We start from the raw sequence: 65,043 nt of genomic DNA, 5'->3' as shown, positions 1-65,043 counted from the left end.
GTATGCGTGTGTGTGGTTTGGGAAATTCAGGGTCCTGGCTGAGACTGGGGATCTCCGCACAAACAGTTTAGGCCTATACAAAGAAGAGTGTAAATTTTGTATTTTCCTAAGTGACTGGGATTAAAAGTATATACAGTTGACCCTTCAACAACATGGATCTGAACTGTGTGGCTCCACTTCATAAATGGATGTTTTCCAATCCTAATATATAAAACCCAGGGTCCATAACAACCAAGCGAAGGCTCCACCGCACACCAGAAGTCAGTCCTGCAGTCAGTGCTGGGTTACTGTGGTGACCCAGCACTGACTGCGGCTGGTGTGGGTGCAGCAACCCAGCACTGACTGCCTAAGGGGCTATGCATCTGGCCCAGAGAGAGAGGCAGGGTCTGATCCACAGCCTCCATGGCAGCTGTTGATCAGCTGTTGCCTCTCTCTTTCTCTCTGGGCTTCACCAGCAGCTGTGCCTCTGTTTCTCTCTGGGCCTCTGCTGGGGCTGCTGATCAGCCCCGCCTCTTTGATCAGGCCTGGAGATAGGCCCAGAGACACTGACTGGCATAGAAACTGACCAATCAGAACCAAATCTGGATGAACCGTGAGGAGCCAATGGCTGCCTAGGAGGTGGAGCTTTTGACACTGACTGGCATAGAAACCAACCAATCAGAACCAAATTGGCTGGCAGGGGCGGGTCATCGGGGGAGAGATCAGGCCAGCAAGAAAGGGCAGTTAGGAGTGATCAGGCAGGCAGGCAGAGGGGTTAGGGACAATCAGGCAGGCAGGGAGGTGAGCAGTTAAGAGCCAGCAGTCCCAGATTGTGAGAGGGATGTCCTACTGCCAGTTTAGGCCCAATCCGTGTGGGCCTAAACCAGCATTCGGACATCCCCCAAGGGGTCCCTGATTGGAGAGGGTGCAGTTTGGGCTGAGAGAACCACCCCCCTCTGTGCACGAATTTCATGTACCGGGCCACTAGTAAATACTATAAATGTATTTTCTCTTCCTTATGATTTTCTTAATAACATTTTCTTTTCTCTAGCTTACTTTATTATAAGACAATATACACTACATGTAACATACAAAATATGTTAATCAACAGTAGGCTATTAGTAGTTAAGTTTTGGAGGAGTAAAAAATTATATGTGGGTTTTCAACTGCATGGAAGAGGGGGTCCCTGAACCCAATGCTGTTCCAGGGTCAGCTGTATATCTATGTGTGTGTGTGTGTGTGTGTGTGTGTGTGTGTGTGTGTACTTATTAGACGTGATTATTTAGCAAGGAGCCTTTATAACCACTAGCTTTATCAATGCTTATACTTATTAGTACACCAACCTTAGCCCTTATGCTGGCCTTAACAATAGCAATTCTATTGCCTATACCATATCCACTAATCAACATAAATTTAGATGTATTATTTATACTAGCCACAGAAAACCTAGCTGTTTATTCTATTTTCTGATCAGGATGAGCTTCAAATTTAAAATATACCTTAGCCTGGCCAGCATGGCTCTGTGACTGACTGTCAACCTATGAACCAGGAGATCAGAATTTTATTCCTGCTCAGGGCACATACCTGGGTTGCTCCTTAGTCCCCAGTGGGGGCTCTGCAGGAGGCAGCCAATCACAGTGTGTCACTGTGTCCTGTGTGTGGGCGCTGTCCCCTGTGTGTGTCACTGTGTCCAATGATTCTCTCTCATCATTGATATTTCTATCTCTCTCCCTCTTCTCTCTGAAATAAAAATATATTTAAAAAATAAAATATTGGTGCATTCTGAGCAGTAGCACAAGTAATTTCATATGAAGGAGCTTTGGTAACTTTAGCAATTATTCTAGTGTCCACACTATCAACCGTATCTATTAAATGAAATCTTTGCAACCTTCTCTTCCAAAGTGAGGATGAAATTTTGTCTGGCCTTTGTTGTTCTGTGTGGGCCACAGACTGGAGAAGAGAAGAGGAAAATAGCTAAGAGAAGCTAATTTGATCTACATAAGAAAAAGCATGACTTTACCAAAACTGGAGGGTGGGGGTGAGACACAAAATGGGGAAGGAAGTTGAAAGAGCATGAAGAGAGCCCAGCCAGCGTGGCTCAGTGGTTGAGCATCGACCTCTGAACCAGGAGGTCATGGTTTGATTCTAGGTCAGGCACATGCCCAGATTTTGGGCTCAATACCCAGTAGGAGGTGTGCCGGAGGTAGCTGATCAATTATTTTCTCTCATCATTGATGTTTTTATCTCTCTCTCCCCCTCCCTTCCTCCCTGAAATCAATAATATATATATTTTAAGTGCATGAACAGAGAAGGGAAGGAGATGCAGGGAAGAAGCAGTGAAGCTGGGATTGTTTAGAAGAAAAATGAGAGGAGAGAGAAAGAGTTGAGCAGCTGCTCTGTCATGCGGGACTTTGGGAGAGAGGGAAGTGGAGAGAAGGGCAGGTGACATTAATTGCAAGAAGCTGAATCGGACACATTTTGCTTCCTCTCACAGTCATCTTCAGGAGGGCTGGTAAAGTGGGCTGTATCGGTTGTCAGATCAGGAACCTGTTGGTCCCACAAGCTGAGCAAATAAAGGGAGGCCCTGAGAAGCAGGGGACCCAGGCCCCATTGTTCCACCGCCCCCTCCATGGCTGGCATCATGGACTGCTGGGACCAAGTGCCATGTACCGGGGAGGAGGAGGGCTTTAAAAGAGAAATTCACCATCTCTGTTCTGGAGGCTGGAAGTCCAGGATAAAGGCATCAGCAGGGTTGGTCCCTCCTGAGGGCTGTGAGGACAGCAACTGCTCTGGGGCCAACCCTACAGTGAAGACAGGCTCTGTCCCCTGTGTGGGCACTGTGTCCTGTGCCCTGTGTGTGGGTGCTGTGCCCTGTGTGTGGGCGCTGTGCCCTGTGTGTGGGCGCTGTGACCTGTGTGTTAATGTGCCCTGTGTGTGGGTGCTGTGCCCTATGTGTGGGCTCTGTCCCCTGTGTGGGCACTGTGCCCTGTGCCCTGTGTGTGGGTGCTGCGCCCTGTGTGTGGGTGCTGTGCCCTGTGTGTGGGTGCTGTGCCCTGTGTGTGAGCACTGTGCCCTGTGTGTGGGTGCTGTGCCCTATGTGTGGGCACTGTGCCCTGTGCCCTGTGTGTGGGTGCTGTGCCCTGTGTGTGGGTGCTGCGCCCTGTGTGTGGGTGCTGTGCCCTGTGTGTGGGCGCTGTGACCTGTGTGTTAATGTGCCCTGTGTGTGGGTGCTGTGCCCTGTGTGTGGGTGCTGCGCCCTGTGTGTGAGCACTGTGCCCTGTGTGTGGGTGCTGTGCCCTATGTGTGGGCACTGTGCCCTGTGCCCTGTGTGTGGGTGCTGTGCCCTGTGTGTGGGCGCTGTGACCTGTGTGTTAATGTGCCCTGTGTGTGGGTGCTGTGCCCTGTGTGTGGGTGCTGTGCCCTATGTGTGGGCTCTGTCCCCTGTGTGGGCACTGTGCCCTGTGCCCTGTGTGTGGGTGCTGCGCCCTGTGTGTGAGCACTGTGCCCTGTTTGTGGGTGCTGCGCCCTGTGTGTGGGTGCTGCGCCCTGTGTGTGGGTGCTGTGCCCTGTGTGTGGGCTCTGTCCCCTGTGTGGGCACTGTGCCCTGTGCCCTGTGTGTGGGCGCTGTCCCCTGTGTGTCACTGTGCCCTGTGTATGGGTGCTGTCCCCTGTGTGTCACTGTGCCCTGTGTGTGGGTGCTGTGCCCTGTGTGTGGGTGCTGTCCCCTGTGTGTGAGCGCTGTGCCCTCTGTGTGGGCCCTGTCCCCTGTGTGTGAGCGCTGTGCTCTGTGTGGGGGTGCTGTCCCCTGTGTGTGAGCGCTGTGCCCTGTGTGTGAGCGCTGTCCCGTGTGTGAGCGCTGTGCCCTGTGTGTGAGCGCTGTGTCCTATGTGTGGGCGCTGTCCCCTGTGTGTGAGCGCTGTGTCCTATGTGTGAGCGCTGTCCCCTGTGTGTGAGCGCTGTGTCCTATGTGTGGGCGCTGTCCCCTGTGTGTGAGCGCTGTGTCCTATGTGTGAGCGCTGTCCCCTGTGTGTGAGCGCTGTGTCCTATGTGTGAGCGCTGTCCCCTGTGTGTGAGCGCTGTGTCCTATGTGTGGGCGCTGACCCCTGTGTGTGGGTGCTGTGCCCTGTGTCTGTGTGTGGGCGCTGTCCCCTGTGTGTGGGTGCTGTCTCCTGTGTGTGGGTGCTGTGCCCTGTGTGTGGGCGCTGTCCCCTGTGTCTGTGTGTGGGTGCTGTCCCCTGTGTGTGAGCGCTGTGTCCTATGTGTGGGCGCTGTCCCCTGTGTGTGAGCGCTGTGTCCTATGTGTGGGCACTGTTCCCTGTGTGTGGGTGCTGTGCCCTGTGTCTGTGTGTGGGCGCTGTCCCCTGTGTGTGGGTGCTGTGCCCTGTGTCCTGTGTGTGGGCACTGTTCCCTGTGTGTGGGTGCTGTGCCCTGTGTCTGTGTGTGGGCGCTGTCTCCTGTGTGTGGGTCCTGTGTCCTGTGTGTGGGCGCTGTGCCCTATGTGTGGGCGCTGTCCCCTGTGTCTGTGTGTGGGCTCTGTCCGCTGTGTGTGGGTGCTGTGCCCTGTGTGTGAGCGCTGTGCCCTGTGTGTGAGCGCTGTGCCCTATGTGTGAGCGCTGTCCCCTGTGTCTGTGTGTGGGCGCTGTCCTCTGTGTGTGGGTGCTGTCCCCTGTGTGTGGGTGCTGTGTCCTGTGTGTGGGCGCTGTGCCCTGTGTGTGGGCGCTGTGCCCTATGTGTGGGCGCTGTCCCCTGTGTCTGTGTGTGGGTGCTGTGTCCTATGTGTGGGTGCTGTCCCCTGTGTCTGTGTGTGGGCGCTGTGCCCTATGTGTGGGCGCTGTCCCCTGTGTCTGTGTGTGGGTGCTGTCCTCTGTGTGTGTCACTGTGCCCTGTGTGTGGGCGCTGTGCTCTATGTGTGGGCGCTGTCCCCTGTGTCTGTGTGTGGGTGCTGTCCTCTGTGTGTGTCACTGTGCCCTGTGTGTGGGCGCTGTGCTCTATGTGTGGGCGCTGTCCCCTGTGTCTGTGTGTGGGTGCTGTCCTCTGTGTGTGTCACTGTGCCCTGTGTGTGGGCGCTGTGCTCTATGTGTGGGCGTTGTGCCCTGTGTGTGGGCGCTGTCCCCTGTGTGTGGGCGCTGTGCTCTATGTGTGGGCGCTGTCCCCTGTATGTGGGCACTGTGCCCTGTGTGTGGGTGCTGTGCCCTTTGTGTGGGCGCTGTCCCCTGTGTGTGTGTCCCTGTGCCCAAATCTTCCCTTTTCGTAATGGGTCAGTCATATTGGATTAAGGACCACCCTAACAGCCTTATTTTAACTTGGTTGCCTTTATAAAGATTCTATATACAAATAAGGTTCCATTCTGAGGTGCCAGGGCTTAGTGCTTCAATGTTGAACTCTGTGACACAGTGTTGAAGTGGGGACACAATTCTACCGCTGACGCCCATGGCTCTGGCCGCAGCTCAGGTCAGCAGGTGCACTGAGCTTTGATTAGCTTTGCTGTTCACCTTGCTTTGGAGAGTTCTGAGCTCACTCGTCTTTATATGAGCGCTTCTGGCTCACATTTCCAAAAGCATCGAAAGTTCTTGTGAGCATAGGAGCGTGTCTCCATTGAGCTTCTCCAGGTGAAGTCCCATTATCCACACACTGTCACCTACAGTCCAAGTCACTCAGAGTTTGCTTTCCAGCCCCCGGCCCCCTACTGACCCCACCTTTTCTCAGCCGCAATGGCACGTTCAGCCTGCACCTCACCAGGGAGCACCCTCCACCTCCACTGCCTCCTATGAGTTCCCACACTTGCCTCTCGGCCATCCTCCTCCCAGGAAGCACCCATCTGAAGAATTTTGTCTCATCTGCCTCTGATCTTCTTTGAAGCACATAGAAGTCAGTGAAGAAATGAATACAATTTGAGTCCTGCCTTCAAAAAATCTCACAGTTTATGGGGGGGTGGGGGGAATGATTAGAAATCATCACCAATAAGCAGGCATGTGTGCAAGAGACAGAGGCTGCCCCGCGTCCGTACCCGGGTGCTCAGCAAGCATGCGATCGCTTGATGAACAAGACACGCACACAGCCGGCTTCTTCTTTCCCTGAGTGTTAGCCATTACATCTAAACACCAAGCCAGCTCTCTTTCCTTTCAACACTGCATTTGGTTTTACATGAACGTAAGGAGAAATGTGATCATGAAACCATGATTGCATCGGTGTGATGATTTGCATCCTGTGAACAAACCTTCTGCATATGCCTGTGATGGGCTGGTGGCTGCTGCAGCTCCTTCTAGATTCAATCCCATATTTTATGGAAATGATCAGAGGTTGCAAGTGATGTTCCTGAGTTCCCGCAGGGAGGTGAGCGGACCTGGAGCTGCACGTGACCCATGCCAAGGCCACTGCCCATCGCGTCTCCTTCCCTCGCCTCTCCTGGAGTGACCCTCTCTTTACAGCCCCTTCAAATGACCTATTGGGCAGCATCTTTGCTTTCAGAAAAATGCTGTGGTGGAGCACAATGAGACCCAACTTGCCCAGTGCTGACAAATTACTCATCACCAAGCCCTACGGCCACTAACACTCTTTCCAGCCTGTACCTGGAGGTTCTCTCAACCATTTTCTATGAGGTGGGCGCCTTCTCTCAACCATTTGCCTTGATCACAAACCCTTGTGAGTTTTCTCCTGCTCCCACAGTGAAGCCCACAGGAGTTAAACTCTTCCCGAATTAGATTTTATTATCATTCTGGTAAAGATGTTTCCTCCATTTAAGAAATCTGGGAAGGCCCATTTTTGGGGGTGTTTTGCTTTTTTGTAGGAGCCAATTCTAAGATTATTTCTATGTTAATAGGAGTATGTTAGTATTCATGTTGGTGATATGGGCTCTTCAGAAAAAACACAACAAAACAAAACCCCAATCCGTAGTGTTTGCTGATTCCTGTGGTGTAAATACTCCCACCATGGTCAGTTTCAAGCTGCCAACATAATGTCATGGGACTGGCCAGCGGCCAGTTGCACATGGTGTTGCAAAGAAATGTGGTGATAGAGACCACTTGACTCCTAACAAGCTATTACAAGTGGTGGCTACAGCTACCACATTTACTGAAAATTTTCTAAGAGGTAGGCGCCTTCTTAGGCTCACGAAATCCTAGCACTTCACTGTGATTTATCTAAAAAAAAAATACTAGTAGAAATAATGGAAATATTTACCTCACAGGTTTTGTGAGGTTTGAATGAATACACGTAAAATGATTTTGAGTAAGCAGTGCGTGGCACATAGTAAACACTCAATAAATACACAAAATCATATTAATCTTTCAATAGCCAAATGGTGCAGATGTCCATTGGACGGCTGATGGGAGCCCCTACTTGGGGAGTACGTGTGTGGTTAGAGCTAAGAACATTATGTGCAACCTACTGGTCTACTGGGAAGGCAGTGTAGCATATTCTTCTTTTGACTCCAACTCCTCACTTACCAGACCTCCTGAGGATGACTGCGATGGCTAATTTTGTGTGTCAACTTGAGTGGGCGAGGGGATGCCAATAGCTGGTGAAACATTTTTCTGGGTGTGTCTGTGAGGGTGTTTCTGGATGAAATTAGCATCTGAAGCCATAGACTAAGTAGAGGAAGCAGCCCTCACTAGTGTGGGAGGGCCTCATTTAACACAGTGAGGGCCTGAACAGAACAAAAAGGCCAGGCAGGGCTAATTTTCTCTCCCTGCTTGAACTGAGGTATGTACCTTCTCCTGCTCTCGAACATTAGTGCTCCTGGTTCTCGGGTTTGGGGACTCAGACCAGGATGTGTACCATCCCTGATTCTCATCTGAATTGCACCTCCAGCTTTCCTGATTCCTCAGCTGGCAGAGGGCAGATTGCGGGTCTTCTTGGTCTCTATAACCATATGAGCCAGTTCCCATAATAAATAGCCACTGGTTCTGTTTCTCTGGAAACCCTACTACAATGACGAAGTGGGAAGCTCTGGGAAGAGAGAAGAGGCACATATGGGGAACTTTTGCAACAGGGAAGAGCATTTTAACTGAAAAGAACAGCACAAACTGAGTGAGAGAATAGGAAGACGTCTCCTCAGATGGCTAACTAGAGCCAGCCAGGGGCGGCCTTAGCACCAGCAACCATTCTGATCACCTAAGAGAAAAGGGTGCAAGTTTACTACCTAAAGTCATTTTCATTCTTGCCAAGAGGTTCCACAAGTCAAGCCACTGACAGGTGTGTTAGCCCACTTACCCCACCACTGGGGCAGGTCCTGCAAAACACCTAGCAGGTGAGCTGGACACTGAACTGCCTGGGAGGGCTCTGAGGTTGTGCTGAAAGCAGGTGGCTTCCTTCTCACCTGGCGTGTACTCGTACATAGCTTATTCATCCCAATCAAAACATCCTGTTCTCTTCCCCTCCCCTTGGCCATTCACACACATATCAACATGGTCTTCAAGAAAAGGATGAGAGGGTGCCCAAGTCGAAATTGTGTTCCTTGGCATATGTGTAAAGATGAGCTAGGCTCATCTTGGCTTATAAGTGCCAAGTTCTGGGCACCTTCTTTTCCTGTCCATGAGGTTTGAGTGATTCTGCAGCAATAAGCGCTTGAGGGAGGGAGGGGACCTGAAGGCATCCAGCTGAGTACTCCCCACTGCTTCCCCCTCCCCTCCCTCAGGGTGAGGCTGGGTTGGGGTAAGCCTGGGGCTTTCTTCTAGCTGCTTCTCTGAGGAACTGAGCTCTGCAACCTGGGCTCCCCACACACTCGAAGATGGATGAGGCTGTAGACAGCACTCTTCCCAAGCTGCCCAGGGCAGGGCTGCACAATGGGGCCTTTTCCTGTAGAAGCCAGGAATAGTCCATGCGAGAGAAACCAAGAAGAAAAAAAGTCTAAATATCTGCTTTTGCTTCCTACGCCTCACCCACTCAAAACATTAACTTCATACCAAGCTCCCACTAAGGAAGTGTCCAGGGACTTGAGGCGCCCTGGGGCGGAGCGGGAGGGGGGTGGAGGGGAGGGAAGGCTGGAGTGGAGGGAGGTTCCACACTAGCTCTGGCTGCAGGCTTTTGGTTTTTCTTAAACATTTGATGGAATCATTTACACAGTCATTTTCAGGGTTCCAAGGATGGAAATATGTTTCTGACTTGTATTTCTTTTCCATTGTGGTATATTTTTAAGTAGAAAACGTACACCTTCAGACTGTTACATTAATTGGTAAATTCAAGTGTCTACCCTTCCTATCACACCTGCTGGAGGTAACCAGGTCACAGCACAATCTCAGCAGTCGGGGTTGCAGGCAGGCTTATAATTTTGGGGAAGTGAAGGACTATGACCCCTCATTTCTGACATCCTTATTATAATGTTTGACCTTTCAGCAGGCAACAAGGTTTGTTCCTTAAGAGGATCAAGGAGCCTCCATTCCACTAACCTTTCTGATCACCTATGAGAAAAGGGTGCAGTTTTACTACCTAAAAGTCAATTTCATTCTTACCAAAAGGTTCAGAGACAATCAGGAAAAGTTTCCAAAAGGCACTCTGGGCTTACACTTATCAGACAGCAAAACAGATTTTAAAGCTGCACTAATGAAAATAATTTCATTCTGGTGCACAAATAAACAGATAGATCAAAGAGCCAAAATAAAGGGTCCCAAAAGAGACTGGAAAACAGAATAATTCAATGTATAAGAAAGGGAAATTTCCAGTCAACGAGGGAAAGGTGGATAGATGTTGTTGGGAAGACTGGCTCACCATGGGGAGAAAAGTTAAACAGAGTCCTCCTTCATGTTCATATAAGTTCATTATAAGTAAAAATTTATATATTAAAAAAGAAAAAAGCACCCAGCCACAGTGGCTCAGTGGCTGAGCATCAACCTATGAACCAGGAGGTCATGGTTCAATTCCTGATCAGTGCACATGCTAGGGTTTCAGGCTCAAACTCCAGTAGGGGGCATGCAGGGGGCAGCCAATCAATGATTCTCTCTCATCATTGATGTTTCAATTTCTCTCTCCCTCTTTCTTCCTCTCTGAAATAAGTAAAAATCCTATATAATAAAAGACTAATATGCAAATTGACCAAACTGTGGAACGACCAGTTGCTATAACCACACTGACCACCAGGGCTGTGGGCAGATGCCCCCAGCCCACAGGCCCCAGGCCAGCCAAGGCAGGTGCCAACAGGGGCCTACCCTGATTGCCCCACATCCCCCCACAGAGGGAGGGGACTAGTGGCAGTGGCAGGGTGATTGGGGGGGTGGGGCCAGTGAGCAAGGTGCCAGGCTGGTCAAGGCACGTGACAGTGGGGGGCCCTGATTGCCCTGCTGGTTGCCCCACAGATTGGCCCTGATCACCAGCCAGGCCTAGGGACCCTAATCGTGCATGAATTTCCTGCAACAGGCCTCTAGTATGTTTATAAAAAAGAAAGAAGCTAAAATATGGTTCCCACCTGATACTAAGGAAAACCTGGTCCAACCTGAACGCCCCCCAGGGAGGAGCGCACCTCACAACAATCCAAAAAGAAGGAGACAATTTATACACATCCACAGGGAGGGATGTTAAATGACAAAAGCAAGTTGCAGAATATGTATCCCATTAAAAATAGCTGTCGGGGGATGAGGACACATTTGTAATACCTTAACTAATAATAATAAAAAAAATAGCTGTGAATATTCTGATATGTATGTAGGGTGTGTGTACATCAATTAAATACATCTACATTTGCATTGAAAAAAGCAGGTTTGGGAGGATATACTGTAAACTGTAAAACTGTAAAAAACGGTTGCATCCTGGGGTGGACCTCCAGGGAAAGTGGCTTCCATGGTTTGCTCCACTCTAGTCTCTGTTTCTCTGAGTTTGTCTTTTTTAGATTCCACATATCATATAAGTGAGATCACACAGTTATTTGTCTTTCTCTGGCTTATAACATTGGTCTCTTATTGAGACTGTTTTTTTTGATGGTTTAGAGAATAATTTATCAATCAAGACTGGACTTTCCTAAATTTACTCAGTGGTGATGCAGTGGTGCTGGTGGTAATGATGGAGTTGCAGATGGAGCAGGTAAAGGAGGTGGTGTGGTCATGGTGATGGTGTTGGTGGTAATGATGGAGTTTGCTTAAGTAGAAGCAAGATGTGAAAGGTGTTGAAGTCATGACAACTGACCTTAGGCCCAGTTCTCACCATTTTCAAATTAAAGTGCATAGGACTAAAAAAGAAAACTAATTATTTTAAAACTAAGTAATCAAAGTATTTTTACAAGAGAAGTTGGCTAATTGTGCTGTGGATTTTTTAAATGCACTAAATAACAAGATGTAACAGTCGGTCTCTGGGTGACACCCTCCTTTTCTCCTGAGAGGGAGTGCTCTGGAGAGTTTACCAGTGCAGAGATGTAGGGCTTCCTAGGGTGTCCAGACTTTGAAATAACCCAAATGCAAATGCCTCTGATGGAAATGTTACATGATCTGTTAGCTGATGTAAAATATAAAATAGGTGTTATATTTCCAGCTTTATTGAGACTTGAATGACATATAACATTGAGTAAATTCGTATACATTTATGAATTGCAAATTGATTGTCACTCTACCATTAGTGGTCATCTCCATGTCACATAATTACCATTTCTTGTTTGTGGTCAGAATATTTAAGATCTGATATCTTAACAACTTTCAAGTAAATGATTAGCTATAATCATCATGCTGTGCATTAGATTTCCAAACTTGTTAATCATAGCAGGACATTTGCAGCTTAGATCAACAGCTCCCATTTCATATTCCCCGGCAATCTCCACTCTAGTCTCTGTTTCTCTGAGTTTGTCCTTTTTAGATTCCACATATCATATAAGTGAGATCACACAGTTATTTGTCTTTCTCTGGCTTATAACATTGGTCTCTTATTGAGACTGTTTTTTTGATGGTTTAGAGAATAATTTTTCAATGAAGACTGGACTTTCCTAAATTTATTCAGTGGTGATGTAGTGGTGCTGGTGGTAATGATGGAGTTGCAGATGGAGCAGGTAAAGGAGGTGGTGTGGTCATGGTGATGGTGTTGGTGGTAATGATGGAGTTGCAGATGGAGGAGGTGAAAGAGGTGGTGTGGTCATGGAGATGGTGCTGGTGGAAATGATGGAGTTTCAGTTGGAGATGGTGATGGTGTTGCTGCTGCTGTGTGTATTCCATTCAAGAGCTAGCCACTCTTGGACATCAGAAGGCATTATTTCCCTCACATACTGGCAAGGGGACCCTAAAGAGGATGAGACAAAAGCTCTGTCTGCTAAACTTTCCTGAAGCCCCAAGCACATGATGTTGAGTACTGTGACTATCATTTCCAGGGCAGGAGAACTAAACCACATTATATGGGTGAGGCAGTGGCAATTTTGGCTGTGACCAAGAAAAGAGGGAGGCTATTTACAGAAGAGAGTAGGGCAGAGGTATGACTCTAATATCTCCAGGATTAAGGGGGAATTGGACCTGGATTCTGAGATCGTGGAGATGCACTGAGACTCATGTTGAAGGCAGAACTGGCCACCACCATGGAACAGAATTCAGGTTTAGGTGTGTGGGCTTCCCAAAGCAGACACTTCTGGTAGCAATTGTAGTTTACTCTGTTATTATTCTGCTGCCCCCAAGCCTTTGGGGAGGACTTGACTGCCACAACCCTGGCAGAGCTATGCTTTGGGAAGCTTCAGGGGGACCCAATGGTTAGGTTGAGAAGTGAGACAGCAGTGACCTAGTTCCCTGAAGCAACTGTTTTTGGAGTGAGACAATGGTGGGATTGCCAGGTGACCATGAGGAAGATTTTGTGGAATATGCAAGCATTCCTTAGAGCTTTCCAGAAAGTTCTTGGGAACTTCCATTGTCCTCAGAATAGAGGCTCAGACTCCTGGTATCTGAGCATTAGAGGGACATGCCTATCCTCCAGTTTGTGCGGTCAGGGTCATTCTAGTCTCTTACATTTTAAGGAGCCTGAGTCTCTTTAAAAAAGCAGTTAAGTTTGTGATGACAAAAAATAAATACCAATAAAGATAAAAAGGAAAGGAAGGAAAAAAGAGGGAGGGAAGTGGGAGGGAGGGAGGGAGAAGCTATGGATATAATCAGATGGAGGAGGGAGATGGAGCAAGGGCAATGCCTAGCCGGGAGATCATGCAGTGCTTTCTCCCTGTGTTGACATCCACCCCCACCATAGTCTACAGGGGGGGCTACAAACACCTGGAGCAGCTGACAGGAAGCAGAGACTCTGTCATGGAGAGGAAATGGAAAGCCAGAACTAGTCTTTTGCTCTGGAGACCTGGGCAAGTTAAGGTGAGGCTCAGTGAGACTCAGATTTGCCCAAAGTCTTTTGGGAACAGTAGAGGGCTGGCATCTCCTCTGAAGCAGCCCAGCCCGCTCCTCCAGAACAGAAAGGTGGGCAGAAGAGGAGTGTCCTGCCTCTGTGTTGTTGCCAGGGGTCAAGACGGGGAGGCCCTTCTCTAAGCACAGCCGAGCTAGGTGACAGCTCCATGGTGCTGCAGAAACAAACATGAAAGTCAGGGCCAAGTATAAACTGAAGGCAGCTTTGCAAAGTTTGACAAATTTACCAGGCCACTAAAATTCAGCTTGGCCAAGAAGTTACGGTGACCTCATTCCTTTTTATGAGCAGCTGTCCTGATACTAATCCTGCCTCCCTCATAATCCCTCTTTCATGAGACTGGAGAGAACGTGCCATGAGCCCAAAGCAAATACCCTCTCACAGAACCCTGTGCCTCTTTGTAACTTGCATCACATTTGCAATCGGATAGTGTGACTGTCCAACGTCTCCATTGCCAGCTCTAAACCTGAGCATGTCCGCCAGATTCGCGGCTGGGCCCCAGGTGCAGTGCCAGGCACCAGCAAGCACCCAGTGTCTGTCCGTGCCCATCGGCATGGCTGTGAACATGGGAATTGAGGGAACATGATGAGTCTGTGAAGTTATATCCCTTCTGACAAAGGCCAGAGGAGAAAAGATAACTGACATTGAAGTTCATCAGGTAGGCATGGATTGGTGGTTCAAAGGAACAGAAGAATTAGATGTTAAGTTTTAAAAGACAAACTCCTCTTCCTTCTATCCCTCCAGCACCCCCTAAGGAAGGGCACATCAGAAGCACCTAATGATCCTTTATTTGAATCATACTGTCAGGACTAGAAGGAACTTTATAGCAAAGTTGCCTACTAAGCGCCTCCCACTTTGTATAAAACCTGGCCGTGAGGTTTTTGCAGCCTCTGGTTATTATGAAAGAAACCACCTCTTCCCAATCCATTTTGGTTTAGAGGTTAAGACTTACTGTTGTAAATAATCTCAATAAATAGTTAAGCACCAACTACATGCCAGACCATGATGGACAGGGCTCTGGGACCATGACAGTGAACATGACTGACCTCGTCGAGGTTTCGTGGCACTTTCTAACTCACCTTCCTTGCTCTGCTGATCCGGCAGCACATGATAAATCGTCTCTGGGTCACTGTGCCTCTCAAAGCCATTTCACAGCCAAAGGCACCACAACTGAGCCTGTGGGTCAGTGGCCACAGGCTGAACACACCTGGCAGACTCAAGGGCACACAGGGGGTGGGTGCAACTGCTGAATCAGGAAGGTGGGAGGAGGGGACCTGGGTGTAGGGGGCAGCTTGCGTTTGAGTGGAGAGCCTGGTTCCAGTCCCAAGAGGCTTGCTTGTGTCAGTGTTGGCGTGTCCACCAGGGAAGCCAGGATGTAAGCCTGCGGGACACAGACGAGCTCCGAAGTGCCAAAGGGTGGCAGGCAGCCTGGTGTCCCCAGGTGAGCTTCCTCCCAGCGGCGACTCTGGCACTGACTTTGATCTCCATAAAAGCACCCTCACTGGCTGACACACGGAAACGGTTCCACAGAGGGAGGTTTCAAGTTTGCCTGAAATTTGTGGCGTCTCACATCATTTGCCCACCAAAAATAATGGAATGTTCTGGGAAACTGAACAACTGAGTCTGGAGCACAGGTGACTGGTGCCCTGAGCCAGGCTGGGCTCCAGCGCTGTCACCTAGGAAGGCCTCAGGTGGGGTGACAGTTTCTACTGCCCTGGGAGAAGAGACGGAAGTCCAATGTCCTTTTATGACACGGTTTATCCTGCCCTGTCCCATATGGAATCCAGATCATGGTCAAGGTCAAGGGGTGGCAATGGGCCCCACTTACCCTTGAGGTATTCCTGCATTCCCTGTGGCTCCTCGTCCCTGGTGCCCTGAGGAAGCCTATGTATGTACCCAGTGCCATGAGCAGCCGGGCCCAACCATGTACTTGGGATTTCTATGTACCTAAGGAGCTGGCTGAGGCTTTGGAAGAGTGAGAGTTTTCTGACTACTCAACAAACAAACCCAGGTCTAAACTCCAGCTTGGACTCAGGATGTCAGATAAATCTCAGGTTCCATTGATTTCTCCTGTCTCTCCTTCAGCCTCATCTACACTATAAAGCACAGCTGTGACAGCCTGCAGGCCACGGGAGAAGGGTGGGGACTCCTAAGGCTTCTAGGACTGAGTTTGCTCGCTGAAGAGCACCACCCTGTGGAGATGCAGCAGGCAGTCTGCCTGCACCCATCTCCCAAAGCACCCCCACTGTCTTGTTATGGCATCCCTGCTCCTGGTCTTGTCTCCACGGACACACCTCAGGTCCCTGGTTGGGAGTCCTGTGCAGTACCCCTGCTCCTTGACATTTCTGAGCTACCTCTGAGGATTCCCATCAGGCCCCAGGGTCAAAATCCCCCTACATCCTGGCCCCCTTCTCCACCTTCCCAATTCAGGGAGGTATCCATGTTGTCTGTCTGTCCTGAAGGAAGAGACTAAGGGTCTGTAAATCAGTCTGTTCCTAGACGATGACCTAGGCCCGTGGCCGGCAAACTGTGGCTCGTGAGCCACATGCGGATCTTTGGCCCCTAGAGTGTGGCTCTTCCTAAGCCTTAGGAGTACCCTAATTAAGTTAATAACAATGTACCTACCTATATAGTTTAAGTTTAAAAAATTTGGCTCTCAAAAGAAATTTCAATCATTGTACTGTTGATATTTGGCTCTGTTGACTAATGAGTTCGCCGACCACTGACCTAGGCCAACAGTGGCAAGAACAGGTCTTCTGGCCGCACCACACGGGCCACCGGTGCTGCTGATCAAGTCCGGTGCTCTGGCCAGCCGGTTAGGTCCCACCCCAGCCTCCTATTCCTGGTAGGGCTCCCAGGCCACCCTGGCAGGAATCTGGGCCAGTGCCTTTGTTTATGTGGTGTGTCCTTGAAGACTCTCCTGCAGCCCCTCATCTGTCAGGCAGCCTTATCTCCTTCAAGATGTGCCCCAGGCCTGGCTGGGCTGCCTGTGGAGCTGTCTGATGTCCTGACAGCCCGGCCAGAGCAAAAATGGCCAGCAGGCTGTCACGTCTGAGGATTTCAACACCAACTGTGGAATTTGCAAATGGGTGAGTGCCATACTGTGCACGGGAGCCAGAGAATGTGTTCAAAAACAGCTCCGTGGTATATGTCACATGGAGCCTTAGTGACACAGCTCCTGGGCATGTGTCAGACAGGGCCTTAGTTACGGCCACACAGCAGCCAACAGAGAACCCTGCTGCTGCGTGAACGACACCAGCAGGGAGGCTAACTGCCGACAGCTCTCATGCCAGACAGAAAATTCCAGGTGCTGAGGAGATGAGAGGAGGCAGTTGTGGGCTGTGGGACATCCAAGAAAGCCAGTTCCCTCTTAGAGATGGAAGCTCAGTATGTCCAGCGTAACCTGAGCTGCCCCGGCCTGGGCTTGGAGGGCAGATGCGGCCACACTAGGAATAGTCTGCATTCCTGCCTGCGCCGGCCTGCAGAAGTCGGCTGGGCTCAGGCCCTGGAAGGGCCTCAGGCCTGCTCTGGGAGCACCCGGGATGCCTGTTGTGGGCCGGGCCCAGGATGCCTGGAAGGTTCTTTGAACAAAGCTGGCGTTGCCAGGTGTCCGCTGGGCTCCAGCAGACCCGGATGCTGCTTGCACAGGCCCAGCCCTGTGTGCTGGTACTTGTGAAAGCAAGAAGCTCTCTTCCTAACACTCCACTTGTACCACAGGGCCTTCCAAGATTTTAGCCAAAGAGCCCTTTAAACATTAACTCACGGGACACCCCCTCCATGGAGCTCACAGAAGTCTGCACCAGGAGACAAACTTCAGCAGCAGCCACCAGTTACACAGGATGCCCCTCTGCCCTGGCCAAGGCGTGGCTGCTGGCTCAGCTGGCCTCACCCAGCTGCTTCTTCCCTGGAGGAGGGTTTCCCAGCAGCCTCCTCCGCCTTGTGCACGTGTGGCCAGACCCGTGAGCCCAGCGTGGGCTTGAGCAGAGTCCACATTTCAAATAGAATTGGACGTTTTTGGTGTTAAAATTGCCTCAGGAGACAGTCTGAACTGCCACAGATGCAACCCATTCTCATCACACATGGAGCTCATGGTGTTGTGGGTATAATAGACCTAGAATTAAATTCATCTAAACGCTATTTATAGACATTCATTTAAATTGAGAGAGTATATCTTTTCATAAGAACTATTAAACACCTAGAAATTTAATTTAAAAAAGAACTGTAAGTTCTCTGCTCTCAAAGGGATCGGAAGAAATAATTCCAAATTCCTGCAAACTCTAACCATAGCTTTCTAAATCGATTCTGGCAATAAACTTCCATGAAAGAACAGATAAAAATTTTTGTTGGAGGAATTTATCCTCCATGTCTGTAAGTGCTCAGTGCTCACAAAGCATAGCCGCTTGGATGAACTGGGACCCACTTATGTTCTTTCCTGAACTCGTTCTGGCCAGAGCTGAGATGCAGGATGGGCGGCCACTCCAGCCCAGAGCACAGCAGCCAGAGCTGAGCACCCTCTCCCCAGACTCTGGGGTGGAGAGGACACATTTGTAGGGCAAATTCAACTTTTTCAAATGGCATTTATAGCAACAGGGAAGCATGATAAGTATTAGCTGCTGTTGAAATAGAGACACAGAAACTCAGGGGAGGTTGAAGGGAAGAAAAGCCCCCAGAGGAGCTGTGCTCAGAGATGAACCCACACCTGAGACCAGCTGGGGCCGCCAGGAGGCGGTCCCTTGTGTGTGAAGACAGAGCCTGTTTGCTGGGACGGTGGTTTAGCAACCCATGCTTTGGCCCCACACAGGAGCCACGCAGAACCTGAGTGGCCCCAGTGTAGCTGTGCTTTGACAGACAGCAGCTGAGGTCCAGCCACGGGCTTCCCACCAGCTCTGCTCGGCAAGTCAAGCCTTAAAGAGCTACAGGGAGAAAGCCCTCCATTTCTTAGCAGGGGGCAGCCGAGCCTCCATGCACTCTGTAAACCATCCAAGGCAAAACATCTCAATGCCAGGTTCAGGTGCCAAGTGGGGCGGTGAGGCGGGACCACAGGAACTCCACCATGCTGGGCCAAGCTAATTTCCTCATGGCTTGAAGTCCATCCTTTTATACTATTCTTTGAGATGCTGGGTTTGGGATTCTGCAACCCACATTCCTGCTTTCCGCCCTGATAGGCTCTGTCCACAGTGGGTGCTAGAGGGAACCTAGAGGCTGGAGGCAGAGGAAGTAGCTCATGTTTGGTTTACTTCCTGTTTATCTCTGTGGGGCTTCCTGTCCCTGTCTGTTTCCCCTAGCAATGCTTCTTGTTCACTCAGGTAGTGTCAATTCCTTCAGAAGCATTTGAGGACAGCTTTTTGGTTTTCCCAACACTCACAGAATCAACCTCAGCCAAAACAGCCCCCTCCTCACTGCAGGAGTGCCATCCCCACAGCGGCTCTCTGCTGAGCTCAGGCACCAGCACCAGCTAAGGAGCACCCCACTCCCTCACCTCGGGAACCTGGGATTCAGCCCACACTCCCTCCAACTGTCTCACTTTTAGGTAGTCCAATAGCTTCCCTTTGTCCCCTCCAGCCTTGGAGGTGATACATACTTCCTGTCTCTTCAGTTACCAAGTTAATAATTCTATTCAATTATCTCTAATAAAATAACTGGTGTGATTTCTGTCTCTTGTCTGGACCCAGCCTAATTTACCCACAGTTAGGTCCCAAGCATTGACAGTGGAAACTAGAGCTTGGCTTCCCAGCCTGAGCAGGGACAAGTTCAGCCTTGAATGACATAGTGAAACTTGTGGCAAATGAAGCTTAATTGCTGTACAGTCTTGGAGGGTTGCAGGGACTGCTTGCTAAACATTTAAATGTTTCTCTTTGCTGGCCAGAAGTGAGCTGATGGAAGCATCCTCATCAGAGGTTTTCGAGAGAAGATGATCTTGTTAACGTTTGCAGTGGGACTTTCTCTGGAATCCATTTGAAAGGGCTCTGGGATGATGGTGGGACCTGCAGCCGATGCCGAAAAATCACTCCACACCGACAACATGGTCTCGGACTTCCTGTCCTTGAACACCATTTTGCCAGAGGTCTTGGATGACATTTTTCTTTTCAGATGGACGATACTGGGTGTCCTGCTCTGCCTGTGAGTCCGTCGGCTTTCCTCCAGAACCTGCGTGAATTCCAGTTCTCTAGCTTTGTTTTTCTCAATGAGTCTTTGCACCATCGGGGAGGTATATGTGACATAGGCCGGCCAGGGGTCTTGTTTTTCCAGCAGTTCCAGGGGAAGCCCAATGTTTTCTGTGAGTTCTACCAACAACAACAACAACAAAAATTAGGTAATTTAGAGGCTCTCACAGAAAATAATTCAATTCTTCAAAGAAGGGGAGGGTATAGAAATTACATTTTGAATGTCTCTTGATACTATAATAGCTGTCCCACACCTTTGTTAGGGGGAATAAAATCTAATCCAAAATTGGAAAACACAATGACATTCCACAGAGCATACTAAGTAAAGAACAGCATGGTAGTGGAGAGTAGGGAGCTTGGATCACCCAGGCTGGGTTTCAGATCTTTCTATAATATCAACTTGTTGAGCTCTGAACTTCTATTGTTCGACAATAAAAGTGGTTACCATAGGCTACTGTAAGGATTAAATACCATGATGTATTTAAGGGCTTCGAACACTGCAGTTCAAGGTATGAACATACGGGCTTCTCACTTCAACTGCTTCTCTCCCACCTTAACAGCTGTGAACCTCCAACAAGTGTCTTTATTTTGTCTCTTTTTTAAAAAGTATATTTTAAAATATATTTTAATTTTAAAAAATCTTTATTGTTGAGAGTATTACAGATTCCCCCTCATATACCAAATTGTTGATTTGATTCTCAGAATCCTTTACTGTTGAATCTCTATAAAGTATTCTTTATTTCAGTTAGTGTATGCTTAATTTCTGACTGGTCCTTTTTTATGTCTTTGAAATTCTCACTAAGATCCTTGAAAGTCTCATTAAGTCCCTTGAAGCTTTCATTAAAATCCATGAGCAAACTTATAACAATTGTTTTAAACTTTGTCTAGTAATTTGGTTGCTTCCATTTCATTTAGTTCTTTTTCTGGAGATTTCTTCCGTTCTTTCATTTGTGACATTTCTTTGTGTCTGCATTTTGTCTGCTTCCCTGTATTCAGTTCTATGTATTAGGTAGAGCTGCTATGTCTCCTGGAATTGGTAGAGTGGCCTTATGTAGTAGGTGTCCTGTAGGGCCCAGTGGCTCAGCCTCCTCAGTCACCTGAGCTGAGAACTCCAGGTGCACCCCTGTGTGGGCTGTGTGCACAGTTTTGCTGTAGTTGAGCCTTGATTACTGTTGGCATCACTAGAAGGAATTGACCTCTAGGCCAAATGTCTGGGAGGACCAGTTTCAAATACAGTAGAAGATCTTTGCAGGAGACACCCCTATGCAGTAGGACTAGCTTGAGTGGGGCTTTTATTTCAGAGATGAAGGGGGAGGAACAGAGAGACAGAAACATCAATGATGAGAGAGAACCACTGATCAGCTGCCTCCCGCACATCCTCTACCAGTGACCCAGCCTGCTACCCCGGGCATGTGCCCTGACCAGGAATCGAATTGTGACCTCCCGGTTCATAAGTCAATGCTCAACCACTAAGCCATGCTGGTTGGGTTCAAACAAGTGTTTTAAACCTTTCTAAACCTTAGTTGTTGCATGTAAAATGATGATTAGCATAAGATCAATTTAGGGCTTTCTGTTGTTTAAAAGAAAGAATTTATGTAAAGCTTTAGCACCATACCTGTCCAGAGAACTTCTGGTTTTCTAGAATTCATTAGTTTATAGGTTCAGTTTTGCCACCTCTGTGGCCTCTGAACAGTTAAAAGTACCATGGAGCATTTTTGTTCCCACCTGCCAATGCCCATCGAACAAGTCTCAGGTGACCTATAAGAAGTTTCACAGGAGATGCTGATGATGTTGGTCAGGAGACCACACTTTGAGAACCAACACTCTGGGGAAATGCTCAAACTTTCATGAGCACTAGAATTACCCAGAAAGCTAGCTAAAGCACAGAAGGCTGGGTCCCACCCCAGTGGATCTGATTCATTAGGTCTGCTTTGGGGATCTGAGAATTTGCATTTCTCACTAACTCCCAGGTAATTTAGCTGGTCTGAGGACCATAATCTGAGAATGCCTAATTTAGACTGAATAATGATTCTAAACTTCTTTAGCTGACTTGCTCATGTGTGAAACACTCCCCTGAAATAAGCAATTCCCAGGTGTTCCAACCTTTATCCTTCTACTCAAGGAAGCTTTGTGGAATACAAGTGAGTGTGTTGTAGACAAGAGCAGGCTCAAATTTCACTATCTTTATAAAGTGAATTATTTACAAATGTTAGCCTGTTATTATAACAAAAGATAGAATTTTAGATAATCATTCATACTCTTTTTTTATTAATTAAATCTTTATTGTTCAGATTATTACATTTGTTCCTCTTTTTACCCCCCCCATAACTCTCCTCCACCCAGTTCCCACCTCACCCTCCTCCCTCACTCCCCACCCACTGTTCTCATCCATAGGTACACGATTTTTGTCCAGTCTCTTCCCGCATCTCCCTCACTCCTTTCACCCGCAAGAATAGTCAGTCCACTACCTTTCTATGCTCCTGATTCTATTATAATCACCAGTTCATTCTGTTCATCAGATTATTCACTTGATTTTCGGATTCACTTGTTGATAGATGTGTATTTGTTGTTCATAATTTCTATCTTTACCTTTTTCTTCTTCTTCCTCTTCTTAAAGGATACCTTTCAGCATTTCATATAATACTGGTTTGATGGTGATGAACTCCTTCAGCTTTTTCTTATCTGTGAAGCTCTTTATCTGCCCTTCAATTCTGAATGATAGCTTTGCTGGATAAAGTAATCTTGGTTGTAGGTTCTTGGCATTCATCACTTTGAATATTTCTTGCCACTCCCTTCTGGCCTGCATAGTTTCTGTTGAGAAATCAGCTGACAGTCTTATGGATACTCCCTTGTAGGTAACTGACTGTCTTTCTCTTGCTGCTTTTAAGATTCTCTCTTTGTCTTTTGCTCTTGGCATTTTAATTATGATGTGTCTTGGTGTGATCCCCTTTGGATTCCTTTTGTTTGGGGTTCTCTGCACTTCCTGGACTTGTAAGTCTATTTCTTTCACCAGGTAGGGGAAGTTTTCTGTCATTATTTCTCCAAATGGGTTTTAAATTTTTGCTCTCTCTCTTCTTCTGGCACCCCTATAATTCGGATGTTGGTAAGCTTGAAGCTGTCCCAGAGGCTCCTTACACTATCTTCATATTTTTGGATTCTTTTTTCATTTTGCTTTTCCGGTTGGGTGTTTTTTGCTTCTTCGTATTTCAAATCATTGACTTGATTCTTGCGATCCTCTAGTCTGCTGTTGGGAGTCTGTATAATATTCTTTTTTTTTTTTTTTTTGTTTTTTTTTTGTTTGTTTGTTTTTTTTTTGTTGTTTTTTTATTTTTTTATTTTTTTTTTTTATTTATTTTTTTTTATTGCTTAAAATATTACAAAGGGTATTACATATGTGTCCATTTTATCACCCCGCCCTAGACAGTCCCCTAGCCTCCCCTATCCCCCAGTGTCTTATGTCCATTGGTTATGCTTATATGCATGCATACAAGTCCTTTAGTTGATCTCTTACCCCCCTACCTCCTGCCCCCCAACCCTCCCCTGCCTTCCTGCTGCAGTTTGACAATCTGTTTGAGGCTGCTCTGCCTCTGTATCTATTATTGTTCAAAAGTTTATAATGGTCTCTATTATCCATGAATGAGTGAGATCATGTGGTATTTTTCCTTCATTGACTGGCTTATTTCACTTAGCATAATGCTCTCCAGTTCCATCCATGACGTTGCAAATGGTAAGAGTTCCTTCCTTTTTACAGCAGCATAGTATTCCATCGTGTAGATGTACCACAGCTTTCTAATCCATTCATCTACTGATGGGCACTTAGGCTGTTTCCAGATCTTAGCTATGGTGAATTGTGCTGCTATGAACATAGGGGTGCATATATCCTTTCTGATTGGTGTTTCTGGTTTCTTGGGATATATTCCTAGAAGTGGGATCACAGGGCCAAATGGGAGTTCCATTTTCAGTTTTTTAAGGAAACTCCATACTGTCTTCCATAGTGGCTGCACCAGTCTGCATTCCCACCAGCAGTGCACAAGTGATCCTTTTTCTCCACATCCTCTCCAGCACTTGTCGTTTGTTGATTTGTTGATGATAGCCAGTCTGACAGGTGTGAGATGATACCTCATTGTTGTTTTGATTTGCATCTCTCGGATGATTAGTGACTTTGAGCATGTTTTCATATGTCTCTTGGCTTTCTGAATGTCCTCTTTTGAAAGGTGTCTATTTAGGTCCTTTGCCCACTTTTTGATTGGATTGTTTATCTTCCTTTTGTTGAGTTGTATGAGTTCCCTATAAATTTTGGAGATTAGGCCCTTATCAGATATGACATTGGCAAATATGTTTTCCCACACAGTGGGTTTTCTTGTTGTTTTGTTGATGGTTTCTTTTGCTGTGCAGAAGCTTTTTATTTTGATGAAGTCCCATTTGTTTATTTTCTCTTTAGTTTCAAGTGCCCTAGGAGCTGTGTCAGTGAAGAAATTGCTTCGGCATATGTCTGAGATTTTGTTGCCTTTGGATTCTTCTAGAATTGGGAGTCTGTATAATATTCTTTATTTCAGTCAGTGTATGCTTAATTTCTAGTTGGTCCTTTATCACAACATCGAGGGTCTCATTAGATGTCTTGTAAGTCTCATTAAGTTTATCAGCAGTTTCTAGAAAATTCTTGAAAAACCTTAAAAGTGTGGTTTTGAACTCTATATCCAGTAGTTTGCTTTCCTCCATTTCTGTCATTTCTGTCCTTTTTCTTTGTCTACGCATTTTTTATGCTTCCCTGTGTTGATAAAGTGGTTTTCTGTGCTAAGTGTCCTCTAGGGCCCAGTGGTTCAGCCTCCCCAATTACCTGAGGAGGACACTTTTGGTGAACCCCCTTGTGGTCTTTGTGCACAGTCTTGTTGTAGTTAAGCCTTGATTGTTTTTGGTATCACTGGGAGGAATTGACCTCCAGGCCAATTGGCTGTGAGAATCAGCTGTGTCTGCAGTGGGAGAACTTCTGTGCTGGAGACACCCCTCCAGGGCAAGACTTGCTTCAATGGGGCTTTGGTGCTCACTGAGTCTGACCCCTGAGTGTGTCCTTTATGGTTCCACGAAGCTGCAAACTGGATGGTCCCACTCTGACCTCTGGGTACAACGGCTCCTGGATCTCTGGGGAGGTGCTAATCTAGCCTTTGCCTGAGGCTATCTAGCAAAAGCCTCCCTGCAGGGCTTGGGCGGGGCGGGTCCCACGGAATCAACAGGGCAGGGCTAGCAGTTATGGCTGCTCTCAGAGGCCCCACTTCTCAGTGTCCTGGTAATTGCTGCAAGCCCCTCTGAGAGAAAGCTGCCCTCGAGTTCTGACCAATGCCAGACAGTCCCGCCTCTCCCGTATGAGACTGGGTCCCCAGAGACTCACCCAGAACTGAATGAGCCTGAGACTCCCTCCTGATTAAAAACAACAACCGCACCTTCAGCTGCCAGCCTGCTCCATGTGCGCCTCCGTACCTTAGTATTTTACTTCTGCACTGCGCCTCCTCTGAGTCTCGGTATGCTTTTCTCTTTCCTTCTAGTTGTAGAATTTCCACTCAGCCAGCCTTCCTGTGGTTCTGGATGATGTCCATTCCGTCTTTTAGTTGTATTTTTGAAGTGGTTGTGCGAGGAAGCAAACTCCGGTGTTTACCTATGCCGCCATCTTGGTTTCTTCCCATACTCTTTTTTTTTTTAAGCTAGCTTTTGTCAAACCTCTAATCCAGGCCTGACAGAGTCCCTTTTATTGTCTTAGTGAAAATCTTTCATGACAATACATTCTTAGGAGAATTTAGTGTCATTTTTCTGAGGCTAGGGAAGAAGTAATGCTCAAATAGTCCTCTAACCTTGAGAGTTTCACATAGTCATTAAAAAAAAAATTGGAAGTGAAAGCATTTTACTTCTTCTAAGACCTACCATGGGATCTCAGAATTTCAGTGCATCATTCCAAGTTCCCAGTAGTATAGAGTATGACCTCCAGGGTCCCCCAGCCCACACTTGTCTACCTACAATGGAAGAGAATGCTTGGCTTATTTTCCATATTTGTAGAGCTGGTAGGAATGTGTTTTTACTTCATCTCATATGTTCAGTAGGATTACTCAATCATGCCAGATGGTGAAAAGAAAACTGTCTTGAGTTGGTGGTATTTAGGGAATTTTGGATAATTCCCTTTATCCTTCCTGCTAAGTTTCTAGTTAATGAACCCTGAAGCCTCAATGAAGTCCAGTTATTAGTAAACTGTTTGTTTCAATAGTAATCTACAATTGTATAAGTCACCATCTTGCTCAAAACCTTTCACCATATATTTCTGGACCCTACAGTAGCCCTCTGGCCAGTAGCACAATTCTAGAAAATGGCAAGCTTGTCTCCTACCTGCTGATCCAGGAACGAGGAAACTAGAAAACCAAAGGAGGGAATGTTTGAGACAGCCTTAGAAAGCATAGGGAGGACTTGTTTGAAAATAAGAGGAGACAAATAATTGACATTAAGTCTGATGACAAGCTTTAGGCTGTGACAAAGATTCCATTCTCTCTGTAAATGAAATGTAGACCAGCAGTCTTCAGATAGAAACAACCTTGATTATAGGGCAGGAGACACAACACTGATGTGGTTTCCGTGTTTCTCTCTCAGACACAAGGCCCATGATCCATCCACTGGGTTTTCAATCCCAGCTCCTCCCCATCCCTACCCCATCCAATCTCTTATCCCACCATTTCCAGCATCCAGTCTGATATGCTAGGTGTGACCTAAATAAATTCAAAGGAGTGGCACTTGCCTGGAACCTAACATGAATGTGTGACCTTGATTATGATCCTTAACTTCTTGGGACTTCTGTTATCAAAAAAAGTGAGGATGAGGAGAAATTCCTGTGCTGCTTCTCTCACAGAGGCACTGCTGTTATAATTAAATATCTGGAAATAAAAGTGCTCTAAACCATTGATCCCTCAACTTTGCTGCACATTGGTAGAGAACCTTTAAAAACTCAAATGCCTGATTCCCACCCACAATATTGTGATTTCACTGGAATGGGATGCAGCACAGACATCAGAATTAAATTCTTAATGCTAATGTGCAACACAACTTGGGAACTGCTGCTTAAAATCTAAACCAAAAAACACTGAAGATTTATAGGATATTTGCTATTTAAGAAATGGGAAGCAGATCCAGGTCATTCCAATCCTCTGGCAATTATAAAATACATTTTCATTCAAGAATGCTTTGTTATATATAGTTAGTATTGCATATTAGTGACCTTTAAATATTTAAGGACCATGGAGCATTTCTATCACCACCTGCCTGTTCTGGAATTGACTTAGATTTAAAAAAAAAAAAAAAAAAAAGACAGTACCTTAAAGCACTAAGCTAAGAAAATTGTGGCTGTGAATGATATTCTCATGCAAAGCTCATCTCACCCTCTGTGGCCACAAGCTGCCTCCTTATCTCAGGAACCATCTTACAAAAGGACTTTGTGGTTTCCAAGCAGGACTGATGGATGAATGCACCAGCATAAGTCAACCCCACTCAAACCGTTAGCCCCAATAATGCTATGGAAGTAGTGCCATTTGCAATCTCATGATAGGCAAGACATTATCTTAACCCAGTGTTTCCTAAGCTTGTCCCATAGAATGTAAGAATATCTCAGGATACTAATAGGTGTTAGATAAAGGGGGAAAACTATCCATGGTGAGGATTACCCTATATGACCGCATTAGTTGTTTAATCCGGGGCACTATCAATGGATTCGGCCCGTTTGAAATGAATAAAACTAAAAAAAAAAAAAAAAAAAAAAAAAAAAAAAAAAAAGACCGTACCCTTTTATGTAATGATGTTTACTTTGAATTTATATTAGTTCACACAAACACTCCATCCATGCTTTTGTTCCGGCCCTCTGGTCCAGTTTAAGAACCCATTGTGGCCCTCGAGTCAAAAAGTTTGCCCACCCCTGGATGGTGTGGTGGGCTATAAGTTTAGCAGATCTGTCCTCAGTCAGGTAAGTTTAAAAACTGACATGTTAAACAAATTCCTTTAGTGCAGGGTTTCTCAGAGCTGTTACTATGTTGACTTGCTCTGTAATCTCCAAAGGTAGATTGATTTGTAGCAGATGAAATGTAGCACCCCTAATCTCATTTGACCAGAGGATCCTTCATTCAGTCATGCACTCCTTCATGGAACAAGTAACCGGAAAAACATATGTGTGGATTCTGAGGTCTTTCTCCAGCCCTTGTTTCCAAACTGTGAGCATCAGAGAATGTTATGATATAGGAGGATGGAAGGATGAACTTGCTCAGGGAGTAGCTGAGTCTTTGATGGCTCACTTCCTCTGAAATCCATCTCAGAATGTTGGTCCCTCAAAAGTGTCTATACCCAGAACAACAAGCCAGCATGAGGGCCTAGTGCTCCATAAGAAACCAGACTTATTCCCCTCTGTTGGCCTCTCTCCTCTCTTCTCTACTCCAGTCTTCAGCTGCCTTGTCTTGCTGTGTCTCATCTCTCACTTTTTCCTCAGCCATACCTAAGAGTCTTGTCTTGCCCCAGAAGGACAACCACATTATCTGAAACAGGAAGCTGATGCAGTTTTGTTTCACCCCGACACGTCCCTTCAACCTCTCATTTCCTCCCCTTCCCTATTTCTTTGTCTGACCTCTGGCTGCTCCTCGTTTATTTTTGGCTGAAGAGGAAGCTGCCACTTAGGCCAGAAGACTTTTCTCTACGATGCAGAGCAATGTTCCTGGTATGAACCAGCCTGGCACAGGGCCAGTGTGTTCTTCTTGGGGGTCTTCATCCCCAGTGCTCCCCACCTTACAGGCTACCCATAGGCTCTGACCCCTGCAATTAGACCTAGGAAAGCACAGTGCTCACCACAGACTCCCCATTAGCCCCACCGTATCACAGTTGTCTTCACCTCTTTACCTTGCCCCCAATCCCATGGAAGCTATGGAAACTCTTGCCACGGTCCCACCTCCACCTGAAGGCTCTGAGGGTGCCCACAGACAATGGTTTCATGTGCCTTTAGCAGCACTGATGTTGGGAAGCACTGGGAACCTTAGAACTGTTTAGACAGAGGGAAATGGGGATGGAGAGGGGTAGGTTGGTCTTTCAGAAAAGAAGAGTTCTCTGGCCCCTCCTTATGCTGCCCTCTTCTCATCCTCATTGCTGCCCTTCCCTAAACGCACACACACTCCAAGGAGAGGAGGAACAAGCCCATTCTTGCACTCTGTTAAAAAGTCAAGTTGCACATGAAGGGCATCTTTAGTAGTTGTGAGCATGTTCTAATACAGACCATGTCTCTTTCTGGGGAAGCAATTGTCTCTAACCACATCTGGGGCAGGGAGGTGGGAATCTAGTCAGAAGTTCCATCTTCTTTCTCATAGAGATCTGGCCTCATCAATTCACCACTTATGGTGGGTGGGAGGGGCACACCCTCCTTGTCGATATGCTTCTGTATGCTATGTATTTTCTTGGAGAATTATGTGTATACCTTGAGAGACACAACAGTGGAGAGAGAGTTCAAGTGTCTATGACCATGCAGCATCAATTCATTCATCCATCCATGGATGCATTCAACAAATCTATATTGGTGGGGGCCCTGCTCCCACACAAAACACATCATGAATTCTCCACACTAACCTCTTGCTTTGACCCCAAGCAAGAGGTGCTTCTCAATGTCAAGATTCCACAAAGCAGGTTTGTTTCCCATACCAACAATTCAAAAAGAATAATCCATGTCTTCTTTGTCATCAGAAAAAAGGAGACACATCTTTGTACATAGGTCAAAACAAGTCATATTAGTCACTCTTCAGACGGGTGTTGGTGTTCCCATGTGCTAGCCAATGCAGCAGGTACTGGGAACACAGATCAGGAGGAGGCAGAGCCTTGGTTCAAGGAGCTTGCAGCCCCAGTAAGGGACAGACTCAGCCTGCATGGGGAGGATGTCAAGAAACAGGTTCAACAAGAGAAAGTGGTGCTGGTGAATCTTGAAGCACAAGAGCATGATGGGCAGTGGGTGTTAAATGTCAGCCAGCCTCAGTGTTTTCAGATCCTGAGTGAAGTCCTTCTTTGCTCAGTGGCCACATTTTCATCCAGTATGCAATTCACATGGGCTGTTTCCCAACGGTATATTTCTGCATCTGAACTATAATGTTGAGTGGGCTGAATAAATGCTTTACACATTCACCACAGGAAAAAGTACTGAGCATTGTATACCTATCAAGTACAAATATGAATTTAATTTTATACTGATCCAAGGAATATCAAATCATAAATATCAAAATTCCCATTTTAAGATGTAATATGAAGATCCATTAGGCATAAAGCATATGGCCAGATGATCTATAGATCAAGTTCAAAGTTTAAAATGAACATTTCAGAACAAGCCAAACAGGCACAATTGGAGGAGAGCCCCTCAGCCTGTTCGCCTGCAGACAGTTTGGGAGGCAGTTTGCTCTAATGGCCAACAAGTAGGAAATACATAGAGAAACAGGCATTGAGAAGTGGCCCTGCAGCCCCATGTTCAGAAAACTGGACATGACAGATGTTAGGCGACGTCTGCTCAGAGGCCTTCCCTCTGTTGACAGCTGGCTCCTGAGCAATGAGCCCATGAAAGTGCATGGCCTCTCATGTCTAATCCATCAGGAAAAGGAAGTCCTGCTCCCTGGAACAATGGGGGCATTGTGCACCTAGAGAAGCATGGGGAGACAGATAGGCATTTCCCAGGACTTGCCTCAGCCAATGGACCAGGCCACCCCCTCCTTTAAAATGCTAAAAGCACTAGCAACTCAGGCCAGTATCTATTTTGAAGAAGGTGATTTGCATTTGAGACTTTGCCCAGAAGCAAAGAACTAAAGTAGCTGCCTTCTACAGAATTCAGTCATTCCATTAGCATACTGACACCATGTCCTCAGTGTCATACAGTTACCCAAGTTGATGCCCAACTGTGAGAAAATCAATGCATTGCACATTGCACCCAACTCTTAGCTAACAGATATCCTCCAAATATCTATAATAATCTATAATAATAAAAGCATAATATGCTAATTAGACCAGGCAGCTGAAGTCTTTCTGGACAAAGCTGCAGCGGCTGCCAGGGCCGAGGGCAGGCAGCTACAGTGGCCAGCAGTGGCAGCAGCAGTGGGGTGATGGCGGCAGTGCCTTCCCCTGATCGACCCAGTTGCCTCCCTCAGAGGGAGGCCAGACTGCGGCTTAGGCCTACTCCCCACATCTAAGCCATCAGTAGGACATCCCCTGAGGGCCCCCAGACTGTGAGAAGGGGCAGGCTGGGCTGAAGGACCCCCTAACCCCACCCAGTGCATGAATTTTGGGCTTCTAGTGATTAAATAAAAACTCCTAATGGTTAGAGATGAGTGTTCCTGAGATGAACCACAATCCAAATAAATCACCTCCTGAAAATCAAGAGTTTGCACTTTGCCCTGAATCTTTTTTAAACAAAAGAAAAGTACATCATTTGGGGATGAATCAAAGCAAGGAAAGCTCTGAAGATGGTACTCAACCTGTTGAAATAGAAAACGGAGTGAAGGAGATGATCTCAATGCTGTAGATAGACAACTCTCTCCAATGAGCGGAGCCCTGCCCTCCTCCATCTGTGCCCCTGGCAGACCAGGGGGAGAAGCCAGAAGAAACCATCTCCCCTCCTAGAAGAGCAGTTCCTGTGACTGCCATGCCAGCAAGGGCCAGGTGCATTTTGCTGTATTTATTTGTGTGTTCTCATAACAATTTATATGTCAGTGTGGTAGAAAGTTTGGAAAAGGTTGTTTTTTTTATCTTGTAACCTTGTTAAGATTGCTCAGTCGGTGCCTGTGTACTCTCCTGGCTCTTACACAGCCATGGTCACCAAATGCACATATCCTTTTGAATCCATCATTTCTGCTCTAGCATTATATTTTCTCATGTTCCTAAAGATTTTTTCATAATTATTCTAGAGGCTACTTAATAATCCATCCAGTGAAGAACCAATATTAATTGTGTCACCATTGGGGAATTTTACAGTGTTTCCAATTTTAGCTGCTATAAGTAATAAACTGTGTCTTTTAAAATGAAAATTGACGAGCACTCTTCCCCTATTTATAAACCTCTGTATAGCAAGGTGCTTGGCAAATGTTGGCCACTGATGGTTGCTAGTCTCCCACAACATTCAGTATTGCCAAAGCCACCGCCCCTCCCCGCCGAGAGGTGGGTAGTGTCCTCAGTGTCCCCTGTCTTCATGAACAAGAAGCAGCGAGGGTATTTTTTGCATTCGTTCCTAGGAGTCCTCCCAGCTCCAAGGCCTACCATTCACTAGAGCACAGCCTGTAGTGATGAGGTCAGACACTAAAATGAAATCTGTAATGCTCTCAGCACCAGTGTGAGGTAGACTTCAGGCAGGCAAGCTGGAGCAATAGCCTTATTGCACTCCAGTCATAGGAGGACCAGGGAAGAAGTGAAAAAGAATCAGCTCCCTGTGGCCAAGACCAGCTATGCACAGGGAATTGCCCCCAGAAGTATCTTACACACTTGGATGCTTTGTTAAAATTGTATGTGCCAGCAAAGAACTAACAATGGGATCAATGAAAAATACTATCTGAACTTCAAGGTTTGGTGCCTAGAACTCATGCTGTAGGAGCCAAGTGAAGGTCACCCAACAACCTCGCCAAACAGGAGATGCAAAATTATCCAGCCAATTGCCAAGACATGGTGTGTGACGCTTGAGGGGACCAAAGAACCATGAGGAGCAAACCAATTTCCTACAGAAGCATGAGCCACTTAGTGAAGGGGCCACTGGTCTCAATTCCCCACCCCAGTCCCCAACTCTAATGAAGCCATTCCCATAGCGTTGCTCCCAATAAAAATCATTGGTGCTCTTAATGAAATCCCTGGGCCATCAAGAAATTGTCAAATTGTGTCTCATATTTTCTATCGAGAAAGCAAGACAGTGTGGAAAAGATCCTTCTAATGTTTGCAAGTTTCCTGCCACACTGTGTAAGGGACAGGGCACCATGGGCTTGGAAATGTCCATATTTGTTCTCTGAGAAGTGAATGGATAAAAAGGGGGGCTCATTGGCTATGTAACTCAATGAGAGTGGCCCCTTTTGTTCCTGTTCACTCAGCAGTCTTCTGAGAATTGATATATCAAATAGCACATAGGTATATGTTCCATTATAAATGATTACATTGGCATCCTAAATTATTAATCATTTTCTTTTTAGTTTGGTCAAAATTAATCACTTCCCAAAAGCTTTATCTCTGTGCCTTCAGTACCACTGAGATCTGGATAATTAACCAAAATATATTACTTGGAACCATCTTTCTCCTAAGAGATTCTTATTTCCAAAAGCTTATTAAATAAGTGTTGCCTTTTCATCAAATTTAAATCTGTTCAAAACGAAGCTCAGTATTGTCCACACACACACACTTCTACAAACATCTCTGCCTTCACACCTGCTTCTGTCAATGGCATCACCATCCTTCCTGACCCTCAAAGTAGAAACTTAACTCCTCCTTCCCTCTTGTACCCCGAGTTCAGAGTCCATGCCCCAAATGGATCTTCTGACTCCTCTATTCTCTTTCCCCATAGTTTATCCTCCACATGACTACTGCAAGAATTATCATTTATAAATATATTCATCCATTCATTCAATAAATATTTACTGAACGATTATACTGTGCCAAGCACTACACCAGGCATACATTCTAAGGAGAGAAAACCAACTGAGGAAAATCTGATCATGTCACACTTCTGGTCAAAACTTTCTTACTCTCTATTGCCTGTAAAATAAAATGCACATTCCTTAGCAAGACCCTTAAAAGTGTAGTCCTAGGAAACTTTCCCAATCTTGGACCCTATCACCACACCTCATACACACACACACACACACACACACACACAGCCACACATGTACACTTTACAGCCCAGTGACTCTGACACCCCATCACCCCTCCCTCACCAAGCTCTCAGGCCTTTACTTCTTGGCATGTCCTGTTGCCTTTGTCCTCAATTCTCTTCTGTCTCCCCACTTCTAAGGAACTGCATGTCCTCCAAAACCCAGAGTGCAGCTCAACCACTCGGAAACCTTTCCTAAACCTCCCCCGAAAAGACGCTGTTCTTCCCTGTGCTCTCAGAGGAAGACAAAAATAACTCTAGTGTAAGTATCATTCCACATTATGCTAAGAAAATTGTCAGGGAACAAAAAGTGTGGGATTTCTTTGGAGTTTTGAGTAAACTGTTAAACTGAATCCAAAATCTGAAAAGCTAAGGATAAAAGCTGCAATTTGGAGACACCACTACCTCCATAGAACCCTGAGACTTTCTGTCAAGAATGCTTTGTCAGATCATCACCAAAGGGACTCTTTCCCCCTGGTCCCCACAGGTCTCTCAAGGGAGTGCTATTTGCCCCCTCACAGCCTCCAGGTTTCTGGACCCCAGATGGGTACTTATCCCCCATCTTCTCACTGCCATTCTCAAATCATCTTTCTTTCTGCTTCTTTGAAGCTCATGCCACCCCCTCATCCACCTGTTTGCTGCCAGCTTCTGCCCTGTGGTTCTTACCCTTAGTCACTGACAATTTTACCGCCTGGTAATGGCCTTCCTTGGCACTTTTACTCCGGCCAGCATCGGTGGTTTTGTCACCATCTCATAAATGATTCATACAAATCCTTAGCCCACCCTTTCTTGACCTACTCACTTCTATTAAAATGGGGACAATATAGCAACTAACACATGTCTTCCTCTCAGTCTCTGCCACCCATTCCTGTAGTTAGTCCATTTTTCTCATCATCACCAATAACTGCTTATACCCACAGTCTCAGCTGTGAGCACCCCATTCTGTTACCGCTTCTATCCTTCCAGCTCACTCCCTCAAGCAGCTCCCAGTCTAGCAATTCCTCTATTTCAACCCACTAATTCTACCTTCCTCTCTCAGTCACTCCTTCATGTCCTCATTTCCTGCTTTATCCTGTTTAAATTCCATGGTCTCTCCTTATAATCTCTTGCAAATGACCTTAAACCCGCATATCCTGCCCCTACCATATTTGCATGACCAAGCCCAGTACTAGTGAAACCCAACTGTTGGGCTCTCCTGAGTGTGACCTCAGCAGCTGAACATGCTGGGAGAAAAATGCACCCGCTCTATTGTCTCACAGAGAATGATAATAACTACAGTTCCTGTGACATGTTCCTGTCGGTAGAGTCTAAGCACCTCACCTATATTAACTAACTTAATCCTCACCAAAACCTTATGTATTAGATGCTATATTACCTAATTTTATAAGAAAGGAGACTAAAGTCCATAGGGATGTTAAATAGCTCATCCAACATCACTCAAAGTTTTCACTCAGGTTATCTACCTACAGAATCCTTTTGCTTCCTGCTTCTCTAAAAGTCAGTCAACACAACTAGCCCAGCCTACTACTATCCCCCTTTCCAAGTCTTTTCACTTTTCCACTCCATAAATAACTATTCCAAACAACCTCAGCACCTCCTTCTCCCTCTCACTCTCAGCTGATATCCTTGCCTCGCCCACCTTGGGGAAAAACTCAAGAATTCATCAGGAACTCCTGTATCTCTCCCCACCACCACACTGCCTTCCTTCCCACTATGATGTGCTTATTCTTATTCTTATTTCTCGATTGCAACTCAGGCCCCTCCAAGATGCAATGGCCCTGGATATAGTCGATCACTCTCATGTTCTTCAAACATTTTCCTACTTGTTTCCAGACACCACTTACACCTATGTTCCTCCCACGCCTCTCACCGCCCTTCTTCTCAGTCTCTATTGATGATTTCTGAGCTCCCTTTATTTTTTTTTTAATTTTCACCTGCCCCCAGGGTGACATCAGTCAGTTCTGTGGCTTTACATCTCATCTATTTGGCTAATCTTAATTCTAGCCTGATCCTTTCCCCAAAGTTCAAACTTATATATCGAACTGCCATTCATACATCTTCATTTGTATAGTATCTACTAGGATGTTAAACTTTTCATGGTTTAAACTCTTAACCTTACTCCCTAGTATGTTCCTTTCCAGTCTTTTCCATTTCAGAGAGAGATGCCATCATTCAGCAAATTGCCTCATTCAAAAATCTGAGTTGTCTTTGATTTCTCTTGCTTCTTCACTTAGTATAGTCAATCCATTATTCTCCCCCCACTTTCCTCTACCATTATTTAACTTCTCTACATCGCCAGGCTTATCCAAGATATCAACATCTACTCATTGGACTACCAAAGACCTGCTAGGTGGTCTTACTTCCACTTTTTTCCCTTTCAGTGCCTTTTCTACAGAACATCCAGAGTGATAACTTCTAAACAAAAATCAAATTAAATCCTCCTGCTGCCAACACTCCACAGACTTTCCATTCCATTTATGATGCAATGCAAATTCCTTACTTTGGCCTACAAACCCAGCCAAGGAGTTGAGTGGCTCCTTTCTGTCCTTGTAGCCTCAGTTGGTGCCATTCCCATCATTCACCACACCAGCCTCCTTGGTCTTTCTTGCCTTCTCACACACACCAAGTTCGTTCCCATGTTAGGGACCTTCTCCAGCAGGTCCCTCTGCCTGGATGTGCGTTTCCCTTATCTTCGCATGGATGGTTCCTTCTTATAAGTCATCCTGAATGTGAACTCTTCAGTGAGGCCTTTCATGACTGCCTAAAGTAGCTGCCAGTTGCTACCACACCTTTCATTTTCATTCTCTGCATAGCACTATTCCTGCTGGCATTCCTTACGATTTTCTCATTTGTTTATTTCCTCTTAACCAACTAGAAGGTAAGAACAGGGATCTCATTGATCACATTCATTGCTCTGTCCTCAGGCACTTGAATCAGAACCATTAGATGAACAGGTGTTACTGCAATTGCCAGAGCAACTTCCCCTGGGATTGCCAAGGGTTGCTGGGAATTCAAACTTTAGGCAGCCACACACTTGCACAGGGAACCGTAGACTAGCTGGCTGACAGTAGCTGCTAGTGATGAAGGTCAACTGGCAGAGGTGGGTGTTACCCTAATAAACATGAAAAATAAATATAACTAATGGGATGGCCTGGATTCAAATCCTAGCACTGTCACTTACTGCTTTTAAGTGGGCAAATATCTCTCTCTTTCTCTCTTTCCCTCCCTCCCTCTAGGATTTAGCTTTCCCGTCTGTAACATGGGAACAACATGCCTCCTTTGCAGGAAGACTGTAAAAACTGAATGACTGAATAAGACCCTGCCTGAGAAGTGCCCAGAAGAGCAACAGATAGGGACTTAGAGCCACAGCAGTCAAGGATCGCAAGTAAAGTGCAGCCCTATCTGATATGGAAAGTTCCTGGGGCCTAAATGTACTGAATTCAAACTCCGCTTTTCTTCTGAACCTCCATGTCCATCCTCACTGGTCCAGTCAGTGCTCCATTCCCACCAGACCTGGCCAGGTCTTACCACCATCAGATGCAGCACCCAGGGTACCTGCTACTTGCTGTTTTCTTCCCTCAGAATGACTGTAAATGTACTCGTGTGGCCCCTGCTCTCCAGTCCCTTTCTCTCTCCTTCCAGAACTGCTCCTATGACTGTCCTTAGGGGAGGCCGGCCAGCCCTCTAGGTAGGCTTATCCATAGCCAACGTTCTCCCCCAAAGCCCCCATGTATCATCTACTTAGGACCGCCCATCTCTCTCTCTCTCTCTCTCTCTCTCTCTCTCTCTCTCTCTCTCTCTCTCTCACTGTTTCTTAAGGATTGAAGTAAGATAATTAAATTCCAGCCACAAGTTGTCTACTTTCAGGACTAATTATGGTCCAAACCAAGGCCAGACTGACTTGCCTGGTTCTGATCTCCTCTAGGGCTCACTTTTGGCTGGAAGCTTTGGTAGGTCCCTGGTGAAGCTCATTTCACTATGTTTCTGAGAAACAGAATGAAGGGGGTAAACTGGCAAACTATAAATATAATGTCACTATTATGGATTGTTTTGTGGGAAATGGACAATTAAATATATAGGAAACTATTGCCTATGGTGTCAAGAGAAAATAACAATTATCAATTCCCCTGGAGGCCAAGAAAAAGGCCTTTTGAAATTGAAGACCGATATTCAGTATATTCTAGGCACAAATATACTCAGGTGGTATACAGTGAAACATAACTGCTAACCATGTAGGAAATAGGTGTGGGCAGCATGCCAGGAGATTTTGAAGTCCTGATAAAAAGAGTTTTTGTTGAGTCAGAAGTCCAATCAAACAACAAGGGCTGTGATGTGTCTCATTGGCACAGCCGTGAGATGCACGGAATCCTTAGAAATCTGGGAACGGCCCTTCACAGAGTGTGTCCTATCGCATGGCTGCCCTCACCCCAGCGAAAGCCTGGCCTTTAGCGTCCACCTATGTGTAGCATGGCAGGAACCTAGCTTGCCCCTTGCTGCCTTGGGGTGTTTCTGTGATGTTATTACATACGTAGCTCAATATCTCAAGAGGGCAACTAGTAAGAGAACTAGCCAAAGTTTCTGATAAGGAAAAGCTGCAAATTAAATAATTGTTTGGACTTTGGAGGAAAGTGTAGCGTAAAATTAAGAGCGTGTGTTCAGTACAGGCCAACTGCTTCTTAGCTGTGTGAGTGGAGATGAGATGCTTAAACTTTTGAAGTCTTATTGTTCCCATCTGTAAAATAGGGACAATAACAAGAACTATCCGTGGGTTGCTCTGAGGATTTTTGTCATGAGATAATTCACATAAGGCATTGAGCACAGAGCCTGGGTGTGTGGTGAGGGCCCGAGGTTTAACTGCTGTCAACATTAGTATGTAGGACTGTGGTATCCTCCACAATGTCAAACAGCCGGTCCAACTTTCAGGCTGGAGCAATTAGTAACAGAATGCATCCCACCAAAAACAGGTTAAAAAGTGAAGATCGGGAAAGAGACTGGAACAGCAGGTGTCAGAAGATGGACTCGGGGGACCCTGAAACACAAATACTACCACACTGCTGCCCCTACATCTCACTACCCTACCCTGTCCACCCCACTTTGCAGATCCAAACAACCCTCTGTATACCACTTATACTCTCTGCTCACAAAGCACACCCTCTGCAGAGCATTATTGACCTTGAGCAGTTTGAGGCATCTGTGTTCCCTTGTAGACATGTGTCCACATGCACATGTAACACAGAGCCCTGAGTGGGACATATGAATGTTCTCTGGGATGAACCACACACCAGCATGCACAAACATGTACACACACACACACACACACACACACACACACACACACACACCCTGTGTGACTAACTCGAGTCAGCAGCCATGTCTCCCATGCAGCCTCCAGCATTGACACCCCCGTCCTAGCTGAGTTCTATGTCCCTTCTCAGGTCTCTGCAGCCTGCTCTAAAATGACTTAATGAGTGACACTGGGCCAAGAAGTCTCGCCAAATTCCTACTGGGAATAATCTGGAGACTGAGGAATGCAGGCAGTGTTAAAGGGGATGTGGGATGGAGCATGGGACTTAGAGTCAGGAGAATTGCTTTTGAAATCCAGCTTCACCTATTTATGTCTAATCTTGAGGCAATTTTTAAACTTTCTGAACTTCAGTTTTCTCATATCCAGGAGGAGAAACACCCTGCCTCAATAGATGTTTTGATAATCCTGTTGATTCAGATAAAAGCACTTCATGACTGCCCTGGTTGGGGGGCTCAGTTGGTTGGAGCATCATTCCCTGCACCAAAACGTTGTAGGTTTGATTCCCGGTCAGGGCACAAACCTAGGTTGCAGGTTCAATCTCAAGTGATCAATGTTTCTCTGAGAAGTCTTCTGGATGCTAGGACAACAAAGCTCCAAGGAGTGGACACGGAACTTGCTCCCTCTGCCCATCATGGCCACTGGCTGGTCAGAACTGCTTGGCAGCCAGCCGGCGGGCTGCACAGGCTCCACAGCAGCTGGGCTTACGGTGCCTCAAGGAGGCAGCCTCCAAGATGGCCCTATTGGTTCACCTCCTGGTGCTCACATGCTGATGAAATGCCCCCTTGAGCAGCAGCTCACTTCTAACAAATACAATATGCAAAAGTGCCAGGATGCTACTTCTGAGATTAGGTTACAGAAGTTTGGCTCCCATCTTGAACTCTCTCTCTCCCCCATTTCATTCATTCTGTGGGAAGCTATACAATGAGCTTCCCTCGGGAGAAGCCAGCATACCAGGGGACTGAGGGAGGGTGCCAGGCAACAGCCAAGAATGGAGGCCCTTCATGGAACAGGCTGTGAGGACTTGATCTCACCAATAATTATGTGTGTGTAGAGTGGAGCCTCCCACAGCTGAGCCTCCAGGTGGGACCACAGCCCCAGCCAGAACCATGCCCATCTCTCCTGCAGACAGAGGCACAGAGCAAGTCACACCCAAATTCCAGACACAGAGAAACTAGGACAAACGTTTGCTTCAAGCAACTAATGTGGGGTAATTCATTACACCAGACCCTTACCTGACATTCAGAGGAAACTCCTGCCACGAGGCTGCACAGCGAAGGGCTTTGCACTCTGCCAGCCGTGGGAGCCACTCCACTGAGTAACCACTCCTCTCACTCACCCCCACTCCCCACTCCTCTCACCCCATCTCTACAGGACAAAACCGTTGCTATTGAGAGGAGAACACAGAGTTATAAAATAGCAAAAAATGAAGCCGTCGTCAATTTTGAAGCAGCCATCTTGAAACGGCAGACTTACTCACTCTGCCAGAGGGGTTGGGACTGGAGGGAGGGATGGGACAAAGTGTGAAGGGGATGCAGAGATGGTGCTAGGGTGCCTGCTTTATACATTACCTGAGGAGCACAGGAAGCTGAAATTTTAATGGTTTGTTTTAAAACCAAGTAAACATACCCTTGGCATCAAAATGACTTTGTGAAAGCAGCCAGATCAAATGACAAGTTCTCTCGGGGAACTGTTTTATCCAACCCCACTATGTAAATACTAGAGGCCTGTTGCATGAAAAGATTCGTGCAATAGGCCTTCCTTTCCCCTGGCTGCCAGCACCGGTTTTCCTCTGGCACCCGGGACTCAGGCCTTTGCTCCGGCCGGAGCCGCCTTCAGTCTTTGCTCTACCGCTTCACACCTATGTTTGCAAATTAACCACCATCTTTGTTGGCAGTTAATTTGCATATCTTGCTGATAAGCCAATGGGAGGCATAGCGAAGGTACGGTCAATTACTATGTTTGTTTATTCTTAGATAGGACTATATGGGCTCCACCCAGAGCCTGAGGTCAGGGTTGCCACTGATCTTCCCTTCCTGCTGTGCCTGCACAAGCTCACACATGCATATGTGCGTGCACACACACACACACAAACACCATAAAAGGGGCTCTGGGGTCTGAGAGCACAGGGGAATGATGTGAGTTTCAAGGCCACCGTCAACCCCATGCCATACTCGCATTTGGCTGAATGGTGCTGACTGGTGTGGCTCAGTGGGTTGGAGTGTCATGCCATACATTGAAAAGTCGTGGGTTTGATCCCAGTCAGGGCACATACCTGTGTTTCAGGTTTAATCCCTGGTTGGGTCATGTATGAAAAGGCAACTGATCAATGTTTCTCTCCCTTCCTCTCTCTCTCAAATCAATAAAAACATGTCTTTTGGTGAAAAAAAAAAGAGGCTGAACAGCACCTGTGCAGAGGCTGGAGCTTCAGCAAAGACTCCACAGATGCACGTCATCGTGGGTCCCAGGGTGTCCCTGAATGGTCCTCAGCCCAGAACATTGGATGAAGAAGCTGTTTGCTATGCGAAGTGGAAGAAAAGCGCACCATTCTCTTTGAAATGATTCTATTGGTTTCCTGAAGTTCTCGGTGTCTTTACAGCCATTGATTTATCAACACTTACAGGGAAGACTATCTCTCATGGGTTGTGCCGTCATTGATCATCTTGCTCAGCAATAAACCATAGCAGTAGGTATAGGCGACCACAGTCTCCAACCGGCACGGTTCTGAGAGCTTCAACCAGCCATCCTGGGGACAGGTCTTTCCAGCCTGACTTTCTCCCCCTCGTGTCATTAGACCATCCTGGGCCTCAGTTTCCTCCTGGGTAGAATGAGGACTCGGGTTTGCCACCCTCAGCTCCTTCAGGCCCTGCCCTCCTAGCACAGCAGGCCCCGCCTTCCTGGCACAGCAGGCCCCGCCCTCCTGGCACAGCAGGCCCCAGAAACTGGATGTACTCACATTGCCAGGACCCACCAAATGAATCCCTCAGGAGCCCAGCTCCTGGGTTTATACTGCAGAGAAAACATTGCAAGCCCGACCGCCAGAATTGGGCTGGCTTTCGGTCCCCACCGCATTTCAAGAGGAAAGCTGACTTTTGCTCTGAAGGGTGGAAATGCGAAAGCACAGTGAGAGTTCTGAGTGGGGCCCATGGAGCCAGGCTCACAGTCTCTCCATCCACCACATGGAATTCCAGACACTGAAGGCGCCCAGCGGGCCAGCTTCCACTGCCTGCCAGCTGCCATAGACCCGGGTCTGTCCGTGCAGCTTCAGCGTGGAGCCAGAAATCTGGAAGAATTTAACACCCGCTGGTTCAGACACAGGAAAACATTGTTCCAAGTAAACACTGGAATCCTCCTCATCACCCAGGAATGTGCAGCCAGCAGGGCTGAGATCAGCAGTGGCTCTGCCTGGGCTGCAGCCTGGGAGGGCCGGGGACGCCAGAGCTGCTTTCAGGCTGAGCCACAGTCAAGGCTGGGAGGTCAGCACATGGGCTTTTCCCCTTACAGCCACGATCCCACAGGAGCCCACGGGACCCAGCCTGTATGCAGCAGCCGGAGGGTCCTTAACCCTGGGAAAACAGCAGGCACCTCCCGGTAGAGCTGAGCAGATCAGGATGTCTGGGACTCTGGGCTCCTTGGCCTGCGGCAGGCTGTGAAGGAAGCATTTTTCCTGCAGGAAGAAAGGGGCTCTGTGCGCCGGGAGGGTGCAGGGAGGGCACAGGGCCTGCACCAGAAGACGTGTGCGTGATGGGCTGTGGCCACCAGCGGCCATGATGCCTTGAGGGAGACCTAACTCACCCCACCTCTCAGAGCCAGGAGCCAGGCCACAGCGGTTTCCTCTGCCTGGAGAGCAGAGAGCAACACTTGAATCATCAGGGGCCACACGATGGGCCCAGAAAAATGTTACCCCTCAAGTCGCTGTGTCATTGTGTTCCTCTGCCTAACCCCCCCCAACCCCCCCGCACAAAAAGCTGCAGGCATGAGCTGAATTGTGAAAGGATTCCTACAGTCAAAACAAAACCCTGCAGGTTAGGAAGAGCTCCCCAAGAATGCAGAGTCCACAGGTGGATGTTTGGCCACAGGAGCTCCAAGCAGAGCCCTTGCAGGGCTGCCCAGGAGCAAATCCAGGGACAGCCTTTCTCTGACTCAGCACAGCTCTCACCTCAGCATCAGCCCTTAGGGGTCCACAGAGGTGCATTTAACTCACTCATTTTTATGCAGATTTATCAAGTGCCTCCTAAGAACCAGGAAAGCCAGAGGGACAGCATCCCTCCTCTCAGGGAGCATGGGTTCTGGACAGGGGTCCTCAGGGTGGTCTGAGAGCCAGCAGCAGCAGCATCATGGAAGCATGTTAGAAATGCATTTTCTCTGGTTCCACCCTGGCCTACATCATACACTCTGGGGTGGGGCCCAGGGACTGTATTTCAACATGCCCTCTTGGTGATGCGGATGCCTTTGAAAGTTTGAGAAGGAAGTTTAAGAATCACCCAACCTAATCTGTGGTCTCCTCACTGGAGAACAGAAAGGCAGAAAGGTTAATGGTTTGCTTCAGGCACGTCATAGAAACGGTGCGTTAATATGCCCCTAGATTCAGAACAGCTGTGCCAAACTGTGATGTCACTGGAAATGTTGATTCAAGTTTCAGAAACACTTCTTCACCTTGGCCACCTTTTACTGGTGGTTTCTGAGCAATCAGACAAGTGGGATGTCTTTCAGCTTGTGCCTCGTGGCTTCATTTGAAGGCTACTTTGAGAAGATGGTTGTCTTTGGGGTGTCCTCACCTAATTCTTGGTGGGCATCAAGGAGATTATACAACCAGATTTTCTAAGTTGATTTTTAAATGAAAGTACCAACTGATGAAGTAAAATCTCAGTTGTCCATTCAGCAAATGTCTCTGATGTTGCCAAACCCAGTTACCTACTTTGCATTTACCACCCAGCTTGTCTGGCCTATTGCAGCGATGGAACCTCCGGCCACTATCCAAACCCCTCTTCCCCCAGGTCCATCCCTCCCCCTCTGCCTGGGGTCACCACCTCACTGCCTGTTCTTTCAGGCTCTTTGCTGATTCCTTCTCCTCTGCTCCACTTCAGTCTGGGTGCCCATCTCTTCCCCAGGGCACCCCCTCTCAGGGTGACCTTATTACTGTGCCATGCTCCCACACATGTCTCCAGCCATGGACTCATATCTGAACTCCAGGATTGCATAACAAATCCCCAACGGGATAGCTCTCCTTGGATAGTGACAGTGTCTCAGAACTACTCTATTACACACACACACACACACACACACACACACACACACACACACTCCACACCTGCTTCTTCATTGGTCTCCCACGTTTTACTAAGCAGCACAACCAACACACCATTTGACAAAATAGGAGTCTTTTTCAACTTTCCTTCATCTTCAAAATCCAATTTATCATCAAGCCACGTCAACTCAGCCTGCAGAAATACAGTATCTTAAATCTATCATCTTCTCTACATTCTCCTCTGATGACAACTGCTACTACTACTACTACTACTACTACTACTACTACTACTGCTACTGGCTCACAGCAAGGGTGCCCATGTTTTACATGTATTAACTTGTTGAACTTTCCCAATACACACATGAGTTAAGTATTACTTTGAGCCCCTCTCACAGAGGGTAAAATTGAGGCAAATAGAGTCTCAGTGGCTTGTTTGTTAAAAGCCACACATCTCTTGTAGTGAAGCCAAGGTTGGTAGTGGGCAGTTGGCACCAGGACCCATGTGACTAGACTCCATGGCCAACACATAGGGTTCACACAGGAGGAGGGAGAGGGCTGCAGGGAGAAATTAGTTTGTAAACAAAAGTGGAAGTCAAACCATGAAGGTCCCACCTTGGTGTGCTGTGCTCCCTGTTTCCTCACCTGGAGCATTCATGCTGAAGGGTTACTTCAGCTTGGGCACTGTGGTGACTGTTGAATGGCTTTAAGCAGGGAGCAGCATTGTCAGTTTTGGCTTTTTGAAAGCAGAGATCTATAGCTATCCACCAAGGACTTGTACAACTTGATGCTGGAAATCAATTGCCCAGCCAAAAATTCTATTTCCCCCACTTTGTATCTAGGAAGTCTTGTGCCTGAGTTCTGGCTACCTGCAGACCTTGCTCCAATGTGACCCTTCATTCTCTTTCTTTCTCTGTTCATAAACTTGAAGTAAAGGAATCCAAGTTCCCAGGAGATTACAGAACCACACAATGGAAGGAACCTGGATCCCTGAACCACCACATGGCAGTTGACCACAAAACACCCAATTGAATTATACTTCTACTGTGTGAAGTCCCTGATATGTGGGTGGTTATTTGTTACAGCATCTGGGGTTACCTTAATAACCCCTATGGCCTTGCTATAATAATGGACTGGAGGCCAACAAGGTTGGAGGATAAAAGTCAGTAAATAAGCCCCTACCAACTGGGGAAAAATATATGAGAAACTGAACCAAATGAAGGGCAGTGAAAATGAACATAGGGGAACAGAATGCGATCACAACTAACTATAGGGATGGAGGAGAGACAGGGTCTAGGTCCTAGACCAGGGGTGGGCAAACTTTTTGACTCGAGGGCCACAATGGGTTCTTAAACTGGACCAGAGGGCCGGAACAAAAGCATGAATGGAGTGTTTGTGTGAACTAATATAAATTCAAAGTAAACATCATTACATAAAAGGGTACGGTCTTTTTTTTCAATAGTTTTATTCATTTCAAACGGGCCGGATCCGACCCGCGGGCCGTAGTTTGCCCACGGCTGTCCTAGACTCTAGGATGATACTCAGGTCTCTGAGATGGGTGATGGAGAAGAGCAACAGAGAATATCCAGTGTGGAAAAAGAGTGCTTAGCTTCACTTGGGGCATTGTAGAAAATCCATGAAGTGTGCCCAATGAGCAATTGGTCATATGAATTTGTTATCCAAGGAAATGGCCATTGTTATAGGAATAGAATTGGTTAATAGTGAGGACAAAGATAATCATATACCTCATTTGCTTAAAATGAGTTGAGAAAGGACTGATACTTGAACCAGGACTGGGTGGAATCCACCAGAGAGAAGGATGTAGTATAATAAAATTATTTTAAAAAATTGTTTTGTCTTTGCTCTCTTCCTGGCACAGAGCTCCTAAAACCTTTGAGACGTATGTCTTTTGTATGCTAATGATATAGCCATGGAGGACCCCTGGATAGCTTCAAATGAGGCCTGTGGCAAGAAAGACCAGCTGTGTGATTCAAGGGCCTGAACTTTTGGCCTCATCCCAACCACCATGGAGGAGAAGGGATGGAGATTGAGTCACTCACCTGTGGTCAATGATCTGATCCATCGTGGCTACATAATGAACCTCCATAAAATTCCTGTAAACTGGGGTTCAGGGATCTCCCTGGCTTGTGGACACATGGCTGTGCTGGGAAGGTGACATGCCTGAAGGGGCATGGAAGTTCTGTGCCACCCTGTCTCTTCCATGTGGCTGTTTCTGACTTGCAGCATTTATAACAAATTGGTGAACCTGAACAAAGCATTGCCCTGAGTTCTGTGAGTCATTCTACCAAATGATCAAACCAAAGGAAGGGGTCGTAGGAACCCCTGACTTTATAGCCAGTTGGAAGAACAGGGGCCTCTGGAAATTTAAACTGGTGTCTGAAGTGAGGGCAGTCTTATGGGACAAAGCCGTTAACTTTTGTGGGGTCTATGCTAACTTTGCATTGTTAGTGTCATATTTGAATTGAATCCTAGGACACCCCATTGGTGTTTGAGAATCAAAGACTTGGTTGGTGTGTGAAACATCACACATTTGATGTCAGAAAAAAAAAAAAAAAAAAACATCACAGGGTTGGACACATCAATGGCCACAGGAATGTCAAGAGACTCAAGGATTAAATGAGCCCATTGGAGGTGACACTAGAAATGCATTTAGGAGGGTAATTCCATTCAATGAGAGGATAAACGCCAGCCTTTGGCACGCTGCAGAGATCATGGGGAGGGAGGAAATGAGGGCTGAGTCTGTAACAACAGATCCTAATGGAAGCCTTGCCAGCCCTGCTCAAGGAACAGACACTCCAACTCAGTCATTCCTTACTGGAACCTATGAGGGTGCCACCATTCTGTTAGAGGGAAACAGCCTTAAAAAAAAAAATCAAGCAATGTTTTCAAAGTCCTATATTTATCAGGTGGTGAGGTTAAAATTCAAAACCAAGTCATTGTGACTCTAAAACCACTGTCCTTCACTGGTACTCTATGATTGTATGTGTAGAAACCCAAACAAATATACACACAAGCCATAAGAAATAGTGAGTTTAGCAAGGTTGCTGACATAAGAACAGCATACAAAAATAATTTGCATTTCTAAATATCAGACATAAACATAACATAATATGTGTAAAATGATACAATTGCTTCAAAAATATCAACGTTAAGAGTGAGTCTAACAAAAGATATACAAATCCACCCTACAGAGAATTATACATTATTGAAAAGAATCTTTACCATCTAAATAAATGGAGGAATGTACCATGTTTATTGTAAAAAAAAGCTGATTTTAAGTTTTATATGGACATAAAAAGAGGTAAGAATAGAGAAGGCAATCTTGAAGATGAACAAACTTGAAGAACATATTTTGTTAGTTTTCAAAATGCATAAACTCCAAATAATTCAAAACAGTGCAGAACTGGTGTAACCACAGATAAACAGACACATAGCATAGACCAGAAAGCTCAGAAGTTTCCTTATGGCTCAGCAGAGCGGTGAGGGAAGGACAGTATTGAAAATACTGGATCACGTGAATACCCGTATGGAAAAATAATTACATCTAATTCCTACCCTCTCACAAGATCCAAGAAATCAAGTCCAGGTGGGTTGTACTTGTAAATGTTTGCAATGTTAGAACTAAACAACAAAGCCTCTAGGAGACAGCAAAGGGAAATATCTCCCTGCCAGCAGGGCAGAAAGAAATTTCTTAAAATTAAGAATTTCTGTTCACTGAGCGATACCACTAAGAAAATGAAAAGGCAAGCCTCAGTACAGGAGAAGGTTTCTGCACTCTAATAACCAAAAAGGGCTTATATACGGAATATATGTAATTAAAAAAAAAACTACAATCAATTTTTAAAAGACCAAAAAAAAAAATGGTCAAGACGTGAATAGGTTCATCGCAAAAGATAATATCAAAATGGTAAAATAAACAAAGGAAAAGATACTCAACCTCTAGGGAAACTGCATTATAACCACAATGAGATACTGCCATTAGAATGGCTAATTTTTTTAAATTAACAATGTCAAGTGGAGAGAAGATATACAGCGATGATAATGCCCATGAGACTGCCAGTGGGAACATGAATTGAAAATTTTGACATCATCTATTAAAGATAAACATGTAAACACTCTATGTACAAGCAGTTCCACACCCAGGTCAGAAATGTGTGACATGAAAATGCAGGGTCAAGAATGTCTATAACCGCACTACTTATAATAGCCCCAAACTGGAAATAACCCAAATATCTACATAGAGTGAACTGGACAGTGGGATGGAATAGAATGTACAGTGGTATATTCATTCAATGGAACACTATATAGCAATGAATATAAATAAGTTATACCCATGTGTAACCACAATGAACCTCACAAACATAATCTTGAGTGAAAGAAGTCAGGCAAACTATAGTATTTGGGGCTACATTTCCTCAGTGTAAAGCAAGGGTGTGAATACCACAAATTTGGGGGAGTAGTTACCTCTGAGCATTAGAGAAGAGGTAAGTAATGGGAGGACATGGAGGAACTATGGGGCTAGCAGTGCCCTATTCCCTGACATGAGGGATTATTACCTGGTGGCCACTTTTGCTAAATCACAAAGCTGTGAGCTGTATTTCTTTGTGCACTTGATGTAATTTCACATTTTAAAAATCTTTTTTAAGATGTAAGGATGGTATGGCTGAGGAAGGGGGTGGAAAAGGTGGAAAGGCATAAAGCAAAAAGTGCTAAAAGGATGGAAATGGAAGATTGTGTAGAATTGTTTGGCTGTTACTTATAAGCCAACCACTGTTACCATGATTTTAGGGTGACCAGTGGCAGGAAGGGGTGGTGAGCATGGTATGTGTGTGTATGTGTTGTGTATGCATGAGTGTGGATGTATGTGTGTGAGAGAATGAGTGTATGTATATGAGAGAGTGTGGGTATGCATACAATGCATGGGAGTATGTGGGAATGGATAGGTAGATGTGGGTGTGAATATGTTTATGTGTGGGTGTGAATGGGTGTGTGTATGTATGTATGGGTGTGTGGTGTATGTGTTTGGGTGGGTATGTGGGTATGTATGGGTGTATTGGGTATGGGTGTGAGTGTGTGGGTGTTGGGTGAGTGTGTGTAGGTGTGTATAAGTGTGTGTGTTTAGGTGGGTGTGTGGGGATGGGTGTATGTGTGAGAGAGAGAAAGGGAGATTCTCTTTAGCATCAGTGAGGAGACTTGGATTGAGATGGGGGAAGAAGAGACAAAAGATCGGGTATAGTGGAAAAACAAGGGGCAATGGCGTGGGGAGGCTTAGAGCCTTCCAGTGTGAGTGGAACAGTGGGCCACAGGGTCTGGCTGGAGATGAATGCAGTGTCTGAGATGCACTGCAGGCAGCCTGCACCTCTCAGGGGCCTGGCCATCAGCCCGTGGCTTTAGGATGTAATTAGCTAATTAGCAAATTGGCCCTTGTCTCTCTAAGGCCAAAAGCAAGTCTCTAAACCCAGAACAAAATCATTCTTTCCCATGTTCCTAAAAACCTTAAGAATTACAAAGGTAAAAGGAACATTTGTTTTAGAAAGAAACAATGGAAATTGAAAATCAAAGTAGGCCAAGTATTTCCCAGGCAGCCGGCCTGACCTCCTAGCACACATTCTAGAGCAGGGCTGGGCAAACTTTTTGACTCGAGGGCCACAATGGGTTCTTAAACTGGACCAGAGGGCCAGAACAAAAGCATGGATGGAGTGTTTGTGTGAACTAATATAAATTCAAAGTAAACATCATTACATAAAAGGGTACGGTCTTTTTTTTTTTAGTTTTATTCATTTCAAACGGGCCGGATCCGGCCCGCGGGCCGTAGTTTGCCCACGCCTGTTCTAGAGTCTGGTCTCAACTCACTGTAACTTGACAAACCTTTCTTCCTTTCTCATTGATTCCCTAGCACATTCCAAACAGCTGCACCCATGGTGAGCCATGGATTCACTGCCCACCTTCTCCCTCCACAGCAGACTCCCCTCCAGGCCACGTACTGGACATGAGGTTGGCCCATTCAACTTAAAATACCTCCTCAACACCTTCCTATGAGCCTATCTTCCTGCCTGCCTACCTGTAGGTCCTGTCATCAGAGATGTGGTGGTCTGAGGGAAACTGGGGCTGGGGAAGTCCCTTGATAGTAGGGCAAAGGTCAAGTGTGTGGCCAGTAGCTGGTGGAGAAGTCTGAGCTGAGATGCATAAGCTGACTGAAGTTTGAACAGTGAAGGGCCAAGTCAGGAGCAGACAAATCAACATTGAAGGTCAAACACTCAATAAAGTCAGAACTCAGACGGGGCCTGGGAACATCTGAGAATATGTCATGGGAGTTCAAGCTTGGACCTTGGTATCAGATGATGCTAGGTTCAAGTCCTGGTTCTGGCATTAGCCAGCTGTATAACTCTGGGATAGTTACTGACCTCTCCTCACCTCATTTTTCTCTGGTAAAGTGGGGATAGGATGGGCAGGGGGATAGGCATGGGCATGGCGATTGGCATAGGAAAGGGGATGGACAAGGGAATGGGGATGGGAATAGACATGGGGTTGGACATGAGCATGGGATGAGCATAGGAATGGGGATGGGAAGGGGGATGGGCACAAGGATGCCGAAGGAGATGGGGATGGGCTTGGGGAAGGTGAGAAAACGGGTTTGGGAGTAGGAATGGGCATGGATATGGGCATGGGCAGGGGTGAAGACTCATGTGCTAGGCAAGATTTTAAGTACAACAGATACATCCATATCCCAATGGATCCTGAGCCTGTGAAAGGCAGAGACTTAGCCCTGGCATGAGTCCCATGAGGACGTGAACATACACGGGTGCATGAACGATAATACTAAGCTCACCCGGGTGTCCGCCTTTTCTAAGCTTGCTTATTCTGTCGGCTCCTTTGCTGGTGAAGTCCATTCCCGACTGTGACAACCCCGGGTGCTGGCGTCTCAGCTCTCTCCAAGCCTGGTACCAATCCTGATGAGAGCGGTTGGGCTGATGCCCGTTTTCCTCTCCTGGCCCCACACTCCTCCAGCCTCTCCCATCTAGCCTCGCTCCCGGCCTCCCCTCCAGCATTGCCAAGTGTCCCTCTCCACTGCCCCCTCCCTTTCTGCTTTCAAATATTCCCAAGTCTCCCGCTCCTCTGAAAAATTCTTTCCTTGACCCCAAGCTTCCTGACTTCTATTTTTCTCCTTTTCTACCAAAACTCCCAGGGAGCGGCCTGGGCCAGCTGCTGCCCTTTCCACACTCCCCAGGGCCTCGCAGCCTCGCGTCCATCCTCAACTCTGACAGTCACTGCAAGAGGAACAGAGGGCATAGCCAGCAGGGGCCTCTGGAAAGTGTGGGAGTGCAGGCACACAAACAGACACACACAGACACACAAACACAAAGGCACACACACAAATACACATAAACACATATGTACCCACAGAAATACACACAGACACACATGCACAGAGACACACAGAAATATACATAGACACAAACACACGTATACACTCAGGCACACATAGAAATACACAAATACACACAGGAACATACACACAAACATGCACACACAGACACAGACATATACAGAAACACAGGTTCACATGTGCACATGAACATGCATGTACTGGGACACACATGCAAATACACACAGAGACATAATCACATACAGAGACAAACACAGAGAAACAGACATACACACGCACCGACAAACAAGCACATAAGCACATACAGGCACATCAGAAACACACACAGACACCCACACTCACCCATCTGATATGGTAGCCAGGGGGCCCTCAGTTCAGTTAGAGGAGACGAGGAGGGAGCTGCAGGCCACCCCCCACATCAGCCTGAGGACTCCAGACCCCCAATGTTGTCAGCAGAAGGTGAAGTGAGGGTGCTAGAGCTGCCCCACAGGGCATATCGTGTTTCTGGAGCCCAAAAGTTCTGCAACTAGAGCACTTGGAAGATGTCAAGAGAGTGAAGTGCTTGTCAGGAGGCTTAGAGGGAGACTGTGACCCTGAAACCCAGAAGGCCAACACAACACACACACACACACACACAGGCACACACAGGCACACACAGGCACACACAGAGAGAAACAGGAGCCACCGCCCCTGACAGCATGGAGCAGGTCGAATCTGAACCCAGGAACTCCGGCTTCCCATGTGCTTGCCCTTCCTTGTTTTTCTGCTTCTCTCATACTGACTCAATGGAGTGCAAACAAGTGCCAAGAGCTGCCAGCACAGAGTGGCCTCTGGGTCTCTGGATGCCAGGACCACCGCCCTGAGTGGTACCTGGGGCTGGGCAGAGCGGAGAGGGGAGCACCTCCTCACCCATAAATAAGTCTCCTGCCCTCTCCTCACTCCACAGGGCCTGCATTGATCATAAAGTTTATGAATTATTCTTATTTACTGACACACATATATATATATATATTGATTTCAGAGAGGAAGGGAGAGGGAGAGAGAGAGAGAGAGAGAGAGAAATATAAATGATGAGAGAGAATCATTGAAGTGAATCATTGATCAGCTGTTCACATGTGCATACAAACATATATGCCCCCTACTGGGGATTGAGCCTGCAACCCAGGCATGTGCCCTTGACCAGAATCGAACCCAGGACCCCCCAGTCCTCACACAGATGCTCTACCCACTGAGCCAAACCAGCTAGTGCTACTGACACTTTTTATTCTCTGTTCTTAGATATTTTTAAATAAGCAACTTGAATATTCATTATTACTTTTTAAACTCTGCTGTCCGTGTGACTGTTGACCATCCTCCCAAAAGCTGCCTCACAGAACAGAAAAGTCACTTACCTGCTCGCTCACTTCTCCCTGGTGCTCAGCTGTCTCTGGACACCAGGCATCACAGGGGGGACTTGACTCGCCCCCTCACCCCCACCATCCAGGAGGAAGCGTGGGTATGTTACGTGTGTGTGTGTTCCTGTTTAAATAGAGTTGTCACTCTGAGTGCACAGTGGGTTCACCTGACTGTTCCTAAAAGCCAAACCTTCTGCAGACAGCTCATCAGAATCAGGGAGCTGAAGCCTGGCCATGGGATGTTTCGGGGCCCCAGGGGCTGTGCCAGCAGAATGCCGGGCTCCGCCATCCTCCACCAGCAGAAGGCTCCTGTGAAGGGCACGGCCCTGGGTTCCTGCATTTTTACCTTCACCTTTGTTCCCACCCAGACCACTACTTGACAGCTTCTGAGGTTCCCATGCTTCCCTTACCTGAGAGTTTTCTGAGGTTCCCCATGCTTCCTTCAGTGTCTTGATGATTCCTCCAGGTGCTTGATCCCACTTCCCCGTTGGTCAGTTTCTTTGCTGCTGCCAGCCATGCTCTCTCTGCCACCGCAGGTGGTCCAGGAGTCTGAGTCTGCCGTAAATGGGGTCATTGTGACATCAGCAGTTGCCATGCGCCCACCCTTGAACCTTCTGTCCTGTTCTCTTCCTCCCCCCCCCCGCCCCCCCCCCCCCCCGAGCCCAGCCTGAGCCAAAAACGCCGTCCTCACCTTACGTGCTGGGCCTTAGACCAGCTGCATGAGCATGACTCACTTGACATCTCTAACACTGACGGGGAGTGAGATCATTGAGGTCACTTCATTCTAACAAACATTTACGGTGCATCGGGCCTGGCTGGGTACAGAGGTGGAGGAGACCCGTAGTCGACTCAGTGCCAGAATCATGTATAGCTGATTAAGACCCACCATGCGGGTTCCCACCCCTCAGTTTCTGACTCAGTAGATCAGAGGTGCGGCTCAAGAATTTGTCTTTCTAACAAGCTCCTCTCAGCATTCTCCTGATGCAAGGCACTCAGGATCAACAGCAGAAAATCCCTGTCACCAAGAAGCTGCTTGAAATCAGCCCCTCAGCCTCCAGCGGCCTGTCCCTGTTTGCCACGGGGATCGTGTGCAGCTGACCTCACTGCAGCCCCACCTCCAAAACTCCTCCAGGACCCAAGGAGGCCTGGCCGGAGCAGTCCAGGAAGTGTGGCCTTGTCCCGGCCGCGATGGCCTGGGGACAGCACCGGAGCCAGGCCCGACTTCTCTGTCAGTCCCCGCCCCTGCTGGGACCCCCTCTGAAATGTCTCCTGTGCCATCGCCTCACTGCCCTGCCATGCTAGGCCCCACCACAGTCTGCCAGCCAGGACCCCAACACCCCCAGACTCTGCCACCAAAGCCAGCACTTCATCCGCCCCAGGATCACCACGACGCCCTGTGGTCTCCTCTTCTGTGGGTCCCCTGGAAACTGGGGAGAGAGGTGCACACTGGGGCAGGCCCAGGACTAGAAGGCAGATCTTTCTCTTTGTTATCACATGATGGTAGGAAAATGCACCCAAATGTTCCCCAGTGGTTCCTTACTGCCTTCCCTTACTGCCCAGGAGCCAGAGCCCCTCAGGTCCTCCCCATCGCTGCTCCAGCGCCTTCCTCTGCCCCATCCCCCTTCTTCTCCAGTCAGACCCCCCTCCTCACTCTGTAACTGTCCCCCAGTGGGACCGAGCCTCTAGTCTCTCCTGTGCATCATGAAAGACACTGCAAGCAGGGACAGAGCCCACTCCCAGCTCTTGGAGATGCCGGAGGGCACGCATGGCCAGGGGAGGGGAGATCTGGGAGGGCCTGAGTTCTCTCCGGGCTATCGTAGGGGAAACTGTGGACACCTGTGTGTTCACAGGCCAGGGGCAAGCAGAGATCTGAGGTGTGGGGATGGCCAGTGAGCCGCCCCCTGGTTTCACAACAATTCCACAGATGCAAGCCTGAAGCCCCGTGTGGCTGAGAGGGGCTCCGAGCTATTTACAGACCCATCACTGCAGGGGACGGGCCAGGGCCCAGTGGGGCACCAGACCCCTGCACCCACTGGTTAAAGAGCCCGAGTGACACAGGGGGGCCATCAGACCTGCCACCTGCCAGTGCACAGATGGTAGGCTGGGAGAAGGATGGGCTGTGTCAGGGTGCACTGACCAGCCCCAAGACACCCCCACCTTCAGGGTCCTTCAGTGCACCCCACAGCCTCAGCACTGGTGCTCCTTGTGACTTCCAAACAGGCAGGGACTGAGCATGTCCCGTTCTTTCATTCAGGGCAGATGAGTTAGGGCACCCGGGGTTCCAGAGCTGGCTCAAGGTCACCCCTCCATGCACCCAGTGCCAGATCTGTTCTCACTTGTCATGCACTCACTGACCCTGTGTTCAGTCTTCTACACAGACCTAATGCGCAGGTCCCGCTATTTTAATCCCCATTTTACAAAAGAAGAAACAGGCACGGAGAAGCTGAGTGACTTGCCCAAGGACACGCAATCACAAGTGGAAGAACCAGATGTGCAAACTCCGGAACATGAGCCACTGCGAAGGGGAAGCCCAGGAAGTTCTGCACCGATCTGGTGGGAGGTGCCCCTGGAGCTCCACGGTGAGCTTGCCCACGCCCCCTCCCTCCTTCCCTGTGTGAGCCATTTCCCCCCCTCCTTCCCCCAAGCCGCTGGCTAAGTGGACTCAGACATATCTCTTTGGCCTGCACACTCAGATTTTCTATGAAAATAAAAGAAAGTCAGGGTAAAATCAAGGCTTTGCATCAGAAGTTTATCAGTGCTCCCTCGGGGTCCCCAGTTTGCCTTCCAGGTGTCAGACAACGTTACACATCACTCCATCCTAGCAGGGCCCACATGGCCCTGCACCTTCAGCTGAGTGAGTCAAAGAGGGACCTGTTATCACACCAGGCCGTCTACTGCCTGGTCTCTGACCTGGCAGGGCCGGCAACCAAAGAGGACAGGACCCAACCAGTTCTCTGGGAACACAGACAGGAGGGAAGGAAAGAACTGGCGCTTCGAAGCAGGAGCCAAAGCTGACAGGGTCCCGAGTCTCAGAAAGGCCTGGAGGGGTCATGGCAAACGCAGATGAGCCCCCCACGCTGCACCTGGTGGATGTGCCTCTTAAAGCTCTTTTTATGCACAGCTTCCCCTTGCCTCTCTTATTTTGTTGCCTTGCTTGTAAAAGAAACTGAATTTTCCACAGCCCAGATGGTGCTGATTACATCTGCATGGTGTCCTTTAACTCTTCCTCTGCTCCCTATAAATCTGTCGTAAGATCTAGCCCAGGGGTGGGCAAACTTTTTGACTCGAGGGCCACAATGGGTTCTTAAACTGGACCGGAGGGCCGGAACAAAAGCATGGATGGAGTGTGTGTGTGAACTAATATAAATTCACAGTAAACATCATTACATAAAAGGGTACAGTCTTTTTTTTTTTTTTAGTTTTATTCATTTCAAACGGGCCGGATCCGGCCCGTGGGCCGTAGTTTGCCCACGGCTGATCTAGAGCCTTAACCAGGTCAGTTTTGCTTTTCCAAGATGATGTGGTAGTAAGTACGCAATGCCCACTTGTTTCTCATTTAGTGATGTTAGCAACTGTTGATGATGGTTGACTAGAAAAGTTATTTTATTAAAAGCTTCAAATTGGCAATATTCTAACTACATCATTTCTTCTTCATTTTTTTTTTTTTTTCAAATCCAGAATACTTCAAAAGGAGACATTTCTTATCAAGGTTACACTGAGGGGCAGTTTATGGGGGGAAAAAACCAAGGCAACTTCTGAATTTTTACCCCTTCTTTATTATTTTCAAAATAATAAACGGGACACTTTGCATGCTCCAAACATGACTAAAATTACTGGGTTTTGTAATGGATTTAAGTAATTTGGAAGTGATTCGGTCCACAGCAGGTCGTATTCCCATGAATATTCACATTGTTCCTTCTCTAACTAGGCAGAGCCTTTTCAAGCTGGTTCCTGAGTCTTCCACATGACTCTAGAAGTCTTTGCTAGCTTCCTTGCTGTTCTTTTTTTTTTTTTTTTAATATATTTTATTGATTTTTTACAGAGAGGAAGGGAGAGAGATAGAGAGTTAGAAACATCGATGAGAGAGAAACATCTATCAGCTGCCTCCTGCACATCCCCTACTGGGGATGTGCCCGCAACCAAGGTACATGCCCTTGATCGGAATCGAACCTGGGACCTTTCAGTTTGCAGGCCGATGCTCTCCACTGAGCCAAACCGGTTTCGGCATCCTTGCTGTTCTTATGACAAGTTGTTCTGGGCTCATCTAGAACATGAGCTAAGCACTTTCCTTCCTTTGGTGAGGAAAGTTATAGCAGGCCGCACAGCTCTCACTCCGCAGCTCTCCGGCCACAACCTCGCCCTCCTCAGATGTCTCGCAGGACCTTCACACAGAGCCCTTCGGGAGCAGCCTGCACTTCATAACAGCTTCTCCAGGTAGATTTCCAGAGATTAATTACTGTTTTGCAAATCGGTTATTCCGCTGAAGGTCTGTGGGCCTGGACATCAGGAAGGGCTCACCTGGGTAGTTCATCTCTGATCCACATGGAATCAGCCAGGGCAGCTGGACTCAAGGGTCCATTTCCTAAATGACATCCTCATTCCATGCCTGGCATCTCTTTTTCTCCCTCCTCCATTTTTCTTCTCCCTTCCCCATGGTATCTCATCCTCAAGGCCTCTCCATGTGGTTTGTACTCTTCTCCAGCAGAGTGGTCTCAGGGTAGTCATGCTTCTCACATGGATTCTAGCCTCCAAGAGGTGAGAAGTGAACTACAGGGCCAGCCAAGGGCTACTCCTAGAACTGGCACAGTGTCACTTCTGCCACATTCTATTGGTCAGAGTCACAGCATTTTCCCAGCGTCAAGAAGGCAGTGGAGGAATGACAAGGAAAATGTGTAGAAGAGCGTGTGCGGTAGGAGGTGTGTTTGGTCCTGGCAGTCATCCATTCACTGACACAACAAATAATCCTGAGTCAGGCCAGGAACTCTTGCTGAGGACTTTATACAGAACATCTGAAAAAAATGAGAAAGGTTTGGAAACGATATCAATTTTTAACTGAATTTACCTTTAATTCCCAGATTATCTTTTGTAAATCTCATAAAAAGCAAACCTTGCCCATCTTAGGCCAGCACCAGTGTCACCTCCTCTAGGCAGCCTTTCCTGACCTCTCTTCAGGCACGTTGTTGGCTCCCACAGCACCTCCTTCACACCAGAAGTGCAATTAATACATCTAGGTGTAGCTGAATCCTCATCTATCTATAGTAATAAAAGTGTAATATGCTAATTAGACTGGACATCCTTCCGGACATCCTTCTGAGATGAAGTTGGGGCTACAGCCGTGGGATCGAGGCAGATGCCACAGCTGCGAGGGAGGGATCCAGGCAGCTGCGGCTGCGAAGGCCTACTCTTGCATGAATTTCGTGCATCAGGCCTCTAGTCCCAAATAAAGATGGCATTTCCCAACCACACTCATAACTAGAGGCCATGAAGCTAAGTCCTGGCCCATGAATTGTAAATGGAAGTGGAAAGTGCAGTTTTCAGGAAAGGTTCCTAAAAAGAGGGAGTGTACCTTTATCCTTTCCTTTCCCAGTCTTGCTGCCTGGATACAGGCATGGTGGCTGGTGCTGGATCAGCCATTTTGTACTATATGATGACTGGGAATGGAAGCCAGCCAGGCAGACAACAAGGAGCTCAGTTCCTTGCCACTTGGAGGGCACTCTCACCTCTAGACCCTCTATATCCAGGGGTTTTCAGGAGAGAGAAATGAACTTCTGCTGGTTTGGGATTTCCTGCCCCTCACAGTTGAACCTAATCCTAGCTGATTAAACACATATGGAGCCCTAGCCGGTTTGAGTCAGTGAACAGAGCATCGGCCCATGGAGTGAAGGGTCCTGGTTTGATTCCAATCAAGGTCATGTGCCTCGGTTGTAGGCTCAATCCCAAGCCCAGGTTGGGAAGTGTGCAGGTGGCAACCAATCGATGTGTCTCTCTCGCATCCATGTTTCTCTCTCCCCCCCTCCCTTCTACTCTCTCTAAAAGTCAATAGAAAAATATCCTTATGTGAGGATTAACAAAAAATAAATAAATAAAACACATATGGAACGTTGTGGGGTGGGGGGAAAAGACGCAGAATGCAATGTCTTCTCCACTGAAATAAGTAGAGAACTTGTAGCTATTGGTAGGAGATACTAATTTTGAAATTCATATTCTACTCCCCAGGCAGGAAAATACATACCTCAAATCTATAATAATAAAAGTGTAATATGCTAATTAGACTAGACAGCTGAACAACCTTCCAGGTGTCCTTCTGGATGAAACCGGGGCTGCAAGGGCCAAGCCCCTTGCATGAATTTCATGCATTGGGCCTCTAGTAGTAACATAATGGCCTTAAACTGAATGCATCTAGTGACATTGCTTATGATGCCAAGAATCATGAAACAAACTAAAATGCTGGTCAAGAGGAGACTAATTAAAATATGGAATAGCCACATAATGAAAATTCTTTTAATTTTTCAAATTTTTTTTAATTTATAGTTTACATTCAATATAATATTAGTTTCTAGTGTACAGCACAGTGATTAAACATTTATATAACTTACAAAGTGATGCCCATGGTAAATCTAGTATCCATCTGACACCATACATAATTATTACAATATTATTGATTATATGCTGTACTTTATGTCCCTATGACTACTTTGTAATTATCAATTTACACTTCTTAATGCCTTCACCATTTTCACCCAGCCCACCAACCACCCTCGCATTTGGCAAATATCAGGTTGTTCTCTGTATGATGAGTTTGTTTCTGTTTTGTTTGTTCACTTATTTCATTTTTTTAGATTCCACATCTAAGTGCAATCATGTGGTACTTATCTTTTGCAGAGATTACTTGCCTTCTTTCTCAGAGATTAATTGACTTATCATAATACCCTAGTTTCATCCATTTTGTCACAATGGTAAGATTTTATTCTTTTTATGGCTGAGTAATATTCCATTGTATATATGTACCACCTCTTCTCTTTCCAATCATCGATCAAAGGACACTTTATATTGCTTCCATATCTTGGTTACTATAAATAATGCTGCAATGAACATAGAGATGCATAATCTTTTCTTTTTTAAAAATGTATTTTTATTGATTTTTTTTTACAGAGAGGAAAGGAGAGGTATAGAGAGTTAGAAACATCCATGAGAGAGAAACACTGATCAGCTGCCTCCTGAATGCCCTCTACTAGGGATTGAGGCCACATCCAAAGTGCATGCCCTTGACCAGAATTGAACCTGGGACCTTTCAGTCCATGGGCTGATGCTCTATCCACTGAGCAAAACCAGCTAGGGCTACATATAACTCTTTAAATTAGTGTTTCAGGTTTTTAAAAATACGCTTTCATTGATTTTAGATAGAAACATTGATGAGAGAGAAACATCAATTGGCTGCCTCCTGCATACTTTCTATAGGGATTGAGCCCAGGCATGCGCCATGGCAAGAAATGGAACTTCTACCTCCTGGTCATAGGTCAATGCTCAACCACCTAGCCACACTGGCTGGGCTCTACTTTCAATTTTTGAGAACTCTCCATATTGTTTTTCATTGTGGCTGCAACAATTTACAATCCCAGCAACAGTGTACAAGGATTTCCTTCTTGATTTATTGATGATACCCAATCTGACAGGTGTGAGGTGATATCTCATTGTGATTTTAATTTACATTGCTCTGATGATTAATGATGTTGATCATCTTTTCTTTTGTCTATTGGCCATCTGTATGCCCTATTTAGAAAAATGTCTATTCAAGCCCTCTACCCATCCTATCTAATAAAAGAGAAACATGGTAACTGGCGTACAACCGCTACCCTTCCCGTTGGCTAATCAGCGAGATATGCAAATTAACTGCCAGCCAAGATGGTGGTCGGCAGCCAGGCAGCTTGAAACTAACATGAGGCTTGCTTGCTTCAGTGACGAAGGAAACCAACTATCTCCTACTATGACTGTATTACTTTTCTTCCTTTAGGTCCATCAATATTTGCTTTATATATTTAGGTGCTTCTATGATGGGTACATAAATCTTTACAAGGGTCATATCCTCTTTTTGGATTGATTTCTTTATCATTATAAATTGTCCTTCTTTGTCTCTTGTTATAACCTTTGTTTTAAAGTATTTTTTTTCTGTTATAAATATTGTTACGTCTGATTTTATTTTTTTTTCAATTTGTATGAAATACCTTTTTCCATCTCTTTTTTCAGGCTGTGTGTGTCTTTCTATCTGAAGCGGGCCTCTATAGGCAATATATATATGGATCTTGTTTCCTTATTCATTCATACACCCTGTGTCTCTTGATGGAATCATTTAATCCATTTACATCTAAAGTGAATATAGGTATGTAGTTTTCTTGCCATTTTATTATTCATATTTATGTTCTTCTTATTTTTAACAAGTTTATTTAACATTATTTTATAATATTTATTTGGGTGATGAACTATTTTTATTGTCTGGGAGCTCTTTATCAGTCCTTCAATCCCAAATGATAGCCTTGCTTGGTAGCATAATCTTGGCTACAGATCTTTGCTTTTCATCACGTTGAATATTTCATGCCAATCCCTTTTAGCCTGCAAAGTTTCTATTGAGAAATAAGCTGACAGCCTTATGGGAACTTCCTTGTAGGTAACTAATTGCCTTTATCGCGCTCCTTTTAGAATTCTCTTTTTGTCTTTAACCTTTGGCTCTTTAGTTAAAATGTGTCTTGATGTAGGCCTCCTTGGGTTCATCTTCTTTGGAACTCTTTGCACTTCTTGAACTTACATGTCTATTTCTTTTGCCAGATTAGGGAAGGTTTCAATCATTATTTTTCAAGTAGTGTTTCAATCCTTTGTTCTCTCCCTCCTCCTGCTGGTACGCCTATGATGCAAATGTTCATAATGGAAATTCTATGTCTTTATTTAAATATATTTATTGATTAGAAAGGTAGGGAGAGAGAGAGAGAGAGAGAGAGAGAGAGAGAGAGAGAGAGAGAGAGACATCAATAATGAGAGAGCATCATTCATCAGCTGCCTCTTGCATGCCCCACAGTGGGGATCGAGTCATACCCTGGGTATATGCCCCAGCTGGAAATTGAACCATGGCCTTCTAGTTCATAGGTCAACACTCAACCACTGAGCCATGCCCACCAGGCCTATGTCTTTATTTAAATGAATGAGGCAAACCTATGTATACAATGATCACCATAAAATGTAAGCAAAAATGACAAGACCTTTAAAATACTATAATCCAAGAGAAACAAAGCAAAACTAATTAAAGTAGGCTATAAATGGGGAAAAAAATGGGCAAAAGTAGGTGACTTTTGAAGCTGGGTGATGGTTGTGTGAGGGTTCATTGTACTTGTCTCTATTCCTGTGCACGTTGATAAAATTCTGTAATTGAAATAAAAACAAATACACTTGGTTCTGAGGCTTGTTTTTATTTTTTGTGGTTTTTGTTTTCATCTTTCATTAAAAATATTTTCAAAGGCTGTCCTTGAAAAAACAAAAATGAGACAAATATATATTTAAATGCTTGAATATGCACAGAAGACTCGTCTCAGGAATACTACACATTCTTAAATTCCAACTGCAACAGAGGAGGCAAAGGAAAAGCACAGGCCAGAGGGGGGAGACTTACTTTTTCTTTTGTCTAGCTTGTTTTAACATATGCCCTTATGATTTATTCATTATTAAAAAAAACTGATTTTTAAAAGAAAGTATAAGAAAGAGTGACACTAATCATGTGGTAAGTTTATATAGTCTGAAGTAATTCCCAGAACCCTCATCCTGCCCCCTTTTGCTTCCTGTCTAATTCATAACCAAACTTTTAGGTCTTGGTCAAGGGCCATCATTAAGGAGTGGGAGGTGTGACTGCCTGCCTAAAGGTGTTGAATTTTAAAATCTTTAAAACATGACAGCAACCCAAAAATACATATGTGCAGACCAGGTCTGGATCTTGGCTCCAAGTTGCCATAAAAAGCCTTCTCTCCCCTGCTACCCACCCCACAAAGAACTGATTATCCCCTTCATTGACTCCCATGGCCCTTTGATTATACATCTTTCAATGCACTTGTACTGTAGTATAATTTTTCCTTGTGCCTATAGAACTATCGCTCTTGAAAAATGAATAAAAATCATTGCCAACCTTTACTAAGGGCTTACCAGGAACCAGGTCAAGAGCTTTAGGTCAGTGATCTCACTTGGTCCTATTAGACACTATAGATGTTGAGTACAATTTTTAATTCCCGTAGTTTAGATGAGGAAACTGAGTCTAATACATGTTAAATAGGCTGTTTAAGCTCATATATTTAGCAAATAAGTGGGTGGGAAGAGCTAGGATTTGAACCAAGGCAATGTGGCTACAGAATCTACTTTCTTAACCAGAACTTTATTTTGAACGACAGAACTTATGTCCCAGTCCAATTGGAAATTTCAGTGCCTAGGACCTTAGTTTAAATGAAGCAAAATTAATTTAACAGTGCTTTATTGGGCAACTATAACATGCAAAGTTTGCTTCCCTACTTCCATAAAGGAAATAAGAGAGTCATTTTTATTGTCTCACCTGATTCACAAGTTTTCCTCAAGAAAATTAGCTACTTGTGGATAAACCTTGGAAAATGTAGGCTAAGTGTAAGTGTCCAGATACCATCAGGCACTGCCAGGAAGACAGCTCAAGTGCAAGGGGGTCCTACAGGCACCAGGTGTGTTGATTTCAGGGCAGCATCAGGGAATAGGTTGTCACTGCAGAGCACCACATTGGGTGCCATGTAATATCAACCAATGGTGCCAATTCAACATCAACAGGAATCCCTAATTTGGGGTGTGGTGAAGGAGGAAACTTCATTCAGCACAAACAGCTCAATTGTGATACAATACAGCTGTGAGAGCAGCATGGCTGTGGAACAGCTCAATAGTGTTACAGCTCGATTATGAGACAGCAGGCTTTGGAACAGCATGACTGCAAAGCATGCTAGGAGTGAGGGAACCCAGGTGTGAAGTGACTCTTGGGTGAGGCCCCTCTCTAGCTAGATAACTCTGCTCTACTTTGGTCTACTCCAGCGAGACATCTTTGGTGTTTCAGCCAGCTGGGAAGACACAGTCTTCAATCTTTGGTGGAAAGGGAAAGTGTACTATTGGATACAGAAGGGAGCTAAATTATATAGAGACTAGAGGCCCAGTGCACGAATTCGTGCACAGGTGGGGCCCCTCAGCCTGGCCTGCAATCCAGGACCCGTTGGGGGATGTTGGACTGCTGTTTCAGCTGGATCCCTGGTGAAAATGCTAATGAAGATATAGCTGCACAGTTCTGATTGGACAGGAAAAATCTCAGTCCTGTTGGTTGAAATAGGATTCCTGGCACTCCTTTATAAGGGCTGGCTGAGATGGCAGGAACAGAGTGTCAGAAAGCAGTTCAGTACAGGAGTCAGGAAGCTCAGTGCAGGCTTCTCTCTGAAGTACAGTTTGCACAAGAGGCCCCTGTTTAGAAATGGCTGCTAGGCTCTATTTTTAAATTTAAGCCCAGCTAGCCACAGGGAGCCCTTTCTTGGTAGGTATCCTCTTTCTGGGCATTGACATTTCCCCTTTTCAATCAAAACCTGTAACAGCATTGGTGACCCATCAGGTCAGTTTGTCCCTTATCAGTCCCTTATTGGGCTTGCTACCTGCTCTGTTCCACTGAGTCCCTCGATGGGACTCCTGTGGCAGGCAGTAGCCAATAGAGCATTTGTTTACAATGGGTCTCTCACACAATTGCCAAACTCAAAAAATTCAGTTTCCTATAAAAGCAGCCAAAGCAAGTTGGGAAAGTTTAAAGAACACTGAATACACTTAGTTCACAAGAGGAATAAGGGGTAATTGACAAAAGATATTTGGCACCACAAGTTAGATTTTACCCATCATGAATTACAAACATGAAGGGGATACAATGGCTTAATGGATCATTTCTAGCCTTTATGCAACCATTACTCAAATTTTTGTAGGTTTTAAACATGTGATTATACAGAATATCAGTAGCTTGACAATGAAATATGTCAAATAAATTAGAATAACAATAAGCAAAGAAATTTACAACCCAGACCTTAAAATAGCTCCAAGCCCAATTGGGAGCCAACTGAAAATGTCCGAGTTTAAATTCTATCTAGCCATGACACTAGAAGCAAAACTAGAATGCCCTTTAAGGGATTTGGCAAGATTAAAGAGTTTGGTTGTTTCTAATTCTATCTGGAGAGAAGTAGTATTCATCCAGGCACAGCAGGGGGTACTGGCTGTGGAACAAACTCCTCCTTGGGCCCTGAGCACATAATCAAGGGCAACTCTGTTGTGAGGACTACTTGTGCTAAGAACTCTGAAGATGTCTGCTGGTATGAAATGG

At 46.4% G+C, this 65,043-nt stretch overlaps 1 protein-coding gene across 1 annotated transcript; it reads right to left on the bottom strand.

Moving 5' to 3' along the window:
- Window positions 1-14,488: 14,488 nt before the first annotated feature.
- CDRT4 (CMT1A duplicated region transcript 4) lies at window positions 14,489-45,936 on the bottom strand (the record flags this gene model as incomplete). Its single annotated transcript, XM_081110150.1, is given in 8 exon segments — window positions 14,489-14,653; window positions 19,094-19,105; window positions 19,109-19,149; window positions 19,152-19,556; window positions 40,085-40,107; window positions 41,770-41,891; window positions 42,111-42,174; window positions 45,914-45,936. Coding segments are annotated over 8 exon segments (855 nt in total).
- Between the last annotated feature and the right edge of the window lie 19,107 nt (window positions 45,937-65,043).

This window comes from Myotis nattereri, assembly GCF_964212035.1.
Source record: "Myotis nattereri genome assembly, chromosome: 16".
NCBI lineage: Eukaryota > Metazoa > Chordata > Mammalia > Chiroptera > Vespertilionidae > Myotis > Myotis nattereri.
The sequence above is the reverse complement of the archived record's forward strand: the minus strand, read 5'-3'. Positions and strand labels throughout refer to the sequence as shown.